This window comes from Oryza brachyantha, chromosome 3 (assembly GCF_000231095.2).
Source record: "Oryza brachyantha chromosome 3, ObraRS2, whole genome shotgun sequence".
NCBI classification, from domain to species: Eukaryota; Viridiplantae; Streptophyta; class Magnoliopsida; order Poales; family Poaceae; genus Oryza; species Oryza brachyantha.
Window position 1 is genome coordinate 14,770,757 of NC_023165.2, and position 70,614 is coordinate 14,841,370.

Here is a 70,614-nt window from a genome sequence, read left to right on the forward strand (position 1 = left end):
AGGAGGATGATGAAGCATGATTGACTTACTGCATCTGCAAGTGTTTCTTCTTCTGCTGCATCTGAGTTGCATTGCAGGGGTGACATGCTGCAATTATAGAAGAAGAGAAGAGCTACTTTCTTGCTTCCAGAGTCATCCATATTATTAGGCTTTATCAACTGCAAGTGGTAATGGTTAGCTAAGAGCAGATGTTCCAGACAGGGTTCCTACCTCTTTCCACATTGCCACCAACCTTTCAGATTCTTCAGTCAAAGTTGGGTTCTAGAAAGCAGACTCTAATTAAGGGAAGACTCTGTAAAGTTTGGAGGCACCACTGTTGCAAATTTCGGGTTCTAAGAATCCAGCCAGCACCAACTTCTAGCTTTTGGTGAGTTGCTCCTAATCATAATTGCAAAGAACTTCCCAGCAAAAATTTGAATAATTGCAAAGAACTACTATGGTTTCAGTCAAAGATTGGCACACAGTGCAGAGCTTTTAGAAGTGCTAGCTGGATGTTATCAACGTATAAAACTACTGTCCTCAGCAAAGTGAACTTGATTTTAACCCTTTTATGTCACTAAGATGCCAGTTTCACCATTGACTTTGTCATCTGATTTTTGAAAGACTTCCAAAAGTATAATATTATTAGTTTCTGTAAAACATTCAGTCACATTATTTCTGTATACGAAAATTATATACATGTCAATATAAATGCCCCTTTGGGGCGGACTATCTCCTCTTATGCTCAAATTAGAAATGTGCCCACGGTAAAATTATAGTCATCAAATCCTTATTTTATTTCATTCACAATAAATTTACAGTTCCTGTGTTTTTTTTTCTCGGTAAGGCTTGTCGACAGATATGTAGCGTATTTCATATTACAAACCAAAAAAATAGTACTCGTCTGATGTTCCATGTATACTTGCAACGAATTAGGATTAATTTATAAACACTATATACTTATATTTAGGTCAGGTAAGAATGGGGGAAAATTCACTCCCAACAATTAGAAATAAAAACTAGCGGTAAAGTATGTTCACCTCGTATCATACACTTGAAAAGAAATTCACATGTTCGGCTCGACGTGTGAAGATTCCAATTGCTGATAGGTACGGAGCGCCAAAATGTGCCTAGCGACAGCGCAACTCGATGATGCCAGTTCACGATAAGGTTCACATGAAAACATTTAAGTGCAAGTGAGCATAATTTTAGAATTCATTTCACAATATGTTCAGAAACACGGAAATGGGATGTATTTGTATTGTTGTACTCCAAAGTTTTTGCTTGTAACTGTTATCGGGACTAGATGAATCCACGCGTAGAAACACAGCAAAATGTCATCATATTTTGCCAGAGACACATGTTGAACTCCTACAGTTCCAGATATCCCGAGGATTGCAGTTTCCACTATATTAACATAATTGCGCATAAATGCTATAGTTGAACTATGAATATGTAATTAAAACATACTGCGCATAGCACCTTTTATATATGTGTATTTTGGTTAGCCACTAAAAATTATATGCAACAATGTATGTTCTCTTCGCTTGGCGGTGCCAACCACATAATTCACCAGAATTTAATCATTGCTGACAATTTTCTATTTCCAAAATTTTTGACATTCCAGTAATATCCTAACTTCCTGGAGTAGTAGTATATATTAATGAACACTGCTAATTCTGTATGTTTCTGCCCAGGTAGATTTCCTCTCACACGGTATGATGCATTGAAGCATGGAGATAACATTAAAGAGAGAAAAAGATAGGTCAATTAATTTAATTCTCCTCTGCTTCCCAGTTTGTAGAAACTGTCAAGCCTAGAAATTATATACACGAATTTCTAAACTAAAATATGCATTAAAACCACTGTTCAGGACTAGCCAGGATACACAAAGTGACAATATTGACACTACATAACCTTGTTCTTAAAAACAACTGTTGATATCAAAAATGTGACCTAACGTGTTATACACGAAGGCCTAGGAGTCACTTCTTATAATGCTCCAGTGCAGGACTTAAATTCAGACATAAATTCTTAAAAGGTGCACGGGCATGCCAGTCAGTTTGATCCTGTAACTGACAAGATGAAGAATAAAATAAGTCGATTGACTATCGAGCCGATAGGTAACAAAATATCCGGCCGATCATATGTTGGTATAGCAGCGTTTAGCTGCTAGAATGAACGATCGGCTCTAAAAAGGTAGGATCAGCTATAAATTTGACCGAAATATACTTGAATTCAATATTAGACCAACGTAATCCGCTAAGTTACTTATTAATCTTAACTGATTTGACGAGCCCCTATGACCCGATCGAACCAAATATACATAGATCGGACTTAACCAAGACATTATGCAGTCGTGAACCGATGAAACGTAAATAACTGCCGATCTAAATGAATCCAGCCGTTTGGTATAAAAATAATGCAGTTAGACAATCGACTACTCTATCGATGTAAACATAATGAACACGTAGATCGACAGAGATCACCTGCTATAGATGATTGACAAACGACCAAGATCTATTAAATATCTAGCCTAGATTGCTAAAAATAATCATAGAAAATCAGACCTAACCGATACAGTTCAAGAATGTTGCCTAGACTCACTGGAATGGTGCCTACAAAGTAGTTACCTTGAAGCAATAGCCAGCGAAGGGAAGAATAATTCCCCAGAGATGATGGTATGGTTCCTTCAAGATCGTTCTCTGACAACCTAAGATATTGCAGGGGAGGGCCAACATTTGAAAAAGCCGGTATGGGCCCATCAAAGTTGTTCTTTCCTAACGACAATCTATGAAGCGATGTGCTGTTGAATAGTACAGGAGGAATCTCTCCACTGAGACTGTTCTTTGTCAGGTCCAGCACCTGAAGCAATGAGCATTCAGCAAGAGCAGAAGGAACAGCACCTGAATCCGACTCGGTCTTCAACCACCGCCCCGCCCTAGTCGGCCTCCCTGCGCTCTAAATCCCCACCGCCGCCGCGCTGTCGCCCACTTTTCCCTCTCCGCCCGAAGCTCCCGCCGTGCTCCGCCGTCGCCGCCGTTCGATCTCGCTGCCGGACGCCCTTCGTCGCCATCCAGCCGCGTCACCACCTCCGCTCCACCGTCGCCGACTGGTTGCCGCCCCTGTCGTCGCCGGTGGGCATCCCCAGCGCCCGTGCATCCTCTCGCCACCCGGTCGCCACCGCGCCCGACCTCACCACCGCCACCCCCGATCCCATCGCCCGGTCGTCGCCACCGCGCCGTCGGACGTCGCCACCTGTCCCGCCTCCTCGCCAACTCACCCGCACCGTCGCCGCCGCCGGTGAGCGCCTCCTTCCTCCTCCCCTCCCTCTTTTCCTTCCCGGCCGACCGCCACCGAGCCGCACGCCGTCGCCGGACGTGTGCGGTGCTCGTCGTCGTCGCCGCCCATCGCTGTCGTCGTCGCCTTCGCGACGTCGTCGTCAAGCCGCCGCCACCCGCGCCCGTACGCACCCGTGCTCGCCACCGCTTTGCCCGGCTGCACCGTGTGCGCCGCCGTCTCGGTCGCGCACCCGCGCGCCGCCGCTATCGCCGCCCGCCGGCTGCCGCCGTCGGTCGAGCCGATTTACCCACTCCCCTGTTCTCTCTCTCTGACCGACGGGCCCCACCTGTCGGCCACCCCTCCCCCTCCTTTCCCTTCTCCCCCTCTCACTGCCAGGTGGGCCCGGGTCATCAGCCGCCGCCGCGCCCTTCCTCTCTCTTTTCCCCGGGACCCACCTGTCAGCCCCTCATCCTCCCCTCTCCGTCACCGACAGCTGGACCCCACCCGTCAGCGCCTCCTCTCTCCTCGCTGACGTCAGCAGCCCCATTAATTGCGCAATAATTGATTTAGGACTTTTCTGTTTAGTTAAAAAACCCAGAAAACTTCTAAAATTCATAAGTAATTCATCTAGTCTCCGTTTAGGTCCATTCAAATTTCATTAAATTCATAAAGTTGTCAAAAATCCATTAAAAATACTTTCTTTTGCTGTTTCAGTAGAGTTTGTGCCTGTTTTATTTATTTTTGTGCTTTGTCGCTTAGATTCGAACCCCGCCGAAGAGCCGGTTTACTTCGAGATCGTCGCCGAAGTTCCCCAGGGACCAAAGCAAGGCAAGTGGCAGTCATCTTTGATCGAGTTGAACCCGTTATTGCAAATTCCCCCGCTTTCTTTATTCAAATATGCATTGTTTTAATTAAAGTATTTATGGTATTTATTTTCTTCGGGTAATCCTTATTATTATGCCGTTCATTATCCAGCTTTATTCATGCTGGACCAGGGGTAACTTGATTAGAGTTAGGCCTAGGTTAATGCTTAGCCGTGCCTAGAACAAGTAGCTCATGGATCACATTTAATCATGCCTAGTCCTGAATAGCTGTAATAATGATTTATCACCCGGTTCGGGTTAACGTCAACTAAAATATTGATAATGGTGGGCTGTGCGTGCATGGTTTTGAGAGTCGCACCCATGGCAATTAAGGACCGGTTCATGGGAAACCCTGGAAGTAATTAAGTGCTAACCACATGCCGAAATGGGTAAGGTGGGATTTGAAGCATGGCTTCGAACTATTTGACGTACCAAGGCAAGGGTAGGCGTGATGGAGTATGGACGGGCAATCGTGGTGTAACGAAAGCCTCTGCTGCTTCCGGATCTACCAAGGCACAAGAGGGGACTGCCCGACTTGGTGTAAAGGGGGGTGAAACCTGAAGTGCGGTGCGATTAAATAGGGAGGGTTATGTGACGAGTCCTATCACGGTCTCCTTTCCGGTATACCATTGTGGTATGTCGGCGCACGTTCAAGTGTAGTGGAGTCGTGTCTTGTGGGTACAGTAGTACACCTCTGATCAAAGTATAATCTATTCGAATAGCCGTGCCCACGGTTATGGGCGAACTCCTAGCTTCACTGTGATTAGTGAACCTTTAATAACTTGAGTAAACTGGTTTTCACTCGGGACTACTGCAACGTGGTGTAATGTTGAGTAGTGGTTGGGCCTTTTGCAGCGTGGTGTAACGTTGGACAGTGTTGTGGTACTTTACAACTGTTATTTACTTATCCTTTAATGTATTCAATTACCTTTATTCATTTTAATCTCTGTTATTGGTTTAACCGCTGCTTTATTGCATCTAACCCTAGCATGCCCTTGATAATCCCTATGCATCATTTATTACCCTCTTTTCCGTGTTACTTGTTGAGTACGGTGGTTTGTACTCAGCCTTGCTCAACTTTCCCCTTCAGAGTTAGAAGTTGAGTCTGGTGGAGAAGACTCTCAGGAGTGAGCTGGTCTACCGTCGAAGCTTTGCCTGTGGACTGGAGCCGTACCCGCTGGAGCTAGTCTACCTTTCTTTCCGCTGCATTTTCGTTAGAATAAGTGTTATCTTCAGTTGTTTCTAAGAACGATGGTTATGTAATCAACATTGTCTTTTTGCGTACCCTGGCTGGTCCTGGACAGGGATTTTAAGACACAATTAAGTTCAGAAATTCGCGTGAGGAATTTCTGGGCGTGACAAGTTAGTATCAGAGCCTCCTTTGACCGTAGGACCAGCCCAATGGAAACCCTAAGAGCCCTCTGCTTTTCATGTTTGTGCATCGTTTGCGAAAGTTAGAGTGCTTTGAAAATGGGTTAGTGCTTTTCAAAAGCGTGAGTCATTTAAAAAGACAAAACCCCTTTGGTTGAAATGCGTGAGTAAATCGATTTACGGGTAAAACTTTATTTACTTTGTTTCTTTTATGATTTATTTATCTTGAAACAAAATTTTGCATCCATTCATTCTAAATCCTTGTGTTCTTTAGATGGCCAACCACCCCTTGTATCATCGTGGACTTGGAATGGCTGGATTTATGGCAGTTGACAAGAGTCTCATTCACGGCAGGATACCCCTACGAGCCAGAGTACACCACGATCCAACCTCTTGAAGGCGAGTTTCCCCATCGAGTCAGATTGGAGCTACACGGAATCCCCGGTTACCTCCCTAACTTGGAAGCAGAAGGAGCTGGAGGCTCGTATGAGCATGCCTGCCAGGAGGCTGCTTAAAGTCTGATGACAACACTTAGGGCCAGGCACGACCTGACGTTTCGGTATTCAGCTTACCGGTATCACCCTGGTCGTGTACCCAATTCCATGGTCAGTAGATTTCGGTCTGCCCGGAGTGAGCAAGACCCTACCTTCGGTAGGATGTGCATGGTGCTGCAGGGCCTCGACCAGATGCATCACGACCTCCATGAAGCGTCCAATGCCTTGAACGACGCCAAGCTCACTCAGATCGTCCGTCTGCAGGATGAGATCGACCGTTTGAAGAAGGAGAACGCCAGGCTCAAAGGACTCCCAGAGCCCGGTGGTGCAAGGCTTCGCATCACGGCAAGGAAGCGAACCCGTGGGCCGCCAAGAGTTCAGTCTTACCCCGGTGCCCCGGATGAACCAAGACCACTGATGCAGATGATACCAACATCTCCGACCCTAGTGCCCGAGGAAGGTGTCTCCCCTTTCAACGCTGCAAGAAACCGCAACGAGACCGTCACCGTCTCTAGCAGCAGTGAGTCCGCTTCTGGTGAAGATGAAGATGGTCTCCCCAACAACTCTAGGAGCCGATCCGAAGACGAGGAAGAAGATCCGTCTCCTGCCGTCGATCGTCGATCTCCTTCCGCGCCCTAGACGTCACCTTTAGTTTCGTTCTTAGTCGTTGTGTGCTAATTTTGGTGTGTTAGGCTTGCTTCGCTTGGGGCTAGTGGTGAACCATAGCAGTAGCGGGGTTATGGTTGTACCGCCAGGAGTTGTGTGGTTTTTAAGTGTGTTTCTTAAGCAAGACAATTACAGTTCATTAATTAAATAAAGCCCCTGTTTGCTTAGCCATTTCTTTTTCTTCTTTCTCTTTCTGTTCCCTCCCGCTCCTGCAGATGGTGAACACTCGCAACGGCAATCGTGACACCAACCAGTCCAGCACCGGAGGACCGCCCCCACCGCCTCCACCAGAGAACCCGTCACTCGCTCAGATTCTCGCTAGCCAGACCCAAATGCTCTCTTGGATGATGCAGCAAATGCAACAGCAGCAGCAACACCAGCAAGTGCTACAGCAGCTCTTAAACCAGAATCAGAACAACCAGCAACATGGACCACCCCCAGTACAGTCCAAGTTGCCAGAGTTTCTCCGTGTTCGTCCCACGACCTTCTCAAGCACCACTAACCCCATGGAGGCAAATGATTGGCTCCATGCCATCGAGAAGAAACTCAACTTACTGCAGTGCACTAACCAAGAGAAAGTCTCCTTCGCCACATATCAACTGATGGGTCCCGCCTCTGCTTGATGAGATAATTTCCTGGTTACCCGCACCACTACCACGAAAATAACTTGGGCGGAGTTCTACCTTAACTTCCGTAAGGCCCATATCCCTGATGGGATAGTCACACAGAAGAAGCGTGAGTTCCGCGCTTTGCAACAAGGTGCCAAGACCGTGACAGAGTACCTTCATGAGTTTAATCGCCTAGTGTGATATGCCCCCGAGGATGTTCGCACTGATGCCGAAAGACAAGAAAAGTTCCTCGGAGGTTTGGATGATGAGTTGATGAAGCAGTTGCTTTCGGGCGACTATGCTGACTTTGAGAGGCTGCTCGACAAGGCCATTCGTCAGGAGGACCAGCACCTCCAGATGGACAAGAAAAGGAAGGCCTCACAGTTCAGGTCTAACCAGCCGCCTCCTCAGAAGCCCCGGTTTCATACCGGTCTGCACCCACAGAGTCAGCAACACGGGCAATCAACCCTCATTGTCCGCCAACACCGTCCCTACAACCCCAACAACTTCTCCAGTGGTTCGTCCCAGCGTGCTCCACCTCAACGCGCTCTTCCAGCACCAGCTCCCCGACAACAGAATGCTCCTCCACCAACAGCTCAACCTCCACCAGCCAGGAGGGATGCAGGTGCAAAGCCTGGAGTGTGCTACAACTGTAGCGACCCAGGTCATTTTGCCGACAAGTGCCCGAAGCCGAAGCGCAGCGGGCGGAGATTTGTGCAAGCTCGCGTGAACCATGTCACTGCCGAAGAAGCACAGTCGGCGCCAGAAGTGATACTGGGTACGTTTCCTGTTAACTCCGTACCTGCTACAGTACTTTTTGATTCTGGTGCTACACACTCTTTTATTTCAAGAAAGTTTGTGGGGATGCTTGGGTTAAGAAGGAAAAAGTTAAGAGACCCGATGCGGGTTAGTACTCCAGGGCATAGTATGTTTTCGGACCTTTATAGCCCTAATGTGCCCATAGAAATCCAAGGGACACCGTTTCTAGTCAATCTCATCCTTCTCGAATCCAACGACCTAGATGTCATTTTGGGAATGGACTGGCTTACCAAGTATCAAGGAATGATTGATTGTGCCAAGCGTAGCGTCACCCTAACCAGTAAAGGAGGTGAAGTTGTGACATATTAGTCCCCGGAGTCAGTGACAACTAGGACTTGTTTGAATCAGATGGAAGCGGAAGAACAACCCTCGGAAACAGTCGAAGATCCGAAGAAGTTGGAAGACATACCCGTGGTTTGTGAGTATCCGGAGGTGTTTGATTGAGTTCCGTATCGATTTGGTACCAGGAACTGCACCGATCTATAAGAGACCCTATAGGATGCAGCTAATGAGATGGCAGAAGTGAAGAAGCAAGTGGATGAACAGCTTCAGAAAGGTTACATCCGACCGAGTACCTCGCCTTGGGGTGCCCCGGTTATCTTTGTTGAGAAGAAGGACAAAACTAAGAGAATGTGTGTGGACTATCGTGCTTTGAACGATGTCACCATCAAGAATAAGTATCCTCTGCCAAGGATTGATGATCTGTTTGATTAGTTAAAGGGGGCCAAAGTTTTCTCCAAGATCGATTTGAGATCAGGGTATCACCAGTTGAGAATTCGGGAGGAAGATATATTCCCAAGACGGCATTCATTACTCGCTACGGCTTGTATGAATGTAAGGTAATGTCGTTTGGACTTACTAATGCCCCGGAATTCTTCATGAATCTCATGAATAAGGTGTTCATGGAATACCTGGATAGGTTTGTGGTTGTCTTCATTGATGACATTCTTATCTACTCCAAGTCAGAACAAGAGCACGAGCAACACTTGCGGATTGTGCTAGAGAAGCTAAGAGAACATCAGTTGTATGCCAAGTTCAGCAAGTGTGATTTCTGGCTGCGTGAGGTGAAGTTCCTTGGCCATGTGATCAATGCCCAAGGTGTAGCAGTAGACCCCAGTAATGTGGAGTCAGTAATCAAGTGGACCCCACCTAAGACGGTTTCCCAGGACAGGAGTTTCTTAGGACTTGCGGGCTATTACCGTCGGTTCATTGAGAATTTCTCAAAGATAGCCAAGCCAATGACGTAGTTGTTGAAAAAGGAAGAGAAGTTCAGATGGTCAATTGAGTGCGATAAGAGTTTTGAAGAGCTCAAGCAAAGGTTGGTTTTAGCACCCGTGTTGATTTTGCCAGATCAAACGAAAGACTTCCAGGTTTACTGTGATGCATCCAGATCAGGACTTGGATGTGTGCTAATGCAAGAAGGAAAGGTGGTTGTTTATGCCTCTCGTCAGTTGAGACCACATGAGGGTAACTACCCGACCCATGATTTGGAACTAGCAGCTATAGTGCATGCCCTAAAAATCTAGCGACACTACTTAATTGGTAACAAGTGTGAAGTGTATACAGATCATAAGAGTTTAAAGTATATCTTTACACAACCGGATTTGAACCTCCACCCTCAAAGATGGTTGGAATTGATCAAGGATTATGATTTAAGTATCCATTACCATCCAGGCAAAGCAAATGTAGTTGCAGATGCTTTAAGCCGAAAGAATTACTGCCATGCCGTTGTATCAACGGAAGTTTGTGAGCAGTTACAGCAGGAGTTTGAACGACTAAATTTGAGTTTAGTCGAAGAAAGTTTTGTGGCAGCCCTAGAAGCGCAACCCACATTGGTGGATCAAGTTCGCCAATCCGAAGCAAATGATCCGGAGATAGCCGAGCTAAAGAAAAATATGCGAGTTGGTAAAGCTCGAGATTTTTCAGAAGATGAACATGGGACAATCTGGATGGGAAACAGGTTGTGTGTACCAGATAACAAAGAGTTAAAGGAGTTGATACTCCAAGAAGCTCATTAAACCCAGTACTCTATTCACCCCAGGAGTACCAAGATGTATCAAGACCTTAAAGAAAAGTTTTGGTGGGTCAGTATGAAGAGAGAAATTGCAGAGTATGTCGTCTTGTGTGATGTTTGTCAACGAGTCAAAGCGGAACACCAAAGGCCAGCAGGACTGTTGCAGCCTCTTCAGATTACAAAATGGAAATGGGAAGAAATCGGTATGGATTTCATCACTGGTTTACCAAGGACCACTGCCGGTCATGACTCGATTTGGGTAATTGTTGATCGATTGACAAAGGTTGCCCACTTCATACCAGTTCACACTACCTACTCAGGAAAAAGGCTAGCTGAGATTTACTTGGCTAGGATCATGTGTCTGCATGGAGTACCTAAAAGGATTGTTTCTGACCGAGGAAGTCAGTTTACTTCAAAGTTTTGGCAGAAGCTGCAGGAAGAATTGAGAACCCGACTGAATTTCAGTACAGCTTATCATCCACAGACACATGGTCAGACGGAAAGGGTAAACCAGAATCTTGAAGACATGCTCAGAGCTTGCGCTCTCGACTTTGGTAGAACCTGGGATAAGAATTTGCCGTATGCAGAGTTCTCATATAACAACAGTTATCAAGCCAGTTTGCAGATGGCACCTTTTGAAGCTCTGTATGATCGGAAGTTTCGTACACCGCTCTTCTGGGATCAAACAGGAGAACGTCAAGTTTTTGGGACTGAAGTTTTAAGTCAGGCGGAAGAAAAAGTCAGAATAATCCGTGAAAGGTTGAAAACAGCTCAAACCAGACAGAAAAGTTATGCAGATAATCGTCGAAGGGACTTAGCCTTCGAAGCAGGAGACTATGTGTACCTCCGCGTCACACCTTTGCGAGGAGTACACCGGTTTCAAACCAAAGGAAAGTTGGCACCACGTTTCGTGGGACCATACCGGATAGTGGAACGCAGGGGAGAAGTTGCGTATCAGTTAGAACTCCCTGCTAACATGGCCGGAATCCATGACGTGTTCCATATGTCGCAGCTCAAAAAGTGTCTCCGTGTGCCTGAAGAACAGACCAACTCCGAGCACATCAATTTACAGGAAGATCTGACGTATGTGGAGAAACCAGCACGGATTCTGGAAACCCGTGAAAGGAAGACTCGGAACCGTGTGATCAGATTCTGCAGAGTTCAGTGGAGTCACCACTCAGAAGAAGAAGCGACATGGGAAGAGAAGATGAGCTAAAGGCCGCCCATCCGCACCTCTTCGCCAGCACCTCCGAATCTCGGGGTCGAGATTCCGTTTAAGGGGGTAGGTTTGTCACACCCGGAGTTTTGTCCTAAGCCTAAAATCGTAAAAAGAAATCCGTAAATCACAATTAGCTTAATTAAATTAGGAAAAATCCCTCTAAAATAACTTAATTTAATTAAATCGAGGTTCGCAAATCAATTAACAGGATTTAAAGTCAAATTGCAGAAGTATAAAATTTGGCCAAACAAATTAATTTAAAACTCGGCAAAAGTGGGGCTTTCCTTTTTCCCTCCTTTTTCCTCTCTTTTTCCCTTCCTTCCCAAATTGGGCCGAAGTCCAATTTTCCTCCCCTTCCTTTTCTTTTTCCTTTTTCTTTTTACTCTCCTCTTTCCCGGGCCGGCCCAGCCGAGCCGGCCCACCTCCCCGCTCGGCCGGCCCAGCCCAGCCGGCCTCCCGCCCCTCTCCCGCGCGCGCGCGCCTCTCCCCCTTCACCTGGGCTGTCGCCGCCGGCCCAGCTCGCGCGCCCGCGCTCGCCCGCGAAGTCTGCTGCCGCCTCCCTCCGCCTTTGCGACGCTGACAGGCGGGGCCCACCTGTCAGCGACGGCGGCCGAGTCCGAGCCCGCGCCGCACCGCCGCCGCATCGCAGCCGCCGCGCCGCAACCGCCACCGCCGAGTCCTCGCCGCGTCTGACTCGGTCTTCAACCACCGCCCCGCCCTAGCCGGCCTCCCGCACTATAAATCCCCACAGCCGCCGCGCCGTCGCCCACTTTTCCCTCTCCGCCCGAAGCTCCTGCCGCGCTCCACCGTCGCCGCCGTTCGATCTCGCTGCCGGACGCCCTTCGTTGCCGTCCAGCCGCGTCACCACCTCCGCTCCACCGTCGCCGACTGGTTGCCGCCCCTGTCGTCGCCGGTGGGCATCCCCAGCGCCCGCGCATCCTCTCGCCACCCGGTCACCACCGCGCCCGACCTCACCACCGCCACCCCCGATCCCAACACCCGGTCGTCGACGCCGCGCCGTCGGACGTCGCCACCTGTCCCGCCTCCTCGCCGACTCACCCGCACTGTCGCCGCCGCCGGTGAGCGCCTCCTTCCTCCTCCCCTCCCTCTTTTCCATCCCGGCCGATCGCCACCGAGCCGCCCGCCGTCGCCGGACGTGTGCGGTGCTCGTCGTCGTCGCCGCCCGTCACTGTCGTCGTCGCCTTCGTGACGCCGTCGTCGTCCCGGTCGTCGTCGTCGTGCCAGTCCGTCGCCGCCGCTTTGCCCGGCTGCGCCGTGTGCGCCGCCGTCTCGGTCACGCGCCCGCGCGCCGTCGCCGGACACCGGTCGTCACCGTCGCGCCGTCGCCGCCGTGCCGCGCGCCGCCGCTATCGCCGCCCGCCGGCTGCCGCCGTCGGTCGAGCCGATTTACCCGCTCCCCTGTTCTCTCCCTCTGACCGACGGGCCCCACATGTCGGCCACCCCTCCCCCTCCTCTCCCCGCTCCCCCTCTCACTGCCAGGCGGGCCCGGGTCATCAGCCGCCGCCGCGCCCTTCCTCTCTCTCTTTCCCGGGACCCACCTGTCAGCCCCTCATCCTCCCCTCTCCCTCATCGATAGCTGGACCCCACCCGTCAGCGCCTCCTCTCTCCTCTCTGACGTCAGCAGCCCTATTAATTGCGCAATAATTGATTTAGGACTTTTCTGTTTAGTTAAAAAACCCAGAAAACTTCTAAAATTCTTAAGTAATTCATCTAGTCTCCGTTTAGGTCCATTCAAATTTCATTTAATTCATAAAATTGTCAAGAATCCATTAAAAATACTTTCTTTTGCTGTTTCAGTAGAGTTTGTGCATGTTTTATTTATTTTTGTGCTTTGTCGCTTAGATTCGGACCCCGTCGAAGAGCCGGTTAACTTCGAGATCATCGCCGAAGTTCCCTAGGGACCAGAGCAAGGCAATTGGCACTCATCTTTGATCAAGTTGAACCCGTTATTGCAAATTACCCCGCTTTCTTTATTCAAATGTGCATTGTTTTAATTAAAGTATTTATGGTATTTATTTTCTTCGGGTAATCCTTATTATTATGCCGTTGATTATCCAACTTTATTCATGCTGGACCAGGGGTAACTTGATTAGAGTTAGGCCTAGGTTAATGCTTAGCCGTGCCTAGAACAAGTAGCTCATGGATCACATTTAATCATGCCTAGTCCTGAATAGCTGTAATAATGATTCATCACCCGGTTCGGGTTAACGTCAACTAAAATATTGATAATGGTGGGCTGTGGGTGCATGGTTTTGAGAGTCGCACCCATGACAATTAAGGACCGGTTCACGGGAAACCCTGAAAGTAATTAAGTGCTAACCACATGCCGAAATGGGTAAGGTGGGATTTGAAGCATGGCTTCGAACTATTTGACGTACCAAGGCAAGGGTAGGCGTGATGGAGTATGGACGGACAATTGTGGTGTAACGAAAGCCTCTGCTGCTTCCGGATCTACCAAGGCACAAGAGGGGACTGCCCGACTTGGTGTAAAGGAGGGGGTGAAACCTGAAGTGCGGTGCGATTAAATAGGGAGGGTTATGTGACGAGTCCTATCACGGTCTACTTTCCGGTATACCATTGTGGTATGTCGGCGCACGTTCAAGTGTAGTGGAGTCGTGTCTTGTGGGTACAGTAGTACACCTCTGATTTGAGTATAATCTATTCGAATAGCCATGCCCACGGTTGTGGGCGAACTCCCAGCTTCACTATGATTAGTGAACCTTTAATAACTTGAGTAAACTGGTTTTCATTCGGGACTACTGCAACGTGGTGTAACATTGAGTAGTGGTTGGGCCTGTTGCAGCGTGGTGTAATGTTGGACAGTGTTGTGGTACTTTACAACTGTTATTTACTTATCCTTTAATGTATTCAATTACCTTTATTCATTTTAATCTCTGTTATTGGTTTAACCGCTGCTTTATTGCATCTAACCCTAGCCTGCCCTTGATAATCCCTATGCATCATTTATTACCCTCTTTTCCGTGTTACTTGTTGAGTACGGTGGTTTGTACTCAGCCTTGCTCAACTTTCCCCTTCAGAGTTAGAAGTTGAGTCTGGTGGAGAAGACTCTCAGGAGTGAGCTGGTCTACCGTCGAACCTTTGCCTGTGGACTGGAGCCGTACCCGCTGGAGCTAGTCTACCTTTCTTTCCGCTGCATTTTCGTTAGAATAAGTGTTATCTTCAGTTGTTTCTAAGAGCGATGGTTATGTAATCAACATTGTCTTGTTGTGTATCTTGGCTAGTCCTGGACAGGGATTTTAATACATAAAAAGTTCAGAAATTCGCGTGAGGAATTTCTGGGCGTAACATCAAGCTTGGTGGGATGTCACTTGCAGGGACCGTCCGGAGGTTGGGAGAAGACAAATTTTCTAGGATCATACCGCTGAACTTGTTCGAGCTGAGGTTGAGGTAGCTCAGCATGGTTAGCTGGCCAATCTCCGGTGGAATCTGACCACCGAGCTGGTTGTTCGGAAGGTGAATTCTTGTGAGCGAAGTGAGGTTGGCGACGCAGGGTGGTAGCTGGCCATTGAGGCCTGACGACTCGAGGTCCAGCGCAGTGACGCGGGATGGTTGTGTCTTGCTGCAAGAAATGCCTGGCTATTGGATTGTAGAGGAGGGAGAGAATACTGCGAATATTGGATCTGTTGTATTGAGCCTCAGGTAGCCGGTATATATAGGAGTACATGGGGTAGAGATAATGAAGGATTACAGATATAGGAGGAGTCCGTATAAATCAATCCTATCCTAATATGACTCTAACTACCATATCTCTAGCATCCCCGCGCAGTCCAAGCGTGAGCAGCGCGGACACTTGGACTGGTGAAGAAACCACAAAAGTGCTCAACACGGATGATAGCCCTTTGTGCTATTGTCGACGTAACCAAAGCGATGGATACGAGAGAACCATGGTCGATGAAGCCATGCGTAGAGTAGCCGTGGTCGATGTAGCTAAAGTCAGGAAGCTGATGGAGAGGTAGCTGAGCCGCAAGGTGCACATGGGGCGCCGTAGAGTGGTCGTGGACTCACGGGAGGGAATCGTGGACCAAGGTGCGCGAGGATGCACAGAAGACGATGACGGTGACACAATCGCAGAGGTCATGGAGGAAGATGATGCCGAAGAGCCGATGTAGTCAAACCGTAAAGGATGAGACGTCACGCCGGGATTGCCAATCCTGGGGACAACTCGGGAAGAATGCGTGCAATGGTGTTGCCAAAACGCGTAGGCTAGGCCGGGGACCACCATGAATCATACGTCAATGTCGAAGGAGACTAGCAGAGAAGCCCTCCAGGATGGTCGCGGTGCGAGAACGACGTTGAGGGAGAATTGCCAAAGTAGCACGCAGTTTCCAGGGAAGAACAAAGTGTAGTAGAGGAAGATACGACGACGTTGGCAATGATGCATGGTGGACGAAGATGAAGAAAAAGTAGCGGGACCAATGGCCTGGAGCGGCAACGTTGGTAGCCATGTAGGATGGGCGAACTATCGGCCTAGGACGGCGACAGTAGTAGCCTGGAGATGCGGCGGCAATGCTCGAAGTAGACGAAGAAGGCCCGAGTGGCTAACGATGACTAGTGCGGACGACGAGGTTGTCGATGCGCGAACGGCGATGAAGACGACAAAAGCGGCGAAGCTGAGGTCCGAGAGGACAACACAACTGTAGCTCCATGTCGATGCAGCAGCGAGAAGTCCACAGGTAATGTCGCCATGTTGAGCAGGACGCCTCTCAACACTGCAACAACCAATGGATGTGTGGACCACAGGCAGCGGCGTTACGGCTCAAGAGGGGAGACGCAGCGGCAACCTGAAGCTTGATGGCGTAGACGCGTAGTCGAAGACGATTGCGTACAAGTTGTCGTCGTAGTCGTGCGCTTGAACGGGTGATCAGTCCATCGATGCGTGGGGCGGAATGATGTAGTTGAAGCTGATGTCGAAGACGCGCAGATGTCGACGAGGCGGTGGGTGACGCAAACCCGATCTTTGATTGGGAAGGAAAAAAAGCTAGCAGCAGAACAGTAGCAGCAGTGCAATACCAATCCTCTATTGCATGCACGAGTCAACAAGTCAACAACAGCCTTTTGACATGTCGTTCCACATCCTTCCCTAGTCATATCCATCTACATGCATGCAGACGGATTGAAGAAGGAGAGGACCAGCAGGAGATCGAAGTAGGTGATGGTGGCGTTGAACAGCGTGCGTGCTTCGGTGACGTGACCATGGGTGCAAAACACGCGGAGCAGCGCGTTGAGCTCGGCAGCGCCGAAGTCACGCCCGGCGGGCAGCAGCCTGGCTTGATGACGACTTGACGAGGACCATGGCATTTAATGTGACGCTGCTTCTTGATGCTAATGCAGAAAGCCCGAAGGCCGATCTCTCCAGGTAGAGGATGAAAACGACGAAGAGAAAAAAAATGACCACCCCCGGGAGATTAGATCGCTACTCCCGGGGGCAGCGGGGGCGGAAGCGTGAGAGCGGTGGCTAGATCGTCCGCTCTAATACCATGTTGGATAGTAGAGGAAGAAGAGAATACTGCGAATATTGGATCTGTTGTATTGAGCCTCAGAAAGCCGGTATATATAGGAGTACATGGGGTAGAGATAAGAAAGGATTACAGATATAGAAGGAATTCACATAAATCAATCCTATACTAATATAACTCTAACTACCATATCTCTATCACTGGCCAGCTGCAGAAGTCGAGAGAAGAACCGTTCGTCCTCCTCCGTGATGCCAGGGAGCCGGCAGTGCTGGAGAGATGGAGCTTGAGGCAGAGGAGGGCTTGGAGGTCAGTGCTGGAGCCATTGTTTGGAGCCGTTTGAGCTACCGAAATGGCAGGGAAGGTTGCGAAGCTCAGGAGAGAGGAGAGAGAGCAGCAACAATGGCCAGGAGCTGTGAGGAACCGAGGGTTCTTCTCACAGGAGGATGATGAAGCATGATTGATTTACTGCATCTGCAGGTGTTCCTTCTTCTGCTACATCTGAGTTGCATTGCAGGGGTTTCTTTATAGTGGTGACATCCTGCATTTATAGAAGAAGAGATAAGCTGCTAGCTCCATGCTTTCCTTGCTTCCATACTAATGCATATTGGCCTTTATCAATTGCAAGTGGCAAGGTGGGTGACACAATGGTAATTAATGGTTAGTTAAGAGCAGATGTTCCAGCCAGGGTTCCTACCTCTTTCCACATTGCCGCCAGCTCTCAGGTTCTACTTCTTCAGTCAAAGTTGGGTTCTCAGAAGGAGACTCTAATTCAGGGAAGACTCTGTAAAGTTTGGGGGCACCACTGTTGCAAATTTTGGGTTCTAAGAATCCAGCTAGCACCAACTGCTTCCCTTTTGGTGAGTTGCAAAGAACTACTACTATGGTTTCAGTCAAAGGTTGGCACAGAGTGCAGAGCTTTTAGAGGTGCTAGCTGGATGTTGTCAACGTATATGTGCTCCTTTTATGCTCAAATTAGAAATGTGCCCATGGTAAAATTATAGCCATCAAACCCTTGTTTTATTTCATTCACAATAAGTTTCAGCTCCTGTATTTTTTTTCTCGGTAAGGCTTGTCGACAGATATGTAGCGTATTTCATATTCCAAACCAAAAGTCAGTACTCGTCTGGTGTTCCCTGTAGGCCTGTATACTTGCAACAAATTAGGATTACTTTATAAACACTACATACTTATATTTAGGTCAGCTAAAAATGGGGCAAAATTCACTCCCAAAAATTACAAATAAAAACTAGTGGTAAAGTATATGCACCTTTGAAAGAAATTCACATGTTTGGATCGACGTATGGAGATTCGAATTGCTGATAGATACGGAGCGCCAAGAGGTGCCTAATGACAGTGCGACTCGATGATGCCAGCGGTGGTGGTGCCTCCGTGGCGTCCAGGTATCCGTAACCGGTGGTGACGCGACAGCGGTTACCGTGGTATCATTTAAATGAAGGTTGGCTAAATTAAGAATTTTAAAAAAATGAAAAAATCAATAAAATTATTGTTAATACGTATGGAGTTATAGAGCAGTTTGGTGATGAAATTTTATGAAAATAATATTCGTAGGATCATAATCTTGGCTAGAACCAATTATAAATTGTGGAGAAATAAGGGCGCTACTGTTCATTAAGGCTCATGACCTATCCATCAAAGAATCTATCTATAAAAAAAAAAAAACTCATGACTCATGGAACAAATCTAACGAACAAAATCATCTGCATCGAATGAATGGCTCAGATCCACCTCCTCCTCTCAGTCACCTCGGTCACTCAAAATCAGCCGCCTCCTTCGCCTCCTCCACCTCTCCGCCGCCGCCATCGTCGTGGACGCCGCCTCCTTCCCCGGTGCCCCCTCCATCATGCACGAAGCTCCGGGCAGCCCTGCAGCGACACGGCGTAGGTGGTCATCGGTGCCAGGTGCGTCATCCTGCCCTCCGGTGGAATCTGCTCCGGCGTGCCGTCGTTCACGATGTTGGCCGACCTCCTGATCTTGAGCCAGAGCCGCCACCAGAGCACCAGCGCGTCGGCCGTTCCGGTGACAATCACCAGCCCCGTCTCCGGCGACGCCCGCACCTTCTCCACCCCTGCTCCCACCCACCCATGCACGAAGCCCAACATGTCAAATCAAATCGATCGAATGACGATCATGAGAGTAACATTCCTAGCTGATCTTACCGTGCATGTTCTTGATGGCCCTGCGGATCCTCGTAGCGCATTTGCTGCACTGCACGTTCATCTTGAGGATGACGGGCTCCGCCATTAACGCACACACAAAGCTCTATGTCCTCTTATCTACTTCTGATCTGATGGAACAAATCAAGCCGAAATAGGAAAATTGAGAGATTAATCCTTAAATTACTAACCTTGATTCGTCGACTGACGTTGATAATTACCTGCCGTGTGTTTATTTTTCCATTCCATTTCGCAGCGATGACATCGATCTTGTTCATCTGCCCTACAATATTTGTACCAACTGGTGTGACTCATAACTCATTGTCTCAAAGAACAAATCCAACGATTCAGAATTATCTACATCAATTTAATGACTTAGATCGACTATACGTCCGCATTACCATGCATAGAAAAAAATCTTTCTATATATTAAAAACTTTCTATAAAATATAAATATATATATTTTTGATGTATGTAGCTCCTATAATTATGCTATATATTGTGTTTTCCTATAATTACAAAAATTGAACTTGTCGCTTGTTGAGTTTAAAAAATTTATAAAATTAATTATTATACACATAATTAGATTTCTAAATTTCATATGATTAAGATTTATGATTAAGTTTTTCTTTTACCTGACTTGTGATTTGTAGTGGATTTTTGTTAAGTTGTGATAAAAAGAACATTCTTCAATGGGATTGTATGAATTTACCTAAATACTTTATTTTGCATGAATTAGAAGATAAATCACAGTTGACTTGTCTTAAAGAGTCGTACGCATGTCTCAAAAAGATTCATATTTAGCTCATCTTTAGTATGAACATGCTTAATAGCATGGTGGATACAATGCATATGACCATGAAATTTTTTTGGTTGAACATGACATAGATAAAATTGTACAATGTCTGAAACATAAACTTTATTTCAATTAATTGATTTTTATTATCAGATATCACTATTCATTAGCACATGTATATTTGATATATGATTTGAATTAAATTAAAGTACAATTAGACCTTTTTTAGAAAAAAAATAATTTAAGTAACATGAAATTAAATGGTGCATATAAATATTATGATACCGTAGCGATAGTATGGGTATATTGCTAGTTGTTAGTAAATTACTACAATATATTATGCAATATTTGTTCACCGTGCATCGGCTACACGTGTGTATATATATATATATATACTTACACGTATAAAATTTAGACATACAAATTTTATACATGCAAACTTTATACATAAAACTTTTTATACATAAATCTATACATATAAACTTTACACCTATAAAATTAAGATCTCTATTTGTAAAGTTTATATATACATATATGGAAAAATCTTTATACATGTAAACTTTATATACACAAATACAAACTCTCCATATAAAAAATCTAGATAGATATAAAATATTGTATATAAACAAAAAATATAGATTTATATGTATTATAAAAAAATTATAGATATAAATTTATACATATAAACTTAAAACCCCTATTTGTAAAGTGAAAAAAAAAGTGCCAGCCAAGTTGGGCCGTAACAGTAGATGGGCCATGTTCTGTGGTGTCGGCCGGCAGTGCCGCGCGGCGCGAGAGCGCGCGACCGCGCGAGCATTAGCCTTTTCGCCCCGAAGCCCCCAACTAGCGCGAGCTCTACACGGCCCAAATCCGGCGAGGCCCGGTCTCCCCGCGAGCTGCGCATACCAGATCCTCCCGGGCTTCCCTCCGCCGCCGCCAACGCAAAGCTCTACGGCGATGGACGCGGCGGCGCTAGGGGCGGCACCCGCCGCCGGGCCGCCAAACTCGGCCGCGCCCTTAGGGGATCAGCAGGCGGCAGCGGCGGCTCCCCGGGCGGAGCGGCTCAGCGCCGGGGTGCAGCAGCAGCTGAACCTGGAGGGGATGCGGGCGCGCGCCGTGGGGCTGTACAAGGCCATCTCCCGCATCCTCGAGGACTTCGACGCCATCGCCCGCACCAATCCTAACGCCACCCCCAAGTGGTACTGCCCCCAACCCCTCCCCTTCCCATCCCGACGGATTGCTGGACGGAGTGAAGTTCTAGGGTTAACCTTCTTAGGATTTATGCATGCATATGCTTTGGAGGGATTGCTCAGACATGCGGCTGATCCGTGGTGCGTGGCAGGCAGGATGTGCTTGGGCAATTCTCGATGGTGAGCATGGAGCTCTTCAATATCGTGGAGGACATCAAGAAGGTGTCCAAGGTGTTCGTGGTCTATCCCCGGAACGTTAATGCTGAAAACGCTGCCAGTATGCTGTTCCCAGTAACCTACTTCTCTTCTCTTGTGCTGTCACCCGTTGATCATTATGTCTGTAATAATCACACTAATTAGGTAAATGTTAGATCCCAACTCCCAAGTAGAAAGCTTTTTGCGATGGGTAGAAAAACAGAAGCATAAAGTTTGTGGAAAGGATATTTGAACATAATGTAGCATGGAATTTCTCTGCTTAGTTCAACCCTCCACAGAACATTGCCTTGGGCAGCTGTTACACATACCCAGCTAAGCACACCACTTTTGAGTACATGGCCTTACCAAACAGAGTCTTTTCATGTTCAATGTTGCCCAAAGCCTGACGAAAAGACAGGTCATCTGTTATGAGAACCGAGATATATATTACAAGTGATTTCTGCTATGCGCAACAAGGATAGATGATATCTAGTAGTGTGGTCAGTGGAGAACTGGAGATATTGTAGTTATGCTGCATTTGGTAACAACGAGAGTATTTATACATGTCATTTCTTTTACAAGTCTTACAAATGAAGAACCAACCAGTGACCTCTCACTTCCTGGCAATAGTTATTTCTTTGTACTAATATTAAGATTAAACTTCAAGCTGTTATGATTAGTTTGCTTTAGTTTAAACGAATTTTATCCTAGGGTAAACTGGTAAAGTTTGTAATGTAGCATGTGTATATTAAGAACCATTTTTTTCAACAATTCCCTATTTTTGGGATAAGTGATAGGAATGTAAAGACGACCTAACAAGATGATAATTAGTCAGTTTTGCTGTATATGGTTGTGATGCATCACACTTTGTGCTCCCATGTTGTTCATTTGCTTCTAGTGTTACAGTATTTCTAGTCCTTTTCTGACATTCGTTGGTACTGCAGTACTGCCTGTAATGCTTTCGTCAAAGCTGTTACCTGAGATGGAAGCTGAAGAAACTACAAAGAGGGAGAATTTGTTGTCTGGGATAACAAATCTACCAGTTCCTGCACAAATTGAAAAGTTAAAGGTGATTATTTCTGTTTCGAAATTTCAAAAATATGTAACTTATTATACCTGCATGTTAATTGTTTGTTAATTTAGATGGGACATTCTGCCATTACTTTCAGGCTAGGATAGATATGATTGGAAGTGCATGTGAAACTGCTGAGAAAGTAATTACTGAGTGCCGCAAGACTTATGGGCTAGGAGCCCGCCAGGGGACAAATCTTGGTCCTACGCTGGACAAGGCACAGGCTGCAAAGATACAGGAGCAGGAGGGCCTACTTAGAGCAGCTGTAAATTATGGTGAAGGTGATAACCATTAATGGACTAGTGGTGTATCAATATTGCTAGCAGCTTAAAAATTACTTTGAATTTAATTTTAGCATACACTTCTCCTTGTATGTAATGATTTCATTGTTTATAGTCCATGATGGTTTAGTCTGACTTTTCAGGTTTGCGTGTACCGGGAGACCAAAGGCAGTATTCATCTCTTCCTAGCCATTTAGTGGAAGTACTTCCTTTTGGAGACGGTACGCATAATTTTGGTGATAACTTTGGTTTGTTTCTGTGACATAATTACAAGTTCTCCATGGTTCACCCGCTATTTTGAGCATTTGGACTATAACATCAATGAGTTGTTCATGTGCGTTACATGTTTTTTTAATAAAAAAAATCTATATAACTAGGTGCTGCTCTAATTGTTGCCATTTGCACAGTATGTTTGTCTGATATATTGCTTCAACAAAATCATATCACTACATTTTGTACTTGCAGGTGTGTACCCCAAAAATACCTCAACATTTGTACCTAATGTTGTCAATGCCCAGGGAAATCCAATGCAGGTTTGTCTAGAGCCAGTAATACCAGCTTTGACCACTTCAAAATTAGAAGATGTCTACATTATTGCTAGATGGGCTAAAAGAAGAAAAAAGTTACAAAAGGCAGACTTGAAAGTTTGATGCATATATCACATGACATTAGTCTTCTCTCTAGGTGTTATTACCGTTGTATCGATCGGCCATATAATTTGCAGTGGTATATTGGCATTCCTTTCTATGATCAACTGTATTATGGGCCTATTCGGTTTGGATGAATTTCAACCTATAGGAATAGGAATGCATGTCCCATCGTCCATTGGAATTTTTCCAAGAGGTTTGAGTGGATAGAAATTTTTCTATGTTCTCTCTACAACTTGTACGAAATATTTTTTCTTTGGTTTCCCTATACTTCATTCATACAAACCGAATGGCTTTCATAGGATTTGATCCTTAGGAATCCTTCCTTTGTTTTTCCTCCAAACCGAATAGGCCCTAAGTGTTGGTTAGAATGCTTTCTTTTAAACCAGCATTAAGATAATTACATTTCTCAGTAGCAATCATCAACCTAACCTAAACTCAAGCAGACCTTTGATGTTTCTATCCTGGCGTTCAAAATGTGGCCTTCATTCTAATAGCAGGTGTCTGGAGGACAGTTACTTGGCAGACCTGCTCCATCACCTGGAGCTACAGGAACACCCAATTTTGAAAATGTATCTACTCCTCCAATGCCGTATGCAAACTCCCCTAGGTCAGGGACCAATATGATGAACACCCCTTCACCCCAGCAGCATCTAACGGCACAACAACATAGGCAAAAACTGATGCAAACATCTCAGCAACAGCAGCTACATACTCAACAGCAGCTAAGACCATCGGCTGCTGGGATGCTAGCTCAGGTAAGGTAATTTTTACTTCAGAGGTTTTTTTTTTAAGTTTATCATCTCAGTCGTCACATCAGCAAGAGGTGATGTAACTATTAAAAGCACTTTTCTTTTCTTTTTTTTATGCTGCTCTTAAAATCATTGTTAGCCTAAACGGTAAACGCTAGTCGGGCGGTTACCCACTGTCTAGCGTTTAAACGAATTAAACGCCGTTTAAACGGATTAAACGTTTTAAACGGTTTTTCTACTTTTTGCACAAAAATACACGATCTAAAATAATATCCAATGTATCACATATTTTGTTCATGATTCTAAAAGCAACAAATGTGAGAATGAGACGAGGCATACCTTATTCTGCTATGAAAATGTGAAACATCCAAGGAGTGGAGTTGTGGAGGCTATTACCTAAATTGAGAGGAGTTGTGCCGACCGTGAGGAGGAACAGAGGGGCGACGCTGCGCCGACCGTGAGGAGAGGAGCAGAGGGGCGAGGCCACGCCGTCCCTGGGGAGAGGAGAAGCAGAGGGGAGGCACCGCTGGTCTGCTGCGCCGACCGTGAGAGGAGGCGGAGCAGAGGGGGCGCCGCCGCCACCTGTTGGGAGAGAAGAAGATTGAGGCGTCGGCTCATCGCCACGCCAGCCGTGGGGAGAGGAGGCGGAGCAGAGGACACGCCGCCGCCCTAGTCATGGGGAGAGGTCGAGAGGAGTAGCAGTGCGGAGGCGTCGCCGTGGCGCCGCGCCGGCGTGAGGATGAGATGAGAAAAACGCAGAAAAGTGCGTCTGTGTGAGGGGAGGAGGAAAAACATCCGTGCGGCGGCTAAAAAACCCTAATCACACTTTTTTTTTTTGGCTCCGGCCCTGCCTAGCGCGACGCGGTTCTGGCTATTAAATTTTTGTTTGCCGAAACACCGTTTAACTCCTCTCTCCCACCGTTTAGACGGGCTGAATACCGTTTCGTTTAGCCGTTTAAACGGTTTCGGCCCGTTTAAGTCACTGTTTAGGCCCTAAACGAGACAGTTTGCCTCCGTCTACCGTTTAGACACCGTGCCATTTAGGCGAACACTGCTTAAAATTATTCCATCATTTACTTCAGAAATTCTTCCCTACTTTTCTAGTGCTTGATGATCCATGCTTTTCCTGTAGAGCACAATTCCTCAGCTACAAGATTTACAGGGGCAATCCCAACAAAAACTACAGGCAATTCTACCACTGATTTTTTTTTCCTTTTCTATGTATTGTATTTGGTTAATAGTAATAATTTCTTACAGACCTTAAACTTGCTGTAAAAACTCATAGGTCCCTACCCAACAGCAGATGCAGTACAATCAAGCCTTGTCGCAACAGTATCAGAATAGGCAGATGCAAGCTGCGCGCATGCAACCCGGCATGTCCCAGAGTCAACTGAACCAAGGAAATCAGCTAAGAAGTCATATTGGCCAGTTCACTGGAGCTGCAAACAGTGCAATGTTCACTGCTGCACAGGCATCTTCGAACTCACAAATGGTTAGATAGCATCTTCTTCTTTAGTAATTTAGTGTGAAAAAGTCAGTTGCTAGATATTTTACTTTGTTCAGTTTCATCTATCTTATAGATTTCTTTTCGGTTTCTTTTTAATACTCCCCTGATGTTTATGTAATTTGTTTATCCTTGCTTTTGCATTTAGATGGCAAATATACCTGGGACGATGCAATCACAGTCACTTTTGCCACAAATGCAAACCCTTAATCAGTACAGTTTGAATGCCGGGCATCCTCAAAGGAGCCATCCATCACAAATGCTGACTGACCAAAGTATGTAATGCCATATTCTTTTTATTTATTTATTGCTGATGTTAGAAAGAGATCTATATCTATATCTAGACTACTTTAAATGTCTGACTCTCATTGCTTTCTATAGTTTCTTTTATAAATTAGTCCCTGATTTTTCCTGATATTATAGAATAATCCAGATTCGGTTCAAACAAGTGATATAGTATAGTTGATAAAAAAATCTATGATTTTGTAATATATTACCATAGCACAACATGTGTGATTTGCTAGTAATATAAAACAATCTACTTGGCTGGCTCTGTTACTGTCAGACCTGGTAGTAAACTCAGAAGATATATGTGCTTATATTACTGGGTCATTATTCCACATGCTGATCATGATTCTGAAGAACAAAATATATTCGTACTGAGAGTATAGTATTGTATTGTGAGGTTAGGCAGGACTTAAGTACAAAATTGGTAGTACTATATTTGTACCTAGAAGCACTCATGGATATTTCTGGTAAAATTTTTAGTATGCTGTTTTTCTATATATGTTTTATCTCCCCTAGATTTATGTCTTGTCCAGGCCAAAAATTGAAAAATCACTAGCTGTGGTAATGGACAGTATTAGTTGAAAGTCTATAAATGTTTATGATTTATAAGTATCCATTTATCTATTTTTCTACCGCACTAATAATTTGTGAGGACGTGTCCTCAATCCTTGCTGGTTTAGATGTTATATTTTTTGAGCAATTTTCTCCATTATCTCCTGCTGCAGTGTTTGGTATGGGAGGCACAAATACTACTGGCATCATGGGAATGCAGCAGCAGCAGCAGCAATTTAATATGCAAGCAAATGCTCAGAACCTGCAACAAGGCATGACAGCCCTCCAGAACCAGACACAAAATCCAAACTTTGCCCAGCAGAGGCAGCAAAACCAGCAATGATTCAAACAAGGAGTGTTTTGCTCGGCCGAGGAAGAATGTCCTCCTCTTAAGTTGATACATGCCATCAGCAGAGGGCAGAACGTTGTGCGGTTGGCCAAATAGCGCAGCAGCAACTGTTGCTTTGTTCCTTATTGCAGGCCATCACCAATGGACATTAGTTTGGTTATATCTGCTGGTTATCCAATGTTGTGAGAAAAACGGATAATCCATGAATCATTTGTTATTGTAAATGGATGTAGATGTATCACTCACTATTAGTGAGATACTGACTAGACTAGCAGGGGGTCATTGAAGCTGAAAAGAAAAAAGAATGAATTAGGTAGCACTGTAACATTGTAACATGAAGTACGGTACTGTTTGATCCTACTTAACCTGAGTTCAAACAACCTGAGTTAAGATTGATCCCGTTTTCCACAGAGCTGCTCTTATGCGCAGTCATGCAATCATTTGTGCAAAGTTTTTGGCTTGCTATATACTCTGTTTTTCAATAGATTACACCATACTGTGTTTTGGAAGGTAATTCATCATAGAGTAAATTGCATTTCACTGCTTGGAGTGTATCACATTTCACTTTACTGGGTTTAGTATATACTTGTACTTTACATTGAAATTAGCTTTACCTTCCATTAGGTTGTTATATAATTGGAGAAAATATTGTGAAATATGAGCGAATCTTATGAACCTTTTTAAACTTAGGCCGTGTTCGGCAGTGGGTTGGGGGAGGGTTAGATATCCAACGCAAAAAACATAGTACATGATTAATTAATTATTAATTATTAAAATATAAAATAGATTAATATGATTTTTTTAAAAAAAACTTTCCTACAGAAACTTTTTTAAAAAAAATTACACCGTTTATTAGTCCGGAAAGCGTGCGCGCGGAAAACGAGACGGCTTAGATAACTTATGGGGAGGGGTCGAACGGGGCCTTAGGCATGTTTTTTTTTATTTGACCTTGTTGTTTTTTGCATGTATGTTGGATCTATTGCATTAATTTATTTTTTACGTAAATATGCAAAATTACATATCATGTTTAAAGTACATTTAATAATAAAATAAATCACAATAAAATAATTGATACCTGTTTAATTATTTTGTGAGGGGAGAGAAAACAATAGGAAGTGAGGGTAGAGAAGGAAAGGAGGAAGAAGGGAAAGAGAAAAATTGGAGATTGTGGTTTCTAAAAATTCCTAGGTTTTTTTGTCTTAATCTTAAGTTCTTCCCTATAAGGGTAACTTCCTTTTAGTTCATAAAAGCTTAAGTTTCAAATCGAAATTGGTTTGTTCCGTGATCGCGCAAATTGAAATTCTCGATTTTAGGTTCAACCTGTATTTTAAATCTGGGATTATGTCATGGAGATTCAGGTTAGGTGACCAAAACATAGTCGTAGTTGTTATCTTTCTAACACCGCTGGTTTCGTTCAATTTTGATGGTATAGGAGAAATGTTAAAATCATTACTGCTGACAGAAACAGGAGCAACAATTCGTTGTCCTTAATCAGAGGTTGATAGAGGCCTAATATGATTTTCTTTTCAAAATAAAAGTTGTATGAAATTTTCTATAGATATCCAAAGTGCTATATTTTCCAAATTCATAAAACGGATTTGGGCTTATGTATAAAACATTAAAAGAATCACTATAAATAGGTTAATATGGGTTCATGGAGAATTAAAAAGTTTATCTTTTATTATTTAATCTAACATATAGTGCACCAACATGAGTCCTCACTTCTCAGATCCAATGGCGTACATCTCTCGCGTTTAATCCAACGCTCAGATGGGTTTGCTCTCCCGTCAGATTTTACCTTCTATCCTTCTGCCCCCAATCTACAGTTTCCTCTAATCAACGCACCCTCCCTCACTTGTAACGTCATCGCCACCCCAAGCGGTCCTCGCGGTCACTGCCTTCACTCTCGGCGCCACCTTCACCGCCGCCGCCACCCTCAAATGTTGCCTCCACCACCTCTGCTCCCCAAGGCGGCTCCCGACGGGTGCCGCCTGACCTGCTCAGGCGCTCAGCTGTGTACATGGTGCTCGGCGCATTGCCAGGCGACAGCTCACCCCATCGCCGGTCAGCCGTCGCCCCCTCCCCCTTGTTGGCTTTGGCTTGTTGTGTTGTGAGAGTGTGAGTTCTAGCTCAAATACTCAATCTTTGTCTCTCTCTTTTAGATACTTAGATGTGGTTGACTGGTCGAACATTTCGAACTTGTTAAATTAGTCTATTATCAATGTGGTAAGATATTAATTTTATAGTCTATCATATTTTAACTTAAATTTTACCCATATATATGATTGTGGTGTTTAATTTTTTTGTCACATCAACTAACGATGTTGGAGATTGGAAGAGACTACCCACCCGAATTTTCCTAGGTACGCCACCGGAGATAATAGACAATGGAGACACTCTACTTTACGGCTGTGTGTGGAGCAAATGGTGTCTCGGCTTGAATTTTTTGGATTTTAATTTTATTTATTAAATTATTCACCATATTAATTTTGCGATTCAAAAAATCACAGGAGTAGCCTCCTCCCGCCCTCCCAGAGGGCGGAATGCTAACGTGGCACACAACGCGGCGCTCGGGTGGGACGGCCGTTAGCGCCGCGGCAGGCAAAAATGCACTAAGCCCCCTTCCGCCCTTACAGAGGGCGAGAAGGGGGTAAGTACAAAATTTGCATGGCCGGCCGACGAGCCCGCGGGGGGAGGGGGAAGGGGCCTGGCCAGTTTGCAGGCGGCCCCTTCCACCCTCCATAAGGGCAGTTTATTCGGCGGCCTTTATAAGGCCGCCAGCCCCCTTCCCCCTCCTCATTTGCCCTCTCCCCACTTCACTCACTCAGAGTTGAGGGGAGGTCTCTAGAGTGGCAAAGCCCTGCTGAAATTTCGCGGTGGGCTACAGTAAGTTTTCGAGATATTTGTTATTTTCAACAAATATTGTTTATTTAGCGATTGTATTATTTTGTTAGAGCAAAATTCATTTATAGTGTATAATTAAGATATTTATTTAGTGGATAATTACTGTTGTAAATGTATATTTTAGTTGGTAAAAAAAATTTATGCTGTACAATTTAGAAACTTATTTAGTGGATAATTGATTTAGCAATGGTATAATTTAGTTCGTGCATAATGTATTGATACTGTATAATAAAAAAATTATTTACTAGATAATTAATGTAGTCATTGTGTAATTTAGTTAGTAAAAGTGTATTTGTAGTGTACAATTTAGAAATTTATTTAGTGGATAATTGATTTAGCGATGGTATATTTTAGTCCATACACAATGTATTGATATTGTATAATAAAGAAATTTATTTACTAGATAATTAATGTAGTCATTGTTTAGTTTAGTTAGTAAAAGTGTATTTGTAGTGTACAATTTAGAAACTTATTTAGTGCATAACTGATTTAGCAATGGTACAACATACTAATGGTATAACTTAGTGACTACAAAAATTATTTATAGTGTAAAAAGACATAGTAAAACATAATTATGTTAAATAGAAAATAAAAGTAGTTTATGTTGTAGCTAAGGAAATTGTTAAGGATATTTATGTTAATGTAAAGCTATATTTTTTGTCGTTGTTAGCATGTTCTTATTATTGTCGTTTACATAATTAAAATACAATGATTGCTTGTTGGTACCGTACTGTTAACACTGAAAGTTAAATATGATTTATCGCTTATAGTTAAAATATATAGTCAAACCTACAATCAAGTATTGCGTGGATTTATTATTGTTAAAATTAATGATATAGTTAAAGAGAATAGTGTTTACTGCCAACTTAATGTAAGTTATATTTGAATTTACAAAATTAAAAACAATTTTTACCATGGGAGAGGCTCATCTCGAGTGGCGAAGGGATCCTTTCGCCGGTCGTATGCCACCATGGTGTGATCGTCCATTCTGCTATTGTGATGACCGATGCATCCTAATGGCCTCATTGTACGGTGAAAGTCCGGGGAGGAGGTTCTTCAGATGTGCAAACTTGACTCAGGTATGTTTGTCCATAACACCTACCTTCTAAATCGTTCCCAAATTTTGGATATTTCAGTACCAAAACCTAGTATGTAGATTCATTCAGTGAGTTGATAGGGAGAATCTCAACCGCAATGACTCATGCCCCTATCCACGAAGTGAACATATATCCGACTACTGCAGAAGGAAGGTTGAACACAAACGGGTATAGCGGCTAAGAATCGCGATTGGTGGGTCGATCCCAACGGACTACCAACGTGGAGGGAACGTCCCAAATGTCATTGCAGTGAACGTTGCCAGGTCGTCAGATCTATTTCACGGTGAACTCTTGGCCAACGATGCTTCGTTTGCCCTTGCATTGTCGACGACGATATCATTGTAAGTATCATTTCTTCTGCATATATATTACCGGACATTCAAGTTTATAGATTAACATTATTCTTAATTTCACGCAGGAAGAACAAAGAAAATGTAACTTCTTACGGTGGATAGATACAGAGAGATCTATCGCAGGTTCATCAATTACGCAGCCAGAAATCCCCTCACAAGTCCTTCAAGCAGGGATGGAGGACGTACAGCGTGTACAAGCCGCTACCCTTGATTGGAGGAATAATTCATTCGGCATACCAGATTGGGTCAAACGTCCAATATGCAGTTGTGAAAATCACTGCCAGATGACTACATCATTCCAACCACAGAGTTATGGGAGGAGATATTTTCTTTGTCCAAACATAACCGATAACCACACCGTAAGTAAGCATCACCCCAATATGACATTTTGTCTTCCACGTCTGCACCTTTATTAACCTCCTTTGGGAGCATCTCCGGTATTTTTAGGGGAACCAAAGAGCGTGTTGTTTCACTGCATGGATCGACGAAGTTATGCCTGAGTACTACGGCCATAAAATAACTAAAGCCGAAACATGTCAAGAGTACAAGCGAGAGAAGGAGTACCACGAATGATCAACGGTACAACGACGTTTAAGGGGACAACTCCCAAGATAAACGCAATGTCTTTTCAACGATTGTATCCCGATTTGAGCTTTGTTGTAAGACATTGTTTCCCGAATTGAGCGGTGGAATCTTACTAGATTCTCGCTTCTTGCTCCATTATGTTCTTCTCTGTTTTCTCCTTTTCATGTGCCACAATTTTTACTTTGCTATTAAGTTGTATTAACATTCGAAATATATTTTCTTTAGTTCAAGATATATTTTAATAACATTATTATATACAAAGCCAATTTAATAAAAAGTTTGCTTAATTTAGTACTAAATTTAACATTAAACAATACTTAATAAATCGAACCTTCATAATTTTTAACTTTGCTTTTAAGTTGTATTAACATTTGGTATATATTTTCTATATTTCCTTTTAATACAACAAAGCCAATTTAATAAAATATTAGCTTACTTTAGTACTAAATATAACATTAAACAATCTAACCTAAATCTAACCCTTTACCTAACAATAATTAAGCAAACTAACCTAAACCACCCACTGGGAGGGCGGCAGGGGCCGCCTGCAAAATGTCCAGCCCCCTCCTGTAATTTTTTGAATCGCAAAATTAAAATGGTGAATAATTTAATAAATAAAATTAAAAATCCAAAAAATTCGTCTCGGCGCGGCGTTGGAATGGGCCGCTTGCGCCATCTCGATATAGGGACGCGAGGCGTGGTGCTCGCGTCGCGCCGGCGCGCACGCATCGCTGGGCTGGGCGCGGCCCGGTGTTCGCGACGGACAAGTTTAGGCCAAATAACGAGATCGCTCTGATGACGCAGGCAGCACGAACTAAACCGCACGAGTGAAGCGAGAAGTTCCAAGGAAATTCGATCGGCAGGCATGGTTTCAAACAACTCCGGATCGAAGAACAGTAACAGCGCTCTTAATTCATTATACGAATTCTGATTTCAGAAAAGGTTTGCTGTTTACATGGGGTGGGTTCTCGTGCCATCAGAAGAAGCTAATTAATTAAGGTGACATTTGGATGCGCAGTTAATTTACATCACAAGAATTAAGCTACTGGGATCTTTGGATGCACAGTTAGCTAAGTAAATACTGCTGAGTCTTTAATTAAAAAGGTCTAGCGCCTCCGAAGCGACGACATGACGAGGCTCTTCTCCTCGCCGATGGAGCTGGCTCTGCTCCGCATCCTCATGATTGGGTGCATCTTCTGGTCCTCGATGACATGGACCTTCCGCCGCTTCTTCGCCTCCTCCGCCTCTTGGTAGCTTTCACGTAGTTTCCGCGTTGTGGAAGCGACCATCTTCTCGTCTTCATTGCAGTGCTCGATGCTCTTGCGGCGGCCGGCGCTGGCGACGAGGACCGGCGCCTTCTTTGGCGGAAGTGCTGGAGGCTCCCTTGGCTTTGTTGCTGCGCCCATGTCGGCCATCTTGCGCCGCTTCTTCGCTTCCTCTTCCTGATCTTGGTGTCCTTCGTGAAGCTTCCGCTTTGGAGCAGCTAATGCCGCCAGCTTCTCGGGGTCACTAAGGTAGGACTTGATGCCATCTTGATCTTGGCGGCGGCTGATGTCAGCCAACAGCTTCTTCGCCGGATGCGCCGATTCCTTCGGCTTTGCTGCTGCGCCCTTGTAGTCCGTCTTGACTCGAGCACCGCCAACAACTGGAGCTGGAGCACTTCTCTTGGGCGGCGACGGCGCTGAGGTCTTCGTCGGATTGACGTGGCAGCCGCCATTGGTGATAGCCTTCTTGGGCGCCGGTGATCCCTGCATCACCTTCGCTTCGAGATTGGGACGACCCGTCTCGATTCGCTTCGGAGACTGAGGAATCCTCTCCAGGGCGGCCATCATCCTGACAAGGTCGTTGTTGACGGTCGCCCTCCACGCGCGGACGATGTCGGTGGCGAGGCTGCGGATCCGCTCCGACTCGTGCTTCCTCATCGCGCCGAGGACTTGGGCGAGATCGGTGGACGCCAGCCTCTCCGGCGTCACGGGCGCCATCTGCAGCGTCAGGAGCGACTCCTCCATCACCTCGTCGAGCACGAGGCAGAGCTCCTCCGCCTCCGCGTCGTCCTCGGCGCCGCTGAGCATCTCGACGACGCGTTCCCGCGCTCTCCTGAACTCGGCGCGAGAGAGGAGCCCCGGGTCGGCGGCCTCGATGGCGGCGTCGACGGAGGAGAAGGCAGCGAGGAAGGGCTTCCATCGGCGCAGGGGGCTCTGGGGCGCGGCCATGGCGGTGGCCAGAGCAGGGGAGGAGAAGAAACCCTAGCTAGGGCTTTGCGGTGGAGAGAGAGGGGGAGCTGGGGAATCGAGACGGGGGATGTGAACTTGCAAATGGGATGAGACGGCGCTGATCGCTCGATTTATAGGCCGGAAATTCTAACGCAATTCGGAGTCGGAGTCCGACGCCGATTCGTAGCTGAAAATCCCAAGTACTATTTTCATATAATTTTTTTATATGATACTTTTGATTTTTGAATTTATGTTTGACTATCTAAATATTCGAAATTATAGAGCATACTTAGAGTTTTTATAATAAAAATCATATTATATAAAAGTAATCACTAATTATATATGAGCCGTTCAGCATGCCTTACGGTACCAAATATGAGCCGTTCGATCAGATGAAATCAACGGCTGATATGCTGTGGTACTTGCGCGGTACCAGATTAGTGAATGCTGCGGTACTACTTACAAAAAACAATGGAAAGGGTATCATCGTAATTCGGTAGTTTGTTTAGATGAGTTTGGAATCTGTCATCCACTTGCTTATTTGAATGGAATGGAGTGAGCTGCAGCTCTCGTCGCCGGTCCGCAGCTCGTCTCGCCCCTCACCCGTGTCTCCTCGCCGCCCGTCCGCGTCGCCTCGCTCCACCGCCAGCTCCTCTCGCCGAACCTCCGGCACTTGGCCTCGCTCCACCGCGACTCTCGCCGCCGCTCTGGTCCATCCCCCTCCGCCGCATCGGGTCTCGCCGCCGCCCTGCGCTCCTCCGCCACTTCGCCTTGCTCCGCCGCGCCTCTCGCCGGTCCTCCGCCGCGTCACCATGATCGCCTTGCTCCATCTCTGGCATGCATTGGACAACGCTAGCAAAGTTAATCCAGGCGCTGGACAGTACTCCTGCAGGTCATGCTATGTGGACAGAGCAAAGGTTGAAGAAGAAGAGATGAAGCTGGAAGTAGAGATGGCCGAACGAATGTCTGCCATAGAAGCTTATAACAAGAAGAAAATTTCCAAGCAGCGCAAAGAGAACAACGATCTTAAAAACATGTTAATTGGAACACTGGTTATAATTTTATTCCTGTTGTTGAAAGTAGTTGATAATATGTCTCCTACATGCGGTTGTTGAGGAAAAATTTGTTGAACTATCTAAATTTTCAAGTGAATCATTCAGCCTGCTTGCATATACACTTGCAGCAGTTAGCCAACTCATTGTTATCAGAGCTTTTTTGTTTCATGTCTCCTGGTTATATATTGCTCGATGAAAGAACTTGTCGCAGCCACGGTTCAAAATTCCGGAACGAAATTTCACCCGTTTCGGTGGGGTCCGATCGTAAGCGACTCCGGTCAAATATTTCGGTAAAAAAAAAAAATTCACCCAAATTTTGGAGAGGAAACCCTAAAAGCGCCTAAATCCCACCCCCATCGCACGCACGGGCGCGCAGCCACCAGCCCAAAGCAAAAAATTTTGCCGCCGCCCACGCCAGCTCTTGCCTCTCTGTCGCCCGCACCACCATCTCGCTCGTTGCCGGCGTCGGGGCGCCGCCGCCCGGCCTCCCCCAGGCCCCAGCTGCCGTCGCATCCCTCCCCCACCCTCCGTGCGGCGGCGCCAGGCCTCCTCCAGCCTTCGAGCGGCGGCGGCCGACCTCCCCAAGCTGCCGGCGCGTCGCGCGCCGCCCCGGCGCCGCCCGGTCTCACCCGGTGGCCGGCGCTCCCTCCAGTCTACAGACCCGGCGGCCGACCTCCCCAAGCCTCCGTCGACGCCTCTGCACGGCTGCACGCTCCGCCTCCCCTTGCCTCCTCTGCACGGCCACCAGGAGGTAACTACTATACAACAACGTTTGTATAATTTGTTTTATAGAGATAATGCAACCCCTTTTGTATAATCTTGTCTTGATTATGCATGTACAATATTCCTTGTATCATCTTGTCTTGACCATGATAGCTGCAAGTTGCAACCTTGTGAAGCTTGAATATTTATATACAGTATGCATATACAATGTGTATATCGGCTATATACTTGCTGCATTTGCATGTGTTGGTGGGTTGTTTGATGTTTTTTGCCATATTTCTTTTTTTCTGTGAAATTTCGGTCGAAATCTTCAAATTCGAATTTAAATATTGTTTGAACAAATTTCGTCCGAAATTTTTCCGAAAATTTCGGTATTTCGGCGACCTCCGATATAAAATGCAATTCCGATACTCCGAACCCTGGTCGCAGCACAACAGAGAAAGGGGATCGCAGCGACTAGAGGAGTTGGCGGTGGAGCGAGGCGAAGACGCGGACGGGCAGCGAGAAGACACCGATGGCCGGCGAGACGAGCTGCTTCTGTGTCGGCGACGGCGCCACGACGCCGACGTTTTTGGCAGCGCCGGCAAAGAGGAGACTGAAGGGGCTGCACCGTGGATCGAGGAGTCTGAACGACGAGCAGCAGAAAATGCAGAGCTACGGATGCGTATACGAGTCATTCCTATCTTACCCTCAACAAATGAACGGCTGGATGTATTTTCGTACCAACCGCTGGACCGGAGCAATGCTCTTGATTTTGTTATTTAGGTCACTGAACTCTCAAAATATATTTTTAGGTCCTCGAACTTGTCCGAAGGTGTCATATAGGTCCAAACGAGCTCTGATCCTCTCTATCCACTAACGTGGCATGCCACGGTGGCGCCTATGAGAAGGAAGAGAAAAAAATAAGGAGGAGAGAGATACTGATATGTGGGACCCACATAGCCCCACCAATACGTAGGCACCATCGTGGCATGTCACGTCAGCGGATAGAGTGAGTCGGAGCCCATTTGGACCTATATGACACCCCGGACAAGTTCGGGGACCTAAAAATACATTTTGAGAGTTCGGAGACCTAGATAATACATGCACATAAGTTTAGGGACCGCTGGTGCTCTTCACTCTTCATTTTATTATGTGAAACTTCCAGCGAAAGATCATGCTACTGCTCGTTTTAGTTAGTTACTTCACACGTACATCCTAGTCCTAGAGAGTGTAGCAGAGTACGTAACTGTACGTCTAACCGATCGACGAGGCCGCCCATGGTTAAATACTTAAAATTGGAATCGGCGATCTAAGTCTAAGGTAAAAGTAAAAAACACCACAACAGTGTAATTAAGCACACAACTAATCAGCGGCCCCAACCGAGCTCCGACGAGGAGGAGCCGCCGCCGCCGTAGTAGGCCGGGTCGGCGAGCATCTCGGTGATCATGAGCTGGTGCACCCCATCTCCTTCACCTTGTCGAAGTCGAGGATCGCGTCGATCAACGCCGACGCAGCCCCCGCACCGGCGACGGCGCCGCCAGATGCACCGTCGACGTCACCGAACGCGCGGCCTCCCCCAATACCGCGGCCGAGAGCAGCCTGCGGCCGGCCCGTCAGTGTGCCCGGCGAGCGCCGCGCCGGTGGCATCATGGGCGAGGAGGAAGCCGCTGCAGTTGAGCTGGTGGTGCTGCTGGTCCGGCGACACGACACGGGAGCGTCGGCGTCGACGTGCGTAACAGCTCTCACTGTTTCATAATGATGTTTAACCCTTTTTCTTGTAATATTTGATCATTTGTCTTATTTAAAATGTTATAGAAAAAAAAGTAAAATCTTCACATTCAATCATCAATTATTCAACCATAAAACACAGATTAATTCTAGGTTTATTCAGAACCCAAGAATCTATTTATCTATTATAATACAAAGACCTAAAGAAGGCTCTATGTTTGCTCCGAAGGCTATAAATTACTACATTAATCAGAGAAAAAATGTACCATTAGATCATGGTGGTCCAGATTATAACGGTGTATATTGATGAATATAGTTGTATAAGAAGTACAATTATGTATTTATATTCTATTTCTAATAGCACAAGATCAGATTAAGTCTAATTTTAACGGTTGAGATCCATCCACATATTAGAATATATTAGAGTTGTATAACGAATATAGATTGATACAAATATATATATATATATATATATATATATTTCTAATAGCACAAGATAAGATTAAGTCTTAATTTCAACGGTTGAGATCCATCCACATATTAGAATATATTAGAGTTGTAAAACTAATACAGATTGTTAAAATTATAGATACTAAGACGTAATTTCAGAAAAAGCTGGTCCGGGTCGGACGGTCCTATACTGTTTGCTTCTTGCACGTGAAAGCCAACGTCCCTATGTTTTGGCTTTTACTTATGCTTATAAGCCAGAATTTAAATTCTAAATTTTAAATTTAAAGTTGATTTTAAGGTTTTTTTCATTATAGTTTATTTTAGTTTTGGTTTTTAGATCGCTATGCATACACATATAAAAGTTTTATTTTTAAATATGTCGTTTGGCTTTAAAAAAACCAAAAGATGGCACCCGGAATTTTGATGGCGTGAACAATAACGACAGTTCTGAAAACATAACAAATTATAGAACAAACCAAGGCCATGTTTTTTAATCACCACTTCAAAAAATGTTTCTCAAAAAAAATCTAATCTAATACTTAGACCACTTATTTTAAGCTATTTGTTGAGTTTATTTTTGAAATATTTAACTTATATTTATGATCAAGTAGATCATCCATGGCTATAATTTAATTTGCCAGTAATCTAAGTTAAATAGGGCACAAACTCATCATTTGCATGTTTTCTAAATGATTATAGAATTTTGAGAAAATATAATGATATATATTATATTAATACACCACCCTACAAATTAAAACACAATGCATTTTGCACATCTGACATACAAAAAATTACTATGAATAGTATCGGTGCTATTTATTATGGAATATGTTTCCCTGTATATAAAAAAAAATGGACCTGAATCTAGCATAACGCACCCTTGCCGCCTTGCGTCCGAGAATAACTCACCATTTTAGTAGAGAAGGAAGATTATGACAAAAGGAAAATTACTAAGATTAAATAAGATTTGTTTATGAGTGAAAAATTCATTAGGGGTAAGATGGTGAGAAATTTAAAGAATATATGATACCACATTAATAGGAGAAAATGAGAACAATTTATGCGGTTGGATCATAGCGAGACCATATCGTGACGGTTGAGATTAATCGAATAATATAAGTAAAGAAAAATACTGGACAAATCCTACTCGGACTAGAAAAAAAAAAAGAGAACTGGATAGAAAAACATAGATCCGGTTTGTACTTCTTTTGGGACTCCCAATCGGACGTAGGCATGCCAAACCGAGAATATATTTTTTGACATAATATATATTGGTTTGATGTGCAAACGTATATATTGTATGTTCTAACAGGTAAGTATGATGTCAAACATTAAAGATACTAAATCATGATATATCTATGTAAATGTAAATTATAATTGTGTAGATTGATAGCAGTTATGCATAGATATATGTAGAAAGAAAGAAAGAGTTGTAATAGTAATACAGTGGGAGACAATAAGAAATAAGCTAAACAAAGACAGAAGATATGCAATGGGCATCACTTATTCCGTTGTACGTTGTTCCATCGAAAGTTAGAAATCACGCCAAACTCTACCAGCCAGTCTATGGATTCTCTCTCTTTTCTGTATAAAGGCATGTTGTAAGTCTCTAGAACTGCATATGCATATATTTATCGTCTTTTTTTCAAAAATTGACTGATATAAGTATATTACAATTGTGGTGTAAATTTGATAAATTACCATGTAAAATTTATATAACCGAGTGCCATGGGTGGGAGTGTGTGTTGTGTTTTTTAGTATCCGACCTAGCTTCCTAATACTGAAATTTCCTATGTCATTGAAATTCGGAATAAAACAAACAAAAATAAAACAAGAGCCCACATAAAACACACACAAGATTATAAGTAAAATTAGAATTTTTATTTCAACACAAACTCTAAACTTAAATCCCTAAATTACTATAATGTGATATAAATAAATACCAAAAATGCAACCCCTATGAATGACGCATCAACTAAGATTTGGGTTGGCTGATGGTGAGCCAGCTTGAGCGAGCAACAGTGAGAGAGGTAGAGGGTGTGAACGGTGGAAAAGAGAAAACTTCATTATTGTATTAAGGAAATGGTTGGAGAAAGAGAGATAAACATGGTCTTGCTAAGAGAATGGCTACACGAAGAAAGATAAATAGTCAAATTTAACATTCTAGTTTACAACTTTAGGAATGGAAAACAGAAACCAAATGGCATATTTTGTAGTAAAGATAATTTTTTGGGCTATTAAAGTGAACCATGATACTTCGATGCTTTTGATACTATATAACAAATTTCAGTGTTTAGTTCAAAGTGAACTAACTAAAGTTAGTGAAGGATTTCAAGAAAGATAAAAATAATAGAAAAATGTATAATAAAGATCTCAAACAAAGAGAATACTAACAAACAAATCTAATGAATTTCACTTAATGGAAGTGCGGTGACTTTTTGAGCAGGTCTCGAAACTGGTATCATTTGCTTGCGTAATTACTGTTAAAACACCACGGAAATTTTAAAGATATACAATATTAATATTCCAGAAAGTTATGATAAGAAAATGAGAGAAAAATGACCACATATATTATCCCATTATCCTATTATAGTTAAAAGTATTTCATAGATAAATATAATGTAAAGTGATAATTGATCTAGCTGTGTATTTACGCGGGCTACACTGCTAGTTAAATGTTCTAGGTAACGATTGAAGGTCACACATAAAGATTTTATATAATGTTTTGTTGCATATGTGTAGAGGGTTTGAATCGTGGGAGGTGTTGAGCCAAGTTATCGCTGGAGTTTAGGGGTGAAAACGGGACGGATATTTCCCGCCCGCCCGTCCGCCCATATTAATTCGGGATAAATTCGGGTCAGTTATTCGGGTACTCAGGATTTTACGCGGATCCGGATCCAAATCCGGGTATTTTTTGACGGATATGAGATCAGGTTCGGGAGGGCAATACCCGACGGATATGGATTATCCGGAATATATTACGGGTACTATCCGGATTACACCTGAATTAATATCCGGTTAAATGGCGACATTTGCTAATTTCGGCCCATCAAATTCAAGGCCCATAGAAACACCAACCCTAACTCATACACGCAACATAGTCACGGCCACGGGCGGTCACAGGACAGCGTCACGCACGCACGTGGCATCGACATCGGCTATTCAGCTCGTCACCTCCCAGCTCTCGCACTGCCGCACGCAGCCCGCTGCCGCCAAGCGCCAGCCTCCGTCCGGCCTCCGCCTCCTACCGGCCGCCTCGAACCTCCGTCCTCTAGTCTGGCGTCCGCGTCTCCTGGCCGAGGCGGCATCCGACGGTCGTGTCTCCCCGCCGAGGCGGCGTCTGGCGTCCGCCTGCCCCCGTCCAGGCGACGTTCGAGCCGGTGTCCGCCTCCTGCCGCCGAGGCGCCGTCCGGCGTGCGCCTCCCGTCGTCGAGGCGCCGCCCGACCTCCTCCCCCCGCCGGCCGCCTCGAGCCTCCGCCCTCTAGTCCGGCGTTCGTATCTCGCCATCTCCCCATCTGATTCTCTGTTAGAACTTAGAACACATTTGATTGCTTGATTACACATCATTTTGGGACATATTATTTGGTTATTGTGATATTTATCTGAATATTATTATGACGTGGGTTTGCACTGGTTATATGAGTATTGGACTATGGGTTTGCCATTTTGCAATATGCTGCTAGCCCCTAATATCATCGCATTTTGGGTATATGTATATGGTTGTTGTTTTGACTTGATATTCGTATAAATATTCGTACTCATAAGTGTTCGTATCCGTTATCGTATTTGTACCCGGTATTATTCGTGATGGTATCCGTATTCGATAATATTCGTATTAGATCCGAACCCGATTGCAAAATATGAATTAGGATATGGGAAAGGTGAAATCCAACCGAACCCGACCCGTTTTCACCCCTACTAGAGTTGAGGCAAGTGCATGACAAACTTGTTGTTTACGTTGAATGGATTGCTTTGCTACTTGTTCCCTATCATATATTCATGTGATTGTTCATATTTGATTATGTTTTCATTATATTCGTGTTTCAAGATTATATTAAGCTTATGGTGTTATTCATATTTTAATATTCTCGAGTTAAACAATTCATGCTTTATATTGATTATGAATGTTTTGTTGTTGTTAAATAATTTATTTTCCATTCTAGTCATGGACGTGCAGTATGGTTCTTTATTCATGTTCACGTGGATAAGCAATGACGCTGCTTACTCGCTTTATCGGTAAATGCTAAGGATATGTATTCACGATTATTCAGGATGAAAACTACTATTTCAATCCATGGATGTCTAGGATGAAAACTATTGTTGCTAACTTCCCATGTTTTGTTTCAAATAACATAGTTTGTTTCGAACAAAAGAAACATATATTTGTATTACTTCTTAATTCACTAAATGTTCCGAGTGTGTTTTTCCTAGTTTTATATTATGACTTCTTTTACCATACTTAAAAACTACCTTGAGGTACCAAAATTTTTACTGCAGAATTATGCTACCTTGAGGTATATTGTATTTTAAGGTACTAAATTTTTATAATAAAAAATATGTTAACTTGAGGTATTTCTTAAAGACAGTAGAAAAGCTCTTTATATTATATTTGTGTTAACGCCAGATTTTGGCAAATCGCTGTTATGATCAAAACACAGCTAAAAGCCAAATCGATCAAGAAAAGGGAAAATCGGCTAGGCGCACGAAACTGGATGCGGTAAGGCTTCTAGCCGATGAAACCCGAATCGGACAGGAATTGGAGTCCGATTGGAATAAAGGTTTAGAGGTAGGTTCGATTATGGATTGTGTCTCCGTGTAGGTTAGTTAGAATTTTATCTCGAAGTTTATTTAGGATTCTGTTATTTAATTAGAGTCCGAACGGTGTAAAGTTAGGTAATAGCGGATTCTTATCCGGTTAGTTATTTTCCGGGGCTATAAATATAAGTGCCCGGGGGCTTTGTAAGATATCTTTAGATCAATTCAACTTTGCGCATCGCCTCAAATCTTCGACTTGCTTGAGCTTTCGACGCGGGATTTGTCAGCTTCGCAATGTAAGTTCTAGTTCGTCGAAACCCGTCGATCAACTAAGACAACTGTCTCGGTTAAGTCCGATCTTCTGCTTGGTCGATCGGCGGGCTGAGTTCTACTATTATTTTAGTCTGTTTTAGCTTGAGGTAATGGTAGTTCTTGATCAAGTTCTCGTGAGTTCTTCTGTCTGATCTGTTCGCATGAGCCTTGTTGATCTGATTTTGTCTCGGTTCGGTCCGATCAATTGGGTTTTGCTAAGTTCATGTTATCAAATTGGATTGGAGGGCTTGCGAGGGTTTATCGTAATAGATTGCATACTATCTCGGTTAGGTCTGATCTATGTATGTTTGGTGCGATCTATCCATAGGAGTATGTCCGATCGGCTGAGATTAATGAATTAGTCAGTGGATTACGCTGCTTTGCTATCTCGTTATTTGCATGCTATAATATTCATCTAACATCATGCGTGGTTATATTTAGGTCTGCACTGTCTCGGTTAGATTCGATCTTCTAGATCTGGGTTGGGCACGTATGTTATTGGTGTCTATTGTTTTATGCTAGTAATTAGTGTAGCATTCCAGTTTACGTATTATTCCATGCTTAGTCTAATGTCAGCTAATGGTTTCACGTGCGATAAGTACTAGAGCAGTTCGATTGGCTGATTAATCTTAAGATTGTCTCGGTTAGGTCCGATCTTTTAAGATTAATTGGCTGGTTGGATTATTTAGTGTTTATCCTACCTCTGATTTAGCTGATTGGACATGTTTATAATTGTGATTGTGAAATTCATGTAAAGCCGATCGTCTAGTCTATCGGCTAGGGTCCTGGAACGGTATCGGCTGTTCGGCCGATAGCGATTTTAGGGTTAACCGTTTTCTATGTTATATCTTGTCAGTTACAAGATCAAGCTGACTGGCACGCCCAGTATTTCTAAGAATTAGGTCATGTGCTGAAACAGTCTTTAGATTGATTCTAAGACCTACGTGTGTGACCGTTGATTGTTATTTTCAGCGTCAACAACTTGCTAGGTATAAAATAGGACTAGCGTGCATTGACCGGTATTAGATATAATTTTAAATGATTGTTTAGCTTCCTAATATTATTTAGTCTACGTCATGGTTTGATCTCGTAATATTCTTTTGGTCATATCTTAGCATCTATGTTGACTTTGTGTGATAGTCGTGGGTCGAATGGCATGGCTTGTACCCTTTTTCTCTTACAATTGTCTAGCATGCATGTTTCTGAACAATGTTTCTTGTTCAGTTGAGACTTTACTGAAATTTTAATTAATTTAGGAGTCAGTGATTTCGATTATATTTTAGTGTAGCACTCCTAGTACGTGGATATATGTGGCGTTACAACTGCGGGTCTAAAAAAGTGCCATAGCAATATCAATATTACACCCTTACATCATCTTACAGAAGAGTCCGATCCACAGATGAATAGAAACGTGCATTGCTTGTTGCCTGCAACCAGCCGGATAAACAAATTGCTTTATCCATTGATTTGTTTTTATTTTCACTGTATAGGCTCGCTTCCTTCTAGCACCTTATTACTTCCGTTTCACATTATAAAAACTTTCTGACTTTGATTAGATTCATCTATGTGTTAATGAATCTAAACATATATACAAACCTAAAAAATCTTATAATATGAAACAGAGTGGATAGTTGTGAACTACACTGACCACGCAAACTTCAAGCTTTCATTTTCATTATTTGTCAATTTCTGATACCACGTGGCAGGTTGCTACGCTAGACTAGTAAGATTTTCTTCTTCGCAGTGCGAAACCCACTATTGCTCGTGTAGGGCACACGTGTTCGAAGGAAACTCGAATGTTGGTTCATTGGTTGGACTAATCAATTGCAACCGAGGCCAGTCGTTGGCACGTGTGAATGCACGAGGTTGCTATACCTTATGAGAATATCGTTGTGTTTGACATTAGTCTGATATTTTTGGTGGGACATATTAATTATCATATTAAATTTGCGCTATAAAACGCTAAAATGTAAACTTAATACTCTATGTTTGGAATATAGGAAATAAACCACAAATCATTGTAAAGTTATTTGTTACTTTTTTGAAGTGGAAGTTATTTGTTACAACTTAAGTGGGAATTTTGCTTAAACGTTATATCAGTGTAGTATATATGATGCTGATCTAATATCATTATAAATACACAGCTACCGATGAAAATGAACTATGCATGTGCTTAGTATTGTTTGGAACAAATTAAAAGTGAGATTTTTCAAACTTTCATCCCTACGGATGACTTTTCATGGTAAACTTGCATGATATTTATTCCTACAAATATGTAGAATGATCCTTTTTAACATTAAAGGATATGGAATAGTTGATAAAAAAATATCAGTTAGGAAGGGGTAGCAGATTTACCATCAACATTGTCTTCTTTTGAATGAGTTTAGATAATTAAATAGCATAACTTTTGAAGTTGTACAATAATTAACAGGTTAATGCTTGTACTCATATCAATGCTCATGTTTGATAATGTGACGACTTGTAATTTGATACGTACCTACCAAAGAATCTTTTTGCTATCAATTATAATTTCAATATTAATTTTATTTCATATGAAGTAAAGTTATATTGTCCAGTCCACATACACACTTACACCAATGATATCACCCTCATCTTTTTTTTCTACTTATGCTAAATTTTCAGCCTTAAATTTGGAATTTATTTTGGGGTTTTCACCGAAGTTTATTTTTGAGCATTGCCTTTTAGATCACTAAGAATATGTATATAAAAATTTTATACATATTATTTTCATTTGTAAATAGATCATTTGGCTTTTTCCACTGCCCCTAAATTGCCGTCCTCATCTTTTGGCTTTTACTTGTGCTATAGCCAAAATTTAATTTTTTAACATTAAATTAAAGTTAATTTTGAGGATTTTATCTTAGTTTATTTTTTAGTCATTGGTTTTAGATTTCTTAGAACACATATTATTTTACTTTTACATATATTGAAGGGTGTTTCTTGCTTGCAAAAGAATACTCCCCCTAGTTCCATAATATCTAACATTTTGGATAAGATTGAAGTTAAACTCTTATAACTTTAATTAGAATAACTTTTAAACAAGGACAGAGCTGTGTTAGGGGAGGGGATCCAGGAAGCCGGTTCAAAAAAATTTTAGCTATGGTTCATCTATTTTCAATATATATATATATATATATATATATATATATATATATATATATATATATAATCCAGTATTTTGTTCAAAGCACTAGAAAGTGAGTGCACACCCAGTATTTTGTTCTGCCTCTGCATCTGGTTTTAAATATCCATCCTAGAAGCATGGAGACTATATGTATAGATTAATCCAAAAAAGCACTTCAATAAAATAATGTATTTATTGATATTTCTATATATGATGTAATAACAAATAATGATCAAAGTTGTTTTCTTAACCTTATCCTTATTCAAAACGGTAAGCATTATGGCATCGGAGTAAACAATATTCTCTGCCACAAAATAAGTGCATCCTTTTAGTTTAAAGCAGAAGACCGTAGTTATTTTGGGACATAGGTAATAAGTTCAGCATTTTAGTTTAAAGCATAAGACTGCAGTCTGCAGTTATTTTAGGACATAGGTAGTTAGTTTATATTAGGCCTTGTTTAGTTTCTAATTTTTTTTCCAAAAACATTACATCATAGATATATGCATGAAGCACTAAATATATATAAAAAACTAATTATAGAGTTAAGGGGTAAATCGCGAGACAAATCTTTTGAATCTAATTAGTCCATGATTAGCCATAAGTGCTATAATAATAAGCATGGGCTAATGACGGATTAATTAAGCTCAAAAGATTATCTCACGGTTTTCAGGCGAGTTATGAAATTTGATGTAACACCTAAAAATTATCTTTTCACGAAATAAACACGCTCTTAGTATGAACAAACAACAAGTGGCCAATGTAAGTGGGTGCCATAAGTGCCCAGTTGGACTACCTCTACACAGTTCCCTTCAAGAATTGGTCACCCAATGGAGAGGGGGGAGAGGCTTCTATAAATTGCTGGACTCACAGCTGCAAATTTGAGAGGACCAAACCAGCAGCCTAAGCACCCATTGCACACCAACCAACCAGCTACTCCTCCCCTTGTGGTGCACTGCACGGCTCTCGTCAAGAAACAATGGCGAAGACCAGCCTTCCAACCCTGGCTCAGCTGCTCCTCGTCCTCCTCGTTTTGCTGGCTTTTGCCAGCGGCATCCTTGGACGTGGACTCGGCGAAGACTGTACCAACAACCGTAAGCTCGAATCTGCTAGCTCTGTCTGAATAAACACATGTTTTTTTCTTTTGTTTTTTGTTGCCCAAATTGATCCTGAACTTGTCGATTGATTTTTGCTCTTCTCCATCATGGCATGCATGTAACAGCTTACCAGAGCAAATGCGCCCCAATCAAGCCGGACTGTTGCCATTAATTAAAACACTGGAAATATGATGGACAATTGGGCATGCATGCATACAGGATGACTGTAACCGTAGCAGTTAGTTTAATTTATGAAACAAATAAAAATGTTGTTTTCTGCCGTACTTTGAGTTTAGTATACGAGACAAATAAAATGTTCTGCCGTACTTTGCAGGAGCTGTTTATGTAATGAGTATGTACTTGTAAAAGTAATGTCTTTTAGATCGGTGATAAACTGAATAAAGTCTTCTAAAATCGGTGATGAACTGAATAAATATGTATCACTGCCTCATCTTTTTCTGAATCGACAGTAGCACTAGAGACTTGGTTAGTGTTCGGCCGTGCACTCAAAAAGTCCAGGTCACGGAATATTTGATGAGTTTGCAACCATTTTTACTGAAACGGTCGTCGTGGACGCCTAGATGGCTATTGTTTCTGATACAACGTCTCTAATAAAATTATACTCCTTCCTTTCATCACTTTTGCTTTGTCATATATTAAATCTATTCAAGTTTAACCAAGTTTATAGAAAAAATAGTAATGATTTCAAGCACAAAATAAGTATTGCTATAAAAGTATATTCAATGGTAGATTTAACTAAACTAATTTACGAGTCATGGATGTTACTATAGTTTTCTATAAACAGGGTCAAATATTGAAAGGTTTAGCACATAACTAATGATATGAAACTAAGGGAGTATATATGTATAGACGATACCACGGCACGCTAGTGACAATCTAATTCATCGTTGAAGAAAGAACAACACTAATAGTCAGGTCATCAGTTTCAGCTTTCAGGATTAAAAAAGAAAGAACCATCTCTGACAATTGGAGAACTGGTGATCTTGATTTAAACCGTAGTGTATCATAACTATGTACAAATCGAGTTAGAGCCTATTCCTGTATTTGTTGTTCTTGCCATTTCTTCTCCATCCCTTCCTACTTAACTGAAATCACCACAGCCATCCTACCGTTACTACCCAAAAAAAGTGCACTTCAGAAATAATGTATCAGACAACGGTAGCTGGTAAGCAGGTTCAGGAATCCGTCTGCTGCTGCTTCTTCTGCTGCTGAAGATACTCATGGATGGAAGAACGAAGGACACGATTAGGTGTAAGATGGAGATTGGGAAGGGCCAAATTCGTCATCGGAGAATTGTTCCCTTTATCAAACCAACTTCTTATGGCCTCTGCTTCATAGGTGAATCCGTCGGACGCCACCTGAGGATCTCTCATGATCTCCTGAAATATCAACAAGAGAGAGCGTCATGTCACACTTGTATTGTAGAAAAGAAATTTTTATCATTGAATATTTCAGGAAAATCAAAGGAAATTCACGGCTTCTAGGTGCTACAGGTTAAGAAAGACCTCTAACTACATAACTACCACCAACCTTTGGGAGAATCGAAGCTAGAGAAATGATGACCTACAGATTTATCTACCATGAGGATAAAGGTTTGAGATTTATGTACCATGGCGATTGGACAAATGAAAGGAGCAGGGGCACAACTTTCTCCTGATGGGTAGTATGGCCAAGAGGCTGCATGAGACTTCCTCATCAGGGGCTCAACAACCTTCCACACCTTGGTGAAAAGACCAGGCCGTTTCTCTGCCATCATTTCAGTGCAGCTAACACCAAGGAGAGCTAGCTGTTTGGCTTCAATGTAAGGCCAGCCCCCTGCAGATTTGTCTATCAGCAAGTGCAGGCTATCACTCTCCAATGCTTCGGCAACTTTCTTTGATAGAGATAAGGGGGCCATTCCGGTCAAGAGCCGCAGGATGATAACACCCAGTGAGTAGACATCAGAGAGTTCTGTGAGCTCCCCAGTGGCATTGAACTCAGGGTCCATATATGGCAGCCTTTCCGTTATGTTTGGTGGGCAGGTCCCAGGCTGCAGCAACACCTTAGACATACCAATGTTGCAGAGCTTGCTTCTTTAGCTGGCATCAATGAGGATGTTGCAAGGCCTGAGATCACCATGGACCAAAGCAGTTGGCTTGTTTGAATGAAGGAAAAGCAGAGCACTGCAAACGTCCCCGATGATTTGTGTGCGGTTGTGCCATGAAAGAGGTGGAGAATCATTTGCGCAAACAATGCGCCCTTCGAGATTTCCATTAGATAACCATTCATGCACTAGAGCAGAGGCTTCTGAACATACTCCGATAAAAGCAACAATATTCGGGTGTCTGCACTGACGAAGAGCTGAAACCTGCAATAATCTCAAGTTACTAATGGGATAAATAAACTAACCCTTATCATCACAACTGGACCAGGTTTACCTCTTGTAGATATAAGCTTTGGGAACTGGACAGCTTGATTGCCACCATAGTATTGTGTGTCATGCCTCTATATGTGTGTCCATATTCAGTATTACCAACCTCACTGGCATTACTGAAATGTTCTGTTGCTTGCTCCAAGTCCTCACGGGAAAAATTGAGAATGACATGTGTGCCCTGATCACGTAATTCATTCACTTGTCGCAAAGCATTGTCTCATTCATGTTTCAGCTGATCACACACAATTACAAAGATAGGGGTTTATATATTGCTGCTGCCAATTTATAATTTAGTCCAAAACAAGACAAATGATTGTCCTGCTGATGTACCTGTCATTGTCTCCTCTTTCTGAAGACGGTCTGAATCAGATTGGTGTTTTAACATAACAATCTCCTCTTCTAAAATGTGTCTCTTCCATTCTTCTTCCTACATATACTTATGTAAGAAATATATAATTGGTAAAGTATAAAAGAACAATGCATAAGAGCATCCCCATTATCTAAATTTGGTCATTCATATTTTTATTTGGATGATCATCTAAACTAGTTTCATTTTTTATATCTTTATGTACTCCACTAGATCATCCACATATGACATCCTCTATATTTCTTTGAAGGATGGAGAGAGATCATCCAAATATGAAGGTTCTCTCTCCTAATATGGATGACATCTAAAAATAGATGATAGGATAGCCGTTCTGTTGCAGCTCAATTTGTAGTCTTCATCCTCTATTCTCAGGATAGATGAGCTGTTGGGGATGCTCTAAGCTTAGCCAAATGAGCTTGGCTACGGTGCTTTCTGCTACTAGTGTTATCGTCGGAAGAAGAATGTGAATAGTTGATTTAGAGTTCTACTACCAGAAGAAAAAAAAATTATCCTACCAATAGTTAAGATGGCAATATAAATAGATCTGATCCATTGGATTAGAAATAATAACCGATTCTACTAGTAGAGAGCATTATAGAACGCATTATAGCCAAATAGGGCGGGTGCATAAAATAAAACACAACAAAGTTAACAAAAAAAAAGTGCATTTATTACACAACCTCAACTCTCACCCCTCCCAATAACTTGAACAGTGCATAGCTTAGTCTACTAGAAGTCAGTCTTTAAAGAAACCCCTTAACAAATAATATGGGAGCATAGCTCACCAAAATAAACATAAATTTTCCATGTAAAACATAAAAGAGGAAACTTGAAAAGTGGAAACACAATGAATGTAATATTCAAAATTTTAAATATGTATTTTATTATCCAAATTATAGAAGATAAAAAGAGAGCATAACATAGAAAATAGCAAAGTACAATAGGTACCTTATTATCACAAACATGCTGCAGAAAAGATGCAACAGAATAATATATTCGCCAGTTCTGTGGTGGGCTCTTCTGGTAGCAAATAATGTCCCCAGTTAAAATCTGCAGGATGCAATAGATAATTTATGGATAGTGAGGGAGTGCAAAAGAGAGGACAGGTGTAAAATAAACATACCCCACTCTCTGAAAAGGTATGATGAATGTCAATAGCATCACATAACACTGGTTCAAATTTTACCTCCTGCTTTTCAAAGTGAAAAACCAGTACAAATGAGATGAATTCTGTCCATATGAGAACCACGGAACCTAGTTTGCATTGGTTCAAAACCTGACCTCATACAGATCTATTGGTTGGCTTGCACAGAAACCGGCTAGACTTCTTAGTTTTGGAAGAATATCTGAAGGTCTCGATGAAACTTTCACATATAGCGAGCCAACAAAATTAATTCCTCATTCAGAAATGCAAAATTTAGTGAGCATTATCAACTGATAAATAAGACAAATAGGTTGGATCAAAGAAGTGATGTATTAACTGATAAATAAGACAATAAGTTGCATCAAACAAGTGCTGACCATAGCTGCGCATTCTCTGAGTCAAAAAGCTTTAGAAACACCAGTGCATCATCTATGTTGGTCTCTGTTGGTAGGGAATGAGGTTGGACCACCTACAATGTGCCAATATTTGGAACTTCGTTAGAATCATAAATCAATGAATGAAATCAGAATGGATCTTTTCCCCGAAAAAATAGTAAAATGAAAAATTATCAAAACTTAAAGCTCAACCTCAAGAAAAAGCTCTAGATGATTGCCACCGTGCCGTCATAGCAATGCTACCTACAATACAGTGCATCATAATTTTAACTTTCACTAAAAGAAAGGATATCTCTACATCTCTATATGAACTAAGCAAATCAAAAGGCAGTGTTCTTCCTTGCACATAAACAACATGCATAACATAACCATAAAACAATGAATAGTTACATATAGCTGGAGAAAGAATTATAAAGGTAATAATGGCAGATACCATATTTCATTCATTTTTTAAATAGGAAGTTATTTGATCAAGATGGTATGCCTAAAAATGTACCAAGCTGCTGAAAGTGAATATACCCAACCAGGTGTGCTATAAAAGCAATCATTTGAGAGAGTCAAAATTTTATTTTGAAAACTTCATATGCTCTTCAGCACACCTGGACGAAAATGACATGGCAAGTGCAGATTGACAAGCCAGCATTTCATGCTCAGCAGAACTAAACAAAAGCAACATAAAGTAAGCAGAATTCATATTCAAAATTATGGTGCAAAATCGCTTATATTATGGAATGGATGAAGTGTTTTTACCTTTTACTGCATACCTGCATGGAACAAAAGAGTATGAAGAACCAATCAGAAAATAAGGTGATAATAATGTTACTTACAAATAGTCCCTCCTCCTTGGTTTTCAATGGCCTATCTAAACGGTATGTATTGTTTTCCCGACTACACCACAACCAGAGTCGTTGACATTGCATAGGGATATCAAATCTCTCTGTGAGCTTCACCTGTGAGAAGTTAAACCTATCAGGACTCTTATGTTTTACCATTTGGATGAACTTAAAAATTTATGAATTACATTATTGAAAATGTAAAAGTTTATGTATTTTATTTTATTTTTTGAAAAGTCATTAAAATGAGGAGCATCCATACAAAGATAGGACTGCCAATGCTCACAATATTTTTTTAAGAATGATCCCGATCAAAAAAACTATTGTCCTATTAAATTTCAAAAAAAGAATTATTTTATTACATTGTTTTATTTTTAAAATTTATGTCAAAATTTTCTACACTAATTATTTAGTCTCATTAGTTACATAAAATGCATATAGTATGCACTCAAACAAAATTTTCAATCGTTTGTCAAGCTTGTATTCAAAGCTAAATCATAAGGGTATTAAATACATTTGCCACAAACTTAACAGCCAAATGAGGGAAAATATAATGGCGATTAGGTAAATTTTAGGGGTATGGAAGAGATTGAATGAATTTTTAAGGGTGCGCAGGCATTACCCTGGCAAATATCACACAGTCATTATTTTGTTTTGCGAATACGCATCTTATATCTTCAATCGATATAGGAGTAGTACTAGCAACAACAGAAGAAGAAGAACATCATCCAGGGATTGAAGAAGAAATGGTCGTACAACCTTCAAATCGCCGATGGTGGTGCTGTCCGGAACGCTGAATCCTGCGATTCGGGTGAAGTCGACGAGATCGAAGTAGTTGCCGTCTCTCCCAACACGCGAGCGGAAATCCTCCTCCCGTGCCACCTAAGCAAGCAGGCCGACAGAACCAAGAACCACAAGAAGCAGCAGCATCAGAACGGAACGTACGTACCCAAACCCACCCTCCAGTCCACCAGGACTTGGTGTGGTGGCGGCGGCGGCGGAGGAGGAAACAAGAACCCAGTCGGTCGGTCGATCGAGGGGAGCAGCGGAGAAGATCGCGCGCTGAGGCACCTTGATAATCCGGCATGGCGGCGGCATGGCAGCCAGCAATGGGGTTTTGCCGGGAGGGGGAGGAGGAGGAGTACATGGAGAGGTTTTTGGTGCGCTGTGGGTAGAGCTGGCATTACGGTAACGGGGTATTTATCCACCGGTTTTCGTTCCCCCATAATTAATAAGTCCATGCAGCTGCTCGCGTCTGTTGCCACTCTGACGCGCGGTCGGCGAGGCGTCGCGCGGACCGCGAGAGTCACGCGGATGACTGAGGTTTTGTTGCGTTTTCTTTTTTTTTTCCAACTAAATTACAAAAATGCTAGCCAACGTGTATTTTTAAAGTACGTTTTATATATCGTCTTCTTCCTCCGAGAGACATGATAAGGTTATATTTATAATATTTTTAAACAAAATTCTAATTCTATAAATATTTTTAACAACAACATAAAAATAAAAAAAAATTGGAATCCCGTCCTCGAAATCGAAGAGGCGGATAGAGATGGCATTATGGCAACGGGGATACACTCCCTTCTTCCCTTAATATTTAACGTCATTTATTTTTTTATACACGTTTGATTATTCATCTTATTTAACTTTTTAAAATATATAAAATTATATATATGCATAAAAGTTATTTATGAAATGATATGAAAATAATTAATAATTATGTAAAATTTCTGAATAAGACGATCAAACATGTATAAAAAATCAATGACATCAAATATTTGGAGATGGAGAGAGTATATACCCACTGTTCTTTTGTTGTCCCGTATTGAAATATCCATAATAACTAAAAATTTCGATTGCCGTACAAATACTCATCAGCAGTTATAAGATTTTTCTCATGCCCATATCATTAGCTTACAGTATTTATAATATTACACGATAATAAGACATATCATTAGCTTATAGTATTTATGATATTACACGATAATAAGATGATTATGACAACTAACTATAAATTATGTTAGATAATGATAATTTTATCAGAAGAAAGTGAACAAATCATACAATTATTATTCAAATCAAGAAATTAGATAATAATTTCATACCTACTTATCCAACGGGTAAGTATTTTGCTCATAAATAAACCCTTGAGTATAAGAATTAGATCATACATTCATACTACATAACTTCTACTACAGAACTTCTAGAAGAGTTAAAAAGCACATCAGGTTTCAAGTTGTGGGGCTCATTGACATCTCTGGAGGGAGCAGTGCATCTCTCTTTTAGGGTCATCGTCTCATGGATTGGTTTGTTTAAAAGAAAAGGTGAAACAATATTTTTATAAATAAAATTGTTATATATTTATTTATAGCGATTTAAAAACCAAAGCTAAAATAAACCACGATAACTGCTAGGCACCTCTCTCGGCGCTGGTTACCACTCCGACGCGTGGTCAGCGAGGCGTTGCGCGGACCACGGGGAGTCATGCGGATGACTAAGTTTTTTTTCGCGTTTGTTTCCGTTTGCCAGCTAAATTGCAAAAATAACCGCTAGGCACTCACCGTGGCCGTATCTTTATCTGCTACGTCAGCTAATGCCAGTCTCAATACATGTTTATGGGGATGGGGTGTCATGCATATTAAGAGCAGGTACAATAGTAGGATATAAGTCAGCTATAAATATATTTTGCAAGATAAGAGAGGAGCAAGAGCGGATTTGGCATGGGGAGCCCCGCGCCCCAGTTTAAGCCATTAGAGCCCCCACGAAACCCCCCTAAAATTTATGGCAAAGATCAATAGAAAGGGGGGCTAAAACTCTATCTAACTCGTTCAGACCCCCTAATGTCGCTGGCTAGATCCGTCACTGGAGAGGAGAGAAAAGAGCAGCTGGCTACAGATTTGTAGTAGCTGCAGCACAGGCTCAAAGACATAATGTGTGTATGATAAGTGAGACATGTTAGTATATGTTTTGTAGGCAACTATTGTATGAATTGACTATTAGATTGACTATAAATAAATTAGAGCTAGTAGTTATCTATACTATTGAACTTGCTCTAAATAGAGTATCATATCACCAAATGAGAGAGTTTCATTAGATGAGAGAGAAGTTTTATCCTTATGGCTCAGTTATCTAGCTTACCGTCTTGGTAACTATGTCATGAAAGTATGTATTGAGACTGGCCTAAGAGCAGGTACAATAGCAGGCTATAAGGTAGCTACAAACATATTTTAAAAAGATAAGAGAGTAGAGAGAAGAGTAGTGAGCTACTAATTTGTAGCCAGCTGCAGCACGGCTCCAAGACACAATGTGTGAATGACAGGTAGCACATGATAGTATATGTTTTGTAGGTAGCTATTGTATGAATTGGCTATTAGATTGACTATAGATGAATTGAAGCTATTAGTTAACTATACTATTGAACTCCTCGGGCCGACGAGCTTCTCCTTCGTCCACTCCCAAAACTCTACGCAAGAAGAAAGGAGGGGGCCATACTCGGAGCTCCTCGTTGTGAGATGTGACAAGATAAACACAGCCACACCATGATGTATTACCTTGATAGTGTTTTTCGCAATATTACCTTTTTAGCTGTTCACGACGCAATAACATTGTCTCACCACGCAAGGCTAAATAGTTTGGTTTGAAAATAATTTTTGGAACCACTTATTTTAAAAAATTGAAAAATGATGCTAGAAACAAAAGAAAAATCTCAAACGACCCCATGGATTTTGCGTTGGTGCGAGAATCCAATAGGCGCAAAAAGAAGCAAGCCAGTCGGCAGTCGCAACAACCTTGATAATTCCAGCGTGGCAACAATGGGGCTTTGTAGAGACGATCGATGGTTTTGCTGCTGCTCCTGCTCCGTACACCTCCGGTCTCGTAAATACTTTATTTTTCATTCACATCCATTTTTTATATAAGATCAAAAGGTAAATTATGGTTGAGCCATGTCTTTGGAATGTTTTCGTTTTACCCTTGTTTCAATTTCTAATATTGATTTTACCCTTTTTTTTAGGCTTTCGTATTTGCCCCTGCTTTACAAAACCGGACAAACAAAGTGAATGCTCCTTCTTTTAGATGAAAATACTAACGGTGTTAGGGTTTAGGTTAAAAGACTATTTTATCCTCTTTCCAGAATTTCATTGTTAACCCCTTTTTTTGCATTTGTGTTGTTGCCCTCCGTTTTAACTCATAGTGATATATACACAACCACAAAAGAAATATTACTGTTAAATTCATCTTCACTTCAACGGAATACCATTTTTTTTAAAAAAATAACAAAGCTTTATCAGATATTGGATGCCACGCCCAGAAATTTACACCAATTTCTGAACAATAGCATGCATTGAATCTCGGTCTAGGAATTCAGCCCGAATACACACTATGACAAATTAATACACAGTTTCATGACTTTAAAACATATAAAAATAATTATCTATTGAAATGCAGTGGAAAAAGAAACAAACTAAAACTCAACTAATCTTCAGCTTCAACTGGCAATGACAGTCCCACACCACAGACATTTTTTATGGCGGACTAAACCTCACTTCAACATTGGGAACAACCTTCTTCGGACACAGACTCTGGCACTTGCTCTGGTGGGGAAAAATTAAGCAAGACTGAGTATAAACCACTGTATTCAACAAGTAATACCCAAGAGAGGAAAATAATGAATGCAAATGGATAACAAGGATAGGTTAAGGTTAAATTGCACAAAAAACTACAGTAATTTAGCAAAACAGTAGATAAAATAGACTAAATAAAAAGTGAAGTAAAATACATGAAAATAACCATTTATTTCATAACCATTTACTGTTCAACGTTACACCACATTGCAACAGGCTCAAACCACTGTCCAACGTTATACCACACTGCAACAGGGTCAACCTTCTGTCCAACGTTAAACCACGTTGCGACATACCCAAACCACTGCCAACGTTACACCACATTGCACAGGGTCAAACCAGTTCCAAATTAATCAAGTTATTAATGGTTCAACTAATCCCAGTGAATCTGTAAGTTCGCCCAATAACTGCTGGCATGATTATTCCAATAGTTTTACTCTGTAGAGATGCACAACTTTACCCATAAGACATGGCTCCCAAGCATGTTACCATGCCCTAACGTATCACCACGATACCTCAGTACGGAAACCATGATAAGACCTTCCACCTAACCCTCCCTAGACAATCGCACCACACTTCAGGTTTTGCCATCTCCTTTACACCAAGTCGGATAGCCACCTCTTGTGCATAGGTGAATCCGGAAGCAGCATAGGACCATCATCACACCACGACTCCCATCCATACTCTATCACGTCCACCCTTGCCTAGGTACGTCGAATAGGGACAAGCTAGACTACGAGTCTCACCGTTATCCACTCTGGCTTGTGGTTAGTTTATGTAAGACTTCTAGAGTTTCCTGAGAACTGGTCCTTAATTGTCACGGGCACAACTCTCAAAACCATGCACCCACAACCTACCATAAGCAATATTTTAGTTATCATTAACCATCACCGGGTAATTCATTATGATCACAACCATTAAAGGTTTATAGCGGTCTAACAGATAATTAAATAATAGTAGGTGAGCTAGTTGAACTAAGCATGACTAAGCATAGCCTAAGCCAATTTCTAGTCAAATTAACCCTGGGATAACAATAATAATGAGTGGGAACTAACGAATACAAAGGTAATTGCCCAATAGATAAATAAAATAAATAGATTTACATAAAACAATGCATGTTTAACTGTAAAGCAGGGAATTTTATAAACATAGGTTCATTATGATCAAAGAAGGGTGCCACTTGCCTTGCTTAGACCCACGAGTAACTTTGGCGATGACTTCGAGAACGAATGACGCTTCGACGGGGTCAAAACCTACAACAAACAAGGAAAAACAAGCAAAAACAGACTATAAAACTACTGAAACAGAGAACGAAACTATTTTTAATGGATTCTTGGCATTTTTCCAGATTTAATGAAACTTGAATGGACTAAAACAGAGACTAGATGAATTAGTTATGGATTTTAGAAGATTAACTGTGTTTTTAAACTAAACAGAAAACCTTAATGGATTTATTGCGCAAGAGAGGAGAGAGGAAATGCTGACATCCGGGGTCCACTTGGCAATGACTTGAGGGGAGAGAGGGGACAGCCTCAGACAGCATGGGCCCGAGGGGAGGAGAGAAAGGAGGAGTGGCGGGCGGCTGCCAGGTGGGGCCACGGGGAGGCGAGAGAGAGGGAGACCGACAGGTGGGTCCCGCCAGTCAGAGAGAGGAAGCAGAGAGGGAGGGAGATGGGATGCGGCGTTTGGCTGGGGAGGCGGTGACGGCGCATCGCGGTGACAGGCGACGGTGACGACCGGTGACGACGAAAGGGAGTGGCGCACAGTGAGGGCCGGCGGTGGGAACAACGACGGCCGGGGCGGCGACGACTGAACGCTACGCATGGCGGTGACGGCCAGCGACGCGTGCACGGAGGAGGATGAGGGGGATGTAGCGAGGCGGCGACGCGGGAAGGCGAGGGCGGTAAAACGACGGCGTGGCGGCAACGACGTCGGGCGGTGACCAGGCGCCGGCGGCGCGCGGCCCCTGGCGCCTGCCGACGGCACGCGGAGCCCGGCGACGGCAAAGAGGAAAGAGAGGGGTAGAGAGGAGAGGAGTTGCTCACCGGCGGCGGCAAAGGTGGGGGGCGCGTCGGTGAGGCGGTGGCACACGCGGCGACGGACGGCGGTGAGCGAGAGCGGCGGTGGCACATGAGATCGATCGGCGGCGTCGAAACTTGGGCGCGGCGGCGGCACGGCGGAGTCGAGCTGGGTCGGCGCGGCGAGGTGGCGATGCCGACCGACGGTGGCGGCATCCGGTGGAGGGTGTTGAACGACGGCCGGCGATAGCTACCGCTACCGAGGAGGTGGCGTGATGAGGACAGTGCTCGGCCGCGACGAGCGGTGGAGGAGCTCGGCGGCGGCGCGAGGAGATCGCGAGAGAGGAGCGAAGGGAAGCGACGACGCCAGGTGGTGGGGATTTATCGGTGGCGGCCGACGCGTAGGGTGGGGAGGTGGTTAGTGCGCGTGGGGCAGACATGGCGCGATGAAAGCGGGAGGCGCGAGAGCATCGAGATCGGCAGGGACCGTTGCGAGCGAAGGCGCGACCGGGGGATGCGGAGCGGCTATTGTGCGTGGGTGGAGGTGACGTGGCGGCGGCGTGGCGCAACGAGGCGGCAAGGCGATTGGGACGCGACAGCGGCGCGGTGACACCTTGGCGCGGCCACAGCGACACGGCGGTGACGCGAGGTAGTGGTGCAAGCAGAGGCGAAGCATGGCGCGACGCGGTGGGCAGGCGTGCGGACGCGAGGGCGCGGCACGTCCAGGACGGCAGAGCGGGGCGGCGCAACGGGCGTGACCAGCAGAGGCACGAAGCGGTAGGAGGAGGACGACGGGCACGCGGCGGCACAGTGCGTAACAGCGCAACGGCGCAACGGCGTGGCGGGCTCAGTGCGATGCGGCGCTGGCTCGGCGCTGCGAAGCGACGCAGACGCGCCACAAGCACGACAATGCAGGGGGAACGATGGCCACGGCGCGCGAGCGTGGGGCGGCACGGCAAGAGGACATGGTGGCAGGCCAATGGGACGGGCGCGGCTAGCGGCGCGTGACGTGGTGGTGACGGCCACGGCGAGGCGGAACGGCGAGACGAAGACGGGGAGGATGCGAAGGGCGGTGGCCGAGCGGCACACGACCACGGCGGCGACGATGCCGACGCGCGGCGCGAACAGGGGAGGGAGACGCCTCCGATAGGTGGGCCCCACCTGCCGGCGGCCGAGAGAGGGGGAGGTCAGGTAGACTCCGGGGCGAGCAGGCGTTTGGGCTGCAGCCTGTTCGGCCCCGGCGGGAAAATTAGAGAGGAAGGGGCAAGCTGGGCCGGGAAAAGGACTGGGCCAACCCAGAGAGGGAGGAAAGGAGGGCATGGGAGGAGACAGGCTGGAGCAGAGGGACTAGGCTGGCTGGCTGGGCCGGCGGCCTGCTGGTCGGGAGGAGAGGGAAAATGAGGAGTGGGCTAAGGAAGGTGGTGGAGACTTTGAGCGCGGGTTGGGCCGCGGCTCGGGAAATTTGCAAACATCACAGTATTCGCATAATAGAACCAAATCGTGCACAAATCAAAGATTCGTACGGCGAATCAGAACTGGAACGCGAACCTATGAACTGTTAGCGGAACAGCGACGGGATTTAACGACCCGTTAAATCGAGATTTAACGATTCGCTAAACTGAAACTAAACAACTTTAGCGTAAAATCAATGTACACGTACGAAATTGGACTCCGCACTGTAGATGATCTCATGCTAGCTAATAGATTAGAAAATCTAAGCAATTACACAGTAGATCAAAAATAGATTGATTCGCATGAGTAAAACATACGCGAACCTAAGATTTGGTGGAGAGATCAGCGACGGATTGCTGCTGTTCTGCGCTGTTCGGCTAGGAAACCTAAACAATTAAACGGTAGATGAATTTAGATTGATTCGCACGAATAAAATATATGCGAACCTGAGATTCGGAGGAGAAAACTAGCCGGCGACATGCTACGAACAGGGAGCAGCAGGGACGCAGGGGAGACAACGCCAGCAGGGACGCAGGGGAGACAACGCCAGCGAAGCAGAGCGACGGCGTGGGTGCAACATGGCTAAAAAGGGGGAAAAGTGGGGGCTTGGGGGTCTATTTATAGGAGAGAGCTAGAGATAAATCTAGGAATTCATCTTCTATTAAAAAGGAAAAAGATAAAATTTCAAAGGGATAAGAAATTGAGTCCTAATAGATTAGGAATTGATTTTACCGTGAGAGAGGTGGAGATCGTACTAGGTGGAGGGGGAGAGAGGAGGTGTGACAGGGGGAGGAGGAGTTCGGCCAGGGAGAAAAGAAAAATAAAAAGGAAAAGAGAAAAGAAAAGGGAAAAAAGAAGAAAGAAATGAGGGAAAAGAAAAGAAAAAGAAATTGTCTCTAATTTTACTGAGCTCCCGGGGCGGGGTAGGCTCCCTCCTACTGCTGCCGCCGCCGGTAGGTTGGAAGGGAGGAAGAGGCTTAGGGGTAGAATGGTCACTTTTAATATCAGTTTTCATTTAAAACAGTCTAATATGTGAATTTTGGTGTTTTGGCATGATTGTCATGTTTACTGGTGGTATTTTGGAGAGTGACCATTTTACTAATGGCGTTACGAAGAGTGCCCATTTACTTTACTGGTGGTATTTTGGCCATTAACCCGAGCAAGTACGGCGACTCCGGAAGCGAGATACGATGGAGGCGGCCACAGCCGGAGCGACTGGGCAAGGGGATGGGAAGGGAGCAAAGGTGGTCGGCGAGGTGGCGGCGTTGGCGTTAGCGCCGCCGCCGAAGGCGACCTAGCCATCGGTGCCGCCGCGAGCCCCTCCCCTGCCCAGTCCTCGTCGTCCCAGCCGGTGCCGGCGCTGCAAGATCCTCCCGGCCGTCGCCGATGCGTGAGCGCTCGCCGTCGACACCACGACCACCTCCCACCCGCCGCCGATGCGGGAGCCCCTCCTGGCCGCCGCCGACGCGTGAGCCCCTCCCGGCAGCACCCGACGCCGCGCGCGCCTGCCGCCGACGCCGCGACCGCCTCCCGCCGACGCCGCGATCGCCCCCCCGCCCGTCGCAGACGCGCAAGCCCCTCCCGGCTACCGCCGATGCCGCGAACGCCTGTTGCCGACGCCGCGACCGCCTCGTAGCCCTGAAATTTTGCAAAATGCCACTTCAGCTGTTCCTCTTTCTCTCTAGTTGTGCCAGGGGCAAAATTGTCCTTTAGAATTTCAGAAATTAATTCTTTTATTTGTTTTTACTGATTACATCTCACAACTAACGGTCCTAACTTCCATAAAAAAAGGACATAGTTCATTTGGTTAAAAAAGTAAGGGTAATTACGAAAACCTAAAAAGGGTAAAATCAATATTATAGTCTGAAAGAAGAGTAAGAACGTTGTCCCTTTATTTTGTTGACGCTGGATAAAATGAAGGGCAAATGTCTTATGATTAGAGAAAATGTAAAGAGCAATTGCATTGTGACTAAAGATGACGTGTTTCTGTTTTTTCCCCTCTAGAAATTAATAAATCCCCCTTATATATGGGCCGTAAAGTACATAATCTCAAGGAATCAATCAGGGCCCAACTCGGCCTACTTACACCCCCTCTAGCCCAACCAACCCATCCGCGAACCCTAACTCCGCCCGCTAAGCGCATCTCGGCCGTCCATCCACCATCGGACGGCCCGCAACCAAGCCCCCCGCTGCTATAAAGCCACTCCCACCCGCTCCTCCGCAAAACCCTAGCCCTCAGCAGCCGCGCAACTCGCTCCCCCCTTTCCTCTCGTCCCCACGACGGCGGCTGCGGCGGCGGCAGGATGGCGGATTCGACGGCGAGGACGGTGAAGGACGTGAACCCTCACGAGTTCGTCAAGGCCTACTCCGCCCACCTCAAGCGCTCCGGCAAGGTAACGGCCGCTCCCCGCCTCCACCCCTCCCTCCTTACTTCGTTCCACGCGTATCCAACTCTGCTAGGGGACCGGTTCTTGGTGGATCATGGGTGTGGTCGCACCTATTGGTGGATTTGGTGCTGATAAGCGTGTGCGGATGCAACCAGTTTGCCTGTGCGAAGTGCGGTTTAGGAGCAACCATTCGACCTATTCGTTCCATGATGCGGGCTTCTTAGTGTAGCTTTGTCTGGAGATGCGCCTAGTAATTTGCAGGAGGAACGACGTTACCACTTACCACCTGTTTCATTTACTGTTCAAGTCTTTGTTTTCCTGCACTGTGTAGATTTTGATGATTAGGCTATGTGGATGAGACTAGAATGAGATCTCGGCTCTGATTTGAAATCGTAGTCAGTTGTGAGCAGTTTCGTTGTGGTTCTATACAACCCTATTTTCACGATCTGTTGAGTTGATCTTCATGTTGCTTGTGGTAAATATGTGGTTTATTTTAGGTTAAGCATTCCTAAAAATGTTGCAAGTTAGTCATTATATGCTCATAATTTGCGCTGGTCACGAATTGCTGGAGTTATTTGTTATGTTTAGTTTTATGTCAATTGTAATCTTGTATCACAATGTAGGGTTTCAGTAAGTGCTTTTGATAGACAACTAAAACCAGACCAGGATTAGTGCTTGGTGTCACTATCCAATTGCATAGGACAACTTGGATTGGACAATATATGTTCCTTGTCCATTGACATTCACTGAAGCCTTTATATGTTACTGTCTGCGTGCATTGTTCTTAGTTTGACAATTAAAATTCTATTTTAGATGGAGCTCCCTGAGTGGGTTGACATCGTGAAGACTGCGAGGTTCAAGGAGCTCCCTCCTTATGATCCGGACTGGTACTACACAAGGGCTGGTGAGTACCCTTATTTTACACCATTCGTGTTCATCAAATTGAATGCCTGACTATTAGCACTGTTGATGTAACTATGACCTTTTGGCTTGTGTTCTATAGCCTCGATGGCAAGGAAGATCTACCTGAGGCAGGGTATTGGTGTGGGTGGCTTCCAGAAGATATACGGTGGCCGCCAGAGGAATGGCGCACGCCCGCCGCACTTCTGCAAGAGCAGTGGCGCTATTTCACGCAACATCCTGCAGCAGCTGAAGAATATGGGCATCATTGATGTTGACCCCAAGGGGTAATAACAAGTCCTCTTGCTTTTTTCCTAGGCATATCTCATGTTATAATGATGATTGTGCGCTAATTTTTGTCTTGTGCTTATCAACTGCAGTGGAAGGCTCATCACCTCCCAGGGAAGGCGCGATCTTGACCAAGTCGCTGGACGAGTTGCTGTTGCCCCCTGAACAGATCAATGGATCTTTTACCCTTACTGCCTGTCATGTTTGGTGGTTGAGTTGGCTACAGTTTATTTGCAGTTTTGTATTAGAACATGCTCAATCTTTGTTGGCTCTGAGAATTGAAAGTTGATGCATCTAGTTGTGATACTGCGCTATGTTTTTTATGAACTCCTAATGCACTGTCTCACTAGTCCTGGTAAAAAATGTCTATGGATTATGCCTGCGATGCCAGTTTTTTTTCTAGCGCCTGAATCACTGAAATGAAAACGTGACGTGTCATTTTTCAGTTCCAACCGGCAAAGGTTACGATCAATAGAACTTATAACAAATGGGCGGGGTTCGTAAACCTTGGGAGATGTTCTTTACCTCTGTGGAACTAATGGAATTTGGTTGTGCACAATCCTAGTAATTTTTGCATGGCGAAAAACACTAACAATCAACTCCAAACATAAGCTTGTTATCGGAGGAGGAATGACACAGGAAAAGAACGAACGCTGTTACCTATTTGCTTATGTTTACCTAAAATTTAAATTTTTATGTTTATAATCTAAAATTTAAATTTTTAGCCTTAAATTTTAAATTTAGAGTTGATGGTTAGTGTTTTTAGCTAAAGTTTATTTTTTAAGTTTTAGCTTTTTTATAGCTAAGAATATATATATATAATTTTTATTCATAATTTTTTTATATAAATACGTTGTGAGACAGGCAGATAATCATCATCTCAGAAGAAAATATAAAGCCCCCATGGTCTAATGTGTAGGACATATATCTTACCTTTGTATAGAGTCAAGACTCTATCTATTTTTAAATAACTATACTATAAGAAAACTTTTTTGTTTTTCTTCATGATTCAAATGAAAAATCTTTATCAATGATTTCTCGTCTACTACTTCACTAACAATGAGTAGACGTGCTAAATTTATGCTTATTTTGGAAGGGAAAACCATTCTAAATTATTTATAAATAGCTTACTTCAAAAGGAGTTCAACGAGTCTTAGGCTGCGTTCGTGGGAGCGGGATAAGTTAGGGTACGTTTGGTTCATGGTCATTATGACCATCCATGTTTTGAGATATGGTAATTCATTTTTTTTGGTTAAAGAGATAAGAAGGAGATATGTTGAATCAGTTTTTTGTTTGGTACGATGGATAGTTGTTATAGTTACCTTTGGTGACAATACCCAAAACAAACAACATTTCTCTCTTCAAAGCAATCTGACTTTATCGATTCTAATAGCAATTCTAATAGCATGCAACGAAAAGAGATCAAAATGAAGTAAAAAAAATCATACAGTACATGAAAGGAAAAAAAGAAAGAAAAAAGAAAAAAGCACATCAGCACCGAGTCATCGTCATCGTCGTAGATCCATCGTCGTCGACCCATCACCGGCACCGCTCCCTGGTCGCCGTCCCTGCTCGACGCCGCTCGCCGACAACGGTCCCGCGCCGGCTCTCGCGTTGGCCGCCACCCCCGCGCCGAGCGCCGCCCCAGCTTGCTCGACGACGGTCGCGGCTCCCGCGCCGGCCGTCGCCCCACCTCGCTCGACGCCAGCCGCCGCTCCTGCTCCCGCGCCTGCGCTGCCCCTGGTCGCTCGACGTCGTTCGCCACCCCAGCTCGAGCGCGGCCGCGGCTCCCGCGCCGGCCGCCGCGCCCGCTCCCCCACCGGCCGCCGCCCTTGCTCCCGCGCCGGTTGCCGCCTCTGCTTTCTTGCTTTGTCCGGTCTCGCACGGGAGAGTGACGCGAAGGAGGCCTATGCTCGCTTAGTCCGGGCGGGCGGCTGTAACTCTCCATCCAGCATTAATATTCTCTAATGTGCTATTATATCCTTCTATCGTCTAATAACCAAATATATCTAAAAATCGGGTGGCCAAAGCATATCCATTCATATCCTGTCATCCAAACACACCCTTAACTTACACCGATACGAAAAACATACTAATAGTTTAGTACATGTTTAATTAATTATTAATTATTAAAAAAATATAAAATAGATTAATATGATTTTTTAAAACAACTTTTCTATAGAAAATTTTTTATAAAAAATACTCCGTTTAGCAGTTCGAGAAGCGTACACGTGAAAAATGAGACCGATAGGGTAAGAATGTGGCCTTACTCCACCTTGTTCAATGAGTATTACCTTTGTTTTTGTTTTAGGTTATAACATCTTTTTATTTTTAATAAATTCATGTGGATAGTGATGAATCTGCTTGTGCTTTTCACCGGAGAAACTAAAATTAATCTATACATAGAATTTTTTTTTAAAAAAAACTTGACTCCATTCGAAAGAAGTTTTCAGCTTTTTCCCTCTTGAATTACTTTCATTTTTGTCAGTCGTCCCTTGCTCAAAATTCATTCAACTTCTACGTATATCAAAATCCATCCGGAGATGCAAAAATCCACATGAGATCTTGCATTCCGACCGATGATGCAGAAAAAAAAAAGATGAGAAATGGAAGCCCTTTAAGATTTTATTTTCTACAAGTGAAGATATATGTTCCACAATTATTTTTTATAATTTGATATAACATTATTAATATTTTTCAATGGATGGGCCTACCGAGAACATAAATGATCATACACATAATAAATATCCTGCCATATTGGTTATATTTATGTTACAACACGTACGTGTGTTACCCATATATTGTAAGTATAAAATTTATTCATTTATTTATATCATAAATCCAAAAGAAAAAGGGAAAGTGATTACTCGGAGGTCTAAGGTCTCCATGTCGGTCATTCTCTGCCTACTCCACCACCGACTCACTCTATCGCTCACTTGTAGCTTGTTGCCATCCTAGGTTGCTAGCAGTTAGGTTCGCTGGCGTTGAAATTGGTGACAGTGATATAAGAGACAAGTGTAGTATTTTTTTTGTTAAGTCTAACCCCAACTTGCATGTCATAATTAATGAAGCTAGAGGCGCCGCGCGGAAGCCACATATTCTCGCTAGGTCACAATGGTCTCCCCGTTGTAACAAGCCTCTAGGATGGGCTAAGGATAGTATTAGATAGTATCAATCGATATTATCAAGTTTATAATACTCACATGTTTCCATTATTAAAATAAACAAAATCTGATTTTCAAATTTTCCTATTCCATTGAACATAACAGGAGAAAAATGTCTCGAAAAATTTACCATCACACCCCATTATTTCCCTTTGTGAACGACCCCTTATCTATCGAAGGAAGGCCAGAATTTGTGTTATCCCCTATCCACCGTCGCGGTGGTCGCCGCCGGCGAAGGAGGAGCAATGGAAGTCGCTCTCCTCCTCCCTCCTCCTGCTCCTCCCCTCGCCCGAGGCGGGGGTGGCGTCGGCGTCGCCAACATCGCCTCCTCCGTCTTCAGGCTCCCTGCTGCTGCTGTTGCTGCTTTACGGAAGCCCAGCAGGCTCGGGCCCCTCGCGTGCCGTTGCCGCGCCACGCCGCAGTGGCAGCTCGACTTCTTGGGAGCGGAGGCGGAGGCCGGGGGCGGGACGGATGCGGAGGCGGACCTCGACCTCGCTCTCCCCGCCGAGAGCAATGATTGGTGCGTCCGCGCGCGCCGCTCCGCTCTACGCTCCATCGAGGCGCGGGGCCTCTCGCCCTCGCTCCAGAAGATGGTGGCCTCGCCCAAGAAGAAGAAGAAGAACAAGGCGAAGAAGAAAGCCAGCAAGAACGAGAAAAGTAACAAGCAGCAGAAGGCCGCCGAGCTCAAGCCTCCTCGCGACGTTGACGAGGAGGACGAGGACGAGGAGGAAGCCGATGATCTGGAGTCTCTTCTGGCTGCGGGGGGTGAACTGGATGACCTCGAGCTCAGGGTCGCGCAGTTCGCAGACGGCATGTTCGACGAAAAGCGCCAGAGGAACAGGGAGCAGTTTATCCAGACGCTCTCCGGCTTCTCAGCTGCCGGCGCCGGGCCGTCCAACAGGACCAAGGAGGTGTCCCTGAACAGGTCCATCGTCGAGGCTCGCACCGCCGAGGAGGTGCTCGTGCTCACCGCGGAGGTGGTCGCAGCTGTAGCCAAAGGCCTCAGCCCCTCCCCGCTCACGCCGCTCAACATCGCCACCGCGCTCCACCGCATCGCCAAGAACATGGAGACCGTGTCCATGACACAGACGCACCGGCTCGCCTTTGCACGCAACAGGGACATGTCCATGCTCGTGGGGCTGGCAATGGTGGCCCTGCCAGAATGCTCACCGCAGGGTGTTTCCAACATCTCCTGGGCCTTGTCCAAGATTGGGGGTGACCTGCTCTACTTCCCGGAGATGGATAGGATTGCCCAAGTGGCTATCACCAAGGTCGACAACTTCAATGCACAGAATGTTGCTAATATAGCTGGATCATTTGCTTCCATGCGCCACTCAGCACCGGACCTTTTCTCGGCATTGACCCAGAGAGCAACAGAACTAGTGTACACCTTCAAGGAGCAGGAGCTTGCTCAGTTCTTGTGGGGATGTGCTTCTCTTAATGAGTGTCCCTATCCTCTTCTTGATGTACTTGATACTGCTGGCCAGGATGCTCCTGGTTTCGATTGCTATTTGTGTGATATAGTGCCTGGCATGCGGCAGAGCATGGCTGGAGAAGCTTCTAGCCTGAAAAACAGTAGCAATGGCTATGCTCTGAACTTTACCCGAGAACAGATTGGAAATATTGCTTGGTCCTATGCTGTTTTAGGCCAAATGGACCGTCAGTTCTTCTCAGTTATCTGGAAAACTCTAAGTCAAATTGAAGAGCAGAAAATCTCAGATCAGTATAGAGAAGATATGGTGTTTGTTTCACAAGTTTATCTTGCGAATCAGTCTTTGAAGCTTGAATACCCGCATCTTGATATGTGCTTACGAGGTGATCTTGAAGAGAAATTAACAAAAGCTGGAAGGAGCAAACGGTTCAATCAGAAGATAACCTCCTCGTTTCAAAAGGAGGTTGGGCGTCTCTTACGTAGTACAGGGCATGAATGGATTAGAGAGTATACAGTTGATGGCTACACTGTTGATGCGGTGTTGATTGATGAGAAGCTGGCATTTGAGATAGACGGGCCATCACATTTTTCAAGAAATTTAGGTACAACTTGCTCCATTTTGTTACATTTAATCCTTATGTGCCATTTGTTGTATATCCATACAATAACATTTTTTCTTTGTTATCCTTCTGAAGTGGCAAAGGAGAAACTAATGTTACATTTGTTCTTAATTTTCAGGTACACCATTAGGCCATACAGCATTTAAACAACGCTATATTACTGCTGCTGGATGGCACCTAGTTTCTTTATCTCATCAAGAGGTTAGTCAGAGTTGGGAAATGAGGACTAGTAATTATTGATCTAAATTTACTCTATAGTTTGGCGGTGATTTTACTATACAGTCTTATGAAAGTACCATATGCAATCATCTAGAGACTAGAATCTACCACTAAAAATCATCAACATATGCTCATTTGCTGGAGAACACCATGCATTTGTTTCTATACTTGTACTGCTATCTGTTTAAAACTGTCTCTGTGCTCTTATCTGTTTAAAGGGACATATTTGTGTTGCATTATGCTGTAGTAGGTGTTAGTGGATTTTATGGGTCCCTTGAGTAGATGATGTTTATTATTGTTGTATGACATATCTTCTGTTTTACACAACAATTGCAGTGGGAGAAGCTCGAAGGTGAATTTGAGCAATTGGAGTATTTGAGGCGGCTTTTAGGTTTTGATGCAGAATAAGGCCCATGACACAATATTTTAGCGCAAACAACACCATTCTTGACTCTCCAGAAGGCCAATACAACCTGTGGAGTTGTGGTAGTTATGCATAAGATGGTATTGGCAACTTTAAAAGCACATGAGCAGAGTCCTGGCGCTTCTTTGCCCTTTGCAGGTGAAGCGATACTTTTCATTTGTAAGCTACCTTAGAAGTATTACTCTTGAAATCTTCATTAACTGAAGGGCCAGATGATAGGCTGTATTGTAGCCTTAACCTTAATGACAAGGTTTAAAGGGGAGGGGGGCATTAGGTTCTGCACCTTACTTATATTGATGATTTGGTGCTAATTTTGTTTTTGTCAATGGTGAGTTTTTTGTGCCAGATCAAACATCTGTTACCATAAAATGACCATACTTCAGTCTAGGTTAAATGGTCACGAAACATTAGGTTTTGCTTTAGAAGTATCGTCATTGCAGTCAACTTTTTGATTGATGCTTACGAAACATTTAAGTAAATGGTCACGCTGAACTGGTTGTGCCTTCATATATCTTACAGATTGAGTAGGCAACCATAGTTCTAGGTTAAATGGTTAATCTAATTTATGATTTATATTAATTGTTTCAGGTATACCGCACCAGCGAAATTTTCTTGTGAACACTGCAGTAAAGAGTATAATGATGGACACAATTGGTAGCTGCTACAACTTGTGGATAGAAAAGCCTAGAAGTTTCAACTGGAGTTGCAGTTGATGATATACTGTGTTAAATGACTTTGTGTTTTGGAGGCACATAACGATTTAGTTTGTGTTTATGCTGTCTATGGAATAATGTTTCATTCTATTAATATGCTGTAACATAGGAATAAGTTCGATTAAATTATGCCACTATTAACTTTTGCATAACAATGCTTTTGCTGCCATTTTACTCATAAAATGACATTGTAGA

At 43.8% G+C, this 70,614-nt stretch overlaps 7 protein-coding genes across 8 annotated transcripts in view; 3 read left to right on the forward strand and 4 right to left on the reverse strand.

Moving 5' to 3' along the window:
• LOC102721633 (receptor kinase-like protein Xa21) overlaps positions 1-18 on the reverse strand; it is a 3,848-nt gene extending 3,830 nt beyond the window's left edge. The window contains exon 1 of the mRNA XM_006651450.2: positions 1-18. This exon is cut by the window's left edge and continues 3,049 nt beyond it. Within this exon, the coding sequence (XP_006651513.1) occupies positions 1-18 (18 nt within the window).
• An 18,341-nt stretch (positions 19-18,359) lies between these two features.
• On the reverse strand, positions 18,360-19,265 carry LOC107303890 (heavy metal-associated isoprenylated plant protein 3-like). Its single transcript, XM_015835174.1, has 3 exons — positions 19,209-19,265; positions 18,991-19,118; positions 18,360-18,899 (listed from the first exon to the last, which is right to left on the reverse strand). The coding sequence occupies exons 2-3, from the start codon at positions 19,073-19,075 to the stop codon at positions 18,673-18,675; spliced, it is 312 nt and encodes a 103-aa protein (XP_015690660.1). The 5' UTR covers positions 19,076-19,118; positions 19,209-19,265; the 3' UTR covers positions 18,360-18,672.
• Positions 19,266-20,684: 1,419 nt separating this feature from the next.
• Positions 20,685-27,021, forward strand: LOC102700318 (mediator of RNA polymerase II transcription subunit 8). 2 transcript variants are annotated; one of them, XM_040522197.1, is made up of 11 exons: positions 20,685-20,982; positions 21,126-21,250; positions 22,113-22,237; positions 22,338-22,521; positions 22,665-22,742; positions 22,987-23,054; positions 23,666-23,926; positions 25,053-25,106; positions 25,206-25,412; positions 25,573-25,699; positions 26,438-27,021. In XM_040522197.1, exons 1-11 carry the CDS (start codon positions 20,741-20,743, stop codon positions 26,605-26,607), a joined length of 1,641 nt encoding a protein of 546 aa, XP_040378131.1. In that variant the 5' UTR covers positions 20,685-20,740; the 3' UTR covers positions 26,608-27,021. The 2 variants fall into 2 exon arrangements, with proteins under 2 accessions (XP_040378131.1, XP_006650204.3); XM_006650141.3 differs by having other exon boundaries at positions 23,669-23,926.
• Positions 27,022-32,463: 5,442 nt separating this feature from the next.
• Positions 32,464-33,774, reverse strand: LOC102722202. Its single transcript, XM_006651451.3, has one exon. The coding sequence runs from the start codon at positions 33,763-33,765 to the stop codon at positions 32,659-32,661; it is 1,107 nt and encodes a 368-aa protein (XP_006651514.1). The 5' UTR covers positions 33,766-33,774; the 3' UTR covers positions 32,464-32,658.
• Positions 33,775-47,898: 14,124 nt separating this feature from the next.
• Positions 47,899-53,281, reverse strand: LOC102722481 (U-box domain-containing protein 57-like). Its single transcript, XM_040521764.1, is given in 11 exon segments — positions 47,899-48,410; positions 48,641-49,378; positions 49,449-49,689; positions 49,777-49,871; positions 50,760-50,861; positions 51,093-51,205; positions 51,337-51,424; positions 51,543-51,574; positions 52,150-52,300; positions 52,943-53,065; positions 53,255-53,281. Coding segments are annotated over 11 exon segments (1,914 nt in total). The 3' UTR covers positions 47,899-48,206.
• Positions 53,282-62,500: 9,219 nt separating this feature from the next.
• LOC102700604 (40S ribosomal protein S19) lies at positions 62,501-64,249 on the forward strand. Its single transcript, XM_006650142.2, has 4 exons — positions 62,501-62,665; positions 63,473-63,563; positions 63,663-63,846; positions 63,940-64,249. Exons 1-4 carry the CDS (start codon positions 62,576-62,578, stop codon positions 64,010-64,012), a joined length of 438 nt encoding a protein of 145 aa, XP_006650205.1. The 5' UTR covers positions 62,501-62,575; the 3' UTR covers positions 64,013-64,249.
• Positions 64,250-67,191: 2,942 nt separating this feature from the next.
• The window catches only part of LOC102700878 (RAP domain-containing protein, chloroplastic), a 3,552-nt gene continuing 129 nt past the window's right edge, over positions 67,192-70,614 (forward strand). Inside the window, exons 1-4 of the mRNA XM_006650143.3 lie at positions 67,192-69,045; positions 69,182-69,264; positions 69,619-69,844; positions 70,295-70,614. The exon at positions 70,295-70,614 is cut by the window's right edge and continues 129 nt beyond it. Of these exons, the coding sequence (XP_006650206.2) occupies positions 67,257-69,045; positions 69,182-69,264; positions 69,619-69,690 (1,944 nt within the window). The 5' untranslated portion in view covers positions 67,192-67,256 and the 3' untranslated portion in view covers positions 69,691-69,844; positions 70,295-70,614. The remainder of the gene's footprint in view (positions 69,046-69,181; positions 69,265-69,618; positions 69,845-70,294) is intronic.

What these genes read in the sequence shown, in the direction of transcription:
- LOC107303890 (XM_015835174.1), bottom strand. Translation starts at nt 19,075, where the DNA reads ATGGCGGAGCCCGTCATCCTCAAGATGAACGTGCAGTGCAGCAAATGC. An exon ending in GGCCATCAAGAACATGCACG is followed by an intron (nt 18,900 to 18,990) that starts GTAAGATCAGCT and finishes GGGTGGGAGCAG; the next exon opens with GGGTGGAGAAGGTGCGGGCG.
- LOC102700318 (XM_040522197.1), top strand. Translation starts at nt 20,741, where the DNA reads ATGGACGCGGCGGCGCTAGGGGCGGCACCCGCCGCCGGGCCGCCAAAC. An exon ending in AGCTGTAAATTATGGTGAAG is followed by an intron (nt 22,522 to 22,664) that starts GTGATAACCATT and finishes CTGACTTTTCAG; the next exon opens with GTTTGCGTGTACCGGGAGAC. An exon ending in AATCCCAACAAAAACTACAG is followed by an intron (nt 25,107 to 25,205) that starts GCAATTCTACCA and finishes AAAAACTCATAG; the next exon opens with GTCCCTACCCAACAGCAGAT.
- LOC102722202 (XM_006651451.3), bottom strand. Translation starts at nt 33,765, where the DNA reads ATGGCCGCGCCCCAGAGCCCCCTGCGCCGATGGAAGCCCTTCCTCGCT.
- LOC102700604 (XM_006650142.2), top strand. Translation starts at nt 62,576, where the DNA reads ATGGCGGATTCGACGGCGAGGACGGTGAAGGACGTGAACCCTCACGAG. An exon ending in CTGGTACTACACAAGGGCTG is followed by an intron (nt 63,564 to 63,662) that starts GTGAGTACCCTT and finishes TGTGTTCTATAG; the next exon opens with CCTCGATGGCAAGGAAGATC. An exon ending in ATTGATGTTGACCCCAAGGG is followed by an intron (nt 63,847 to 63,939) that starts GTAATAACAAGT and finishes TATCAACTGCAG; the next exon opens with TGGAAGGCTCATCACCTCCC.